Source organism: Pinus tabuliformis, chromosome 7 (genome assembly GCF_031772625.1).
Source record: "Pinus tabuliformis cultivar Carrire ecotype Pingquan chromosome 7, CPIR1, whole genome shotgun sequence".
Taxonomy (NCBI): domain Eukaryota; kingdom Viridiplantae; phylum Streptophyta; class Pinopsida; order Pinales; family Pinaceae; genus Pinus; species Pinus tabuliformis.
Genome location: NC_142293.1, coordinates 1179647309 through 1179719397, shown reverse-complemented (window position 1 = coordinate 1179719397; position 72089 = coordinate 1179647309). Strand labels below are relative to the sequence as shown.

Below are 72089 nucleotides of genomic sequence, written 5' to 3'. Positions count from 1 at the left end.
AGTATATGGATCATTACAGAGACCAAATGGCATGACCAAGAATCCATAATGGACTTCATGAGTTTCGAAGGCAGTCTTAGGAATGTCTACCTCCTTCATGCGTATTTGGTGATAGCCGGAGTGGAGGTCTAACTTGGTAAATAATTGAGCACGATGCAGTTCATCAAGCAGATCATCAAAAACTGAAATAGGAAATTTGTCCTCGATAGTGAGCTTGTTGAGGGATCAGACATCCAGAGACATGTGCCATTCTCCATCTTTCTTTAGAACCATGACCAATGGAGATGAATAAGGGTTGATGTTGGGATGGACAACATGGACTTTGAGGAGTTCCTTGATGATATTTTCAATTTCATTCTTTTGGGCAAAAATGATATCAATATGGTTGGACATTAGGCAGTTGGGCACCACGGACCAAAGGGATGTGATGATCATGTTCATTCCTAGAGGGTGGAAGTTTGTTAGGTTTGTCAAAGACCTGTTGGTGGTGATCTAATACATATTGCATCTCAGGATGAATATGAGGAGTAGTGGATTCAATGGTCTGAATGGAAGTAAATTCGGCAACTACTCCATGAAGGCCCTTTTTCAGAAGCTTCTCCATTTGATGTGAGATGATGATAGTAGGAGAATCTACGTGAAGTCCCCTTAATGCGTGAATGTGGTCGTTCAACTTAAATCTCATGTATAAATCTTGGAGATCCATTGTGATAGGAACCAGTGTGTGAAGCCATTCAACACCCAGGATGATTTCACAATCACCCATTTCAGTAAAAAACATGTGGGTATTTAAGTGATAGTCTCCCATATGAAGCTTAAGAGTTTCACAACGACCTTCACATTTCATGCCCCCCACCATCAACGATAAGGAATTGGAAATTAGATAATGCCCGCAAAAATAAATGAACAGCTTCTGTGACTCTCTTATAGATAGAGTTATGAATGGTACCACTATCAATCAATACAAACGTTGGTCGATGTTTAATAAAGTCTCAGATTTTGAATGTTTGAGTAGAAGAAATGTCATCCAACACATGTAGTAATATAATTGACTCATATAGTGTAGCTGTGAGATCATTTTCAGTTTGGGATTCCCCTTCTTATCCTCTGGCACCTCAAGGGATCGAGCTTCATCTAAGATGTTATCAATAACATCAATTTGAAAGAATTTTGGTTCCTTACATTTATGTCCCGGGGAATACTTGTCATCACGGTAGTAGCAAAGTCCTTGTTTTAGTCTTTCATCCATTTCTATTGGTGACAACTTTTGAACCTTAAGTGTTTGGGTTGGGTCCTAAGCCTGGGTGGGACAAGCCTTAGCGATGAAATTTGGATGATTGGACTAGGCATTTAAGGCGATTTCCACATATAAGGCCTTGTGGCATGCGTCCAACCAATTAACTGGGTGGTGCATTCATACATCGCCTTGGATAGCTTCTTTTAGGCCACTTATGAAACATTCCAAGTATAATTCATCTCCTAGACCATTAGTTTTGATGGCCAATTTCTCAAAGGCTACAATGTAGTCCTTTACTATACATGTTTACTAGACCTTTGTGAGAAGACCCAAAATTTTAGATTCCCAGTCAAAGCGATCACATATGGCTTTTGATAACATGTTCGAAGTTTCTCTCCCTGGATAAAATTTCTAATGCCACTTCCACTACTGTCATCTCTTTTGGTCCAAGTAAAGGGATCCCACATGTACTTTAGTTTCACCTTTGTGGATATCATTAAGGCAGAAATATTGTTCCATTTGTGCTACTCATACTACAAGGTTAGAGCCATCAAATTTGTACGTCTAGCTTGGATTTCCGGTCATTGGAATAGTGACGATTTCCATGGAAGTGAATGTGATGGTTGGATTCTCCTTCTATGTTTGCATCAACACTAGGATCCTTAGTATGTGGAGGTCTTATAAGGGATTCTATTACTGAGAGTTGTTGGGTAATCTTGGCCTCGAATACATTAATTTTGTCTTCAAGGTTGTTGACCCTCTCGACTGCCTATTCCGCAGCCAAAATTAAGATCTGGTACCCAACATACACCAATCCTAGTCAATTGTTTTTATCTTACTTAAGATTAGTTTTCTTGAAAAGAGGGCAAGCTCGGGAGTCTAATGACGTGGATCATTTGAACCCACATCAGAAACAGTTTTGAGACCACCAAAAAATTGGGGGCTTACAAGTGAATGGTACCACTACAACCAGTTCGTCGACCTGAATATTATGGGATAAGTCGCTTGCAAGTGTCCCAGGATGGTCTGTGATTATAGTTTTTATTATTTTTTATTTTTTTAACTCTGAGAGGAGTTTTACTCCCTCTTGATCAATATTACAGTGGCCGAATTCCAGAAATATTGATACTACCCAATTTCCTACAAAAATCGGGCGTAGGTTGTATTAACAGAAACCCCAAGGTCTTGGTCCTACCGAATGTGCTGTGACAATATGATCTCGACTATGGCGACCAAAACCGTCACTACACAAACAATCTGATCTGCACTGTGAAAACCCCGATTGTTGAATCTAAGTTGTACAATGGTGGGAGAAGCCCAACTATTGGATCTAATATGGAAGATAAGGTACAAGGCGATCTTCAGATAGAAGAGGGAACGATGATCACAACGGAGTGTCAAGTGCTATAGATCATAATATATGCAGGGGTCTAACAATAACACTCGACCCAATCACTCAAGGCAGTAACTAAGGAGGATCAACTGTACCCTTAACTGTACTACCCGAATACCCTAATGTATGTGCGAGTAATCTCCCTGAGTGTTGTTCTCAGTGTACTATAACAGCAAGATGACCTATGAATTACTTAGGTTTAGATTTCAAGTGAGCCTAGGGGGCTTCGGATATACCCAAGTCTACGTGAAAGTGCAGTTTGTGCATGGTTTTGTCTAATGCACTACTACTCAAAGTGGTACCCATAGGGGTTACAAGGGATTCCAACAACCATGACCACCTCTTGTAGTTCCTGCGTGCATGCCTCCCCAAATCCACAGGTTTATACTCTCAACAACAGATCCCATGGTTTAAAGACGCCAAAACACGTCTCTAGCCTAAAAACATTTCTGGGAAAATTGGAGGTACAAGTGAACCTAAAAAGTGCTCTAATACCACTTGTTATGCTCTTGAGGTATGAGAAATCAAGAATACTATAAATATAAAAAAATATAGCCCAAAACAAGGAATTATCACATGAAATGAGAAAAATTGCAAAGTATTTCATTATTTAGAAACATATTCAATGTTCACTTGCCTCTTCAAGGGGGCAACCTCCAATAGAAAATATCTCAATTACAATAAGAATCGATGATCTTTCCCTTACTAAATAAGACTATTTATAGCTAAATAACATCCAAAACACTAACTACTAGTGATCCCTTGCATAACAAGGGTTAAGCACTTTATTTATTAACTATGATCAGTTTACAACTAACTGTGGTCCCTTTTCTCTAATGCAGGTCAACCACTTACAATTATTAATGCGGGCTTTATTGACTCTCTAACTAACTATGACTCTGACTTGTCCCATTGGGATTATTACATAAATAAATCGGTTAGGGTTGGACCCTAACATATTTAAATTCATAAACGTGGATTTTAGCATAGCATTTATCATCCTCCTATATTTACTAGTAAATATTATGAGTTTTGGACCATTAAGATGAGAACCGAATTAGAAATAGATGAGTGATGAGACATTGTATCACATAGGTTTGTAAAGTCCTCAAGTCAAGTAGCCTATGATGTTATGATACAAAATCAAAGGGATCAACTTATAACTGATAGGAAGGATGATGCAGTGACATTGTCACTCATTCAACAAGGTCTGGATGATAGAATTATTGTGATTATTTTAATGACAAACACATTCAAAGAATATTCAAGAATTCTACAGATAATATATAATGAAAGAGGGAGCAACATTGATGAGCATCGAAATGAGAAACAAAGCATTGCAATTGTTAACGAAGTGCCAATTGTAACAAATGCAATTAGAGAAGCTACAAAATAGCCACTGAAAAAGAGAAAGATATATAAAATGACGAGTCTAGAGTTATTATAGAGAAATTTGTTGAAGAAATTGAAAAATATTTTGATATTGAAAAATAAATTGCCGATATTTTGGAAGAGGTTGGTGGAGCATAAGAATGAAAACAAGACACAAACAATACAATCATCCCAACTAATACAATAAAGACAATTGAAGAAATTGTAGAAGAAAATAGTGATTTTGTAGAATATAGAGTGCATGAACATGGTAAAAATAGTGAAGTTGAGTATACACATACATGTGTCAAGTAGGGAAAATTTTAGGGGCTAATATTCGCAGTTGGGCTAATTTTCCATTCTTTTTCAAAAATAGAGATTCGTTAATTTCCATTTTTTCAAAGAAAAGTTTCGCCCAAATTTTATGATATAAAACTATTTTACCTTAAAAATTGCCAACTTTTATATAGAGAATATATAAAATTATTAGAAAATTGAATATCTTTACGAAAGTATTGCCAAACATTTTACAAATTTCATATCATTGCCTAGTGAGATTTGCCAAGGTTTCTAAACTTTAAAGATAAATTTTCATGCTTAAAATTTTCCCTCGTGTCAAGGATAAGATTGAAACCATCTTTGTAGCAATAAGAAATTGAAGAGTGGCATCCAATGCTTGATTATAATAAATATGAAAGTGATTATAGAAAAGATACCATAAATACATCAAAGTATGAAACATGAAAGATAATGGAAACCATCAAAAATATTGAATCAGTTGCAACAGTGGAAGATATGAGAGAAAATAAAGTTACTTTTGATCTTATAGGGATTGACAAAAAATTTCATTGAGAAGCATTTGAGGTACAAGCAAATGTAGAAAATAAATCAGACAAAGAATACAAGGACATATTGAGGGAAATGACCAAAGTAACACTGAAGATAAATAACCATAAGATGAAGATAAATAACCATAAGATATATGCAAAATAAAGTGTTTGGAGCAAAAAGGAAGAAAATTCTTATTCACAAAGGGTTGAGAACAACTTGCACCAACATTCTGAAGTAAAACAAGTTTTTGACTTAATGTCATGTACTGTAAGCCTAGTTGAGACATAGACTAGGAAACATCAATGGTCAAGATTAATGGGGAGTGTTTGATAATACCTTCTCATCTTAAAGAAAGTCATTGAGTCAAGTTAGCTAGTTAACTTTAGACACTGTCAATCTTCTGTGTGTCATGTGTGTCCCAGCTAAGATTAGGATGACTATACTTAGATATTTTAAGTCTTTATAATCCTGTAATATTAAGCAAATGAATCAAACAATTCATTGAGAAGGAGCTCACATTTGAGTGTGTTATTTGGTGGTTTCCTTCTCTATACATCTATCATGATTATTATCATTATCTCTATTTAACATATTTTCATAATAATTAGTTGCATCATTTGAGTGTGTTATTTGGTGGTTTCTTTCTCTATACATCTATCAAGATTATTATCACTCTGTCTATTTAACACGTTTTCATAATAATTAGTTACATCTATATATATGTAAATCACTTTGTGTGATTTGATCCACAACTATATAATATTATCCTCATTTTAGTTAGTTACCTTTAGAAAACTAAAGAACATAGTGTATAAATCAATCTTACATTGATTAATTAATTTCATTATATCTTAGTAATAAATAATTATACCCATCAATATATATATATATATATATAAAGTAGAGTGATTTCACTAACAAAAAAAATTTAATCATTTTCAAATAAAAAATTTATATACTTTTCAAATTACACCATTCAAATTTATTATTCTAATTTTCAAACAAATATATTAAAAAAACAAAAATAGCATATATTTATTAATCAAAATAAAACTTTTATATATATATATATATCACAATATGAAGTTTTTTAATGTCATTCTAAAAAGGCCATAGTCGAAGATCATTCCAATCGTTCTGGTTTCTTACCTTTTAATTGAACCCTCTGACCCTTCTAAGACATGTTGGCACTACATTACCATGTCATGCTTAAAACACAGTGGCCAACAATATCCAAGTCAGGTTGATCGGTGGGAATGAAACACAGTAATCAATTTCATTTATATGGCATATATAAGGTTAATGATTTGATAAAAGTAACGTTAACATTGGTGGATTAACAATCTTAATTATGACAATAGATAATGTGGACGAAATGCCACTCTTAAAACATGGTACCACATGGTACCATATAAGGTTAATGATTTGATAAAAGTGACGTTAACATTGGTGGAATTACAATCTTAATTATGAGAATAGATAATGTGGACAAAGTGCCCCTCTTAAAACATGGTACTAATTACTTATTTAGAGACTAATATTAATGTTGTAAAATATATATCATTACAATATATTTAGTGTAATTATATAAATTAAATTATTATAATTCTCAATTCATAATATATATTTAAATATTTTAAATTTTAAAAATCATAATAATTAATTAAATTATAATTTTATTTAACATAATAATTATTAATAATAATGATAAAAGATTAATATATAAGTCAAATATATATAAATTTTAAAACAAAACATGTAAGAATTGTGGAAGATTTTATATTTCAACTTAATGTGGATGATGAGGATCTCTTGACTTTTTTTAATTTTTTAATTGACGAGCTAGATTGATTGTCGAGGGAATATGGTCAACATACGCTTCATCTGAATGCGACTATAGTGGGTTACATAGTTTGTTACGTTGCATTGAATTTTAATAAATTTAAAAAATTAGATTCATGTCGCTTGGCTCATGCCCACCACATTCCTAGGGATTACAATACATACGCAATTTTCGAAAAATTGCCTTTATATCTTGATTATAAGGGATAGAAACTCTTCAACACTTTGTGTTCTATCTTGAGTATAAAGGATAGAAACTCTTCAACACTTGTTTTTATCTTGGTTATAAAGGATAGAAACTCTTCAACACTTCTGTTTTTTTATCGTGGCGTGGGATTCTTAAGGGTTAAGTAAAATCAAAGTCAATAATAATAGTTTTGTTGCAATAGTCAATAATAATATTTTTTTTGCACTAGTTTTCTTGTTATATATTTATCAATGATAGACACAATTGAAGTATTCCGCTATATCAACCATATTAATATTTTTAATTTAGTTGTACTAGTACTAGCAATTGCACCAAAATGTTGCAAAGGAAACACCGTAAGGCATATATTCGAGAAGAGTTTTGCCATATAAAACATCTTTGAAAATAAAAATTAGTAAAAAAAGTGTCATTCAGAGATAGAAGATAAAGAGAAATCACTTACATTATGCCAAATTGACAAATTCTATAACATTTGCAACATAAATTGTCTCTTAATCTTCAAAGATGGTGTTTCAAGTTCCAATAATAAATATTTGATATATTTTGAAGAAATATAGGTAAGATGACATCACATAAGCTAAATAAAATAATATACAATATGATGGATAACTTTCCAAATCTAAATTTGTATCACAAATTCAGTAAGAAATTTCAGGCGTCACCATGTATTAGATACAATGAATTCAATTTTGATGGGTTTCTTTCACTAGTACTTGAGAGGCAAATAAACATGGAGCATAGCTTACTTACATAATTATGCCATTCAACTACATGCAAACCTTTTAGGCCTAAATTATCCTTTGATTTCCATCCTCTTTGGCCCCATTCTTGAGGGGTTTAGGCTTTGGCATATGCAAGGGATAAAATACAAGCATTATGAAGGATTTGAACTTGGTACCCAAAGAGGTGGGATCCATCACCCAATCATAACCAAGGATCTTCCTCAATTCCTACTTTCCTTCCACTTCCCACCTTCCACATTGAACAAATAACTACACAAGGAAAGGCACCAATCAAACCCTTCCATACAATCCATCAACATCCCTATTGGGTATTTATATCTCATCACTCTTCCCCATAAGGATAAATTGAAAGTAAGCATCCAAAAGGCTCTCAGTATTTAGATCTCATCACTCTTCCCCATAAGGATAAATTGAAAGTAAGCATCCAAAAGCTCTTAGCTACTAAGGATTGGGAACACACCCAATTTTACTTAATTTTTATTTTCTATTTATTCATGAAGCAAATCTATGTTGTTGGATATCTGTGTCAACTTATTATCTAACTGAATATAGTGTTGGAAAGTGACTTTCTCTTGAATACACTTTAAGAACTAGTAAAGAAAAGAATCGTTGTTATAGTGGGGTTGGATATTATGTTATCAATGCCAAACACTACTTTAAAAATAGCATATCGAATTCAATAACTTTAAAAATAATTTTTATTATCCTTTTATATTCACCATCTTACTTTTTCACAAAATCTCTAATTTTTCCTTGTGAATACTAAGAGTCTTTTTGTGAGCTCTTAGCAGAGATTCACTTTTCTGCTCATTATCATTGAAATATTCTTCTATTTAAACTTCGTTCTTTTTGACTAATATCCTGAGTCCAATGATACATAACTTTTAAGCATGGAATGTAATGACTCACAGTAACATGGATCTCGTGCTTCCTACAAGCATTCAAAATCTTATCATTTCACCCCGAATGGATTTCCATCTGTATTTTCCATAGTCTTTGTATAAATATCATGTATAAGTGACATCCATATTATTTGACAAGGATTGTAAAATATGCACATGGAAGCAAACCTTGAATACTAGTGATTTGGTGCGTGGCACACAGAAGGAAAATTTATTGCATGGTTAAGGAGACATTCCAACTTTATCACTGTGAAATTACTTACCCAATTTCTCGAACATTTTTCTCTACTATAGGTTTTTCCATTTCTCTCCATACACCCTCCATGTCTAAATCTAACACATCACTAGCTTTGGGAGGGCTACTTTCCCCTTATCTCTAGCGAATGGTCAGTGGATCTGAAATAGCAGATGATAAACATAAGAATCAAATCAAGACAACCTCTTTTGGACTATGGTGTTTGAAATTTCTACACAGATAAAATAAAATTTGTAAATTTTTATTGGTGCAGACGAAATCCTAGTAAAAAATCCACTTCTCATTTGAGTTTTGATTTTTGTTTCTATCCAACAAAGATATAAGGCTTTCAGATTAAGAGTTTTTTATTAATTTTTTCATGAACTCCCTAGTTACGTCCTCAATATTTGGATTCAAGTATAGACATCCTATATATATAATCCAAGTGGGTCAAACACACCAGGTAAATGAAATGAGAAATATATGGAGTAAAACAATATTACACCACCTCAAGCATGAAGGTTACATACCACGTAAAGATCAAGATAGTCAAGTTGTAGATTATTAAGAAACTTGTGAAGGGCTACCCTGACTTTGTCAAGAGACATATTAGTGCACCTGCCCAAATCCCAAATAGAAAAGATAATGAAAAACCCATTAGATATAGGTGAAGGCTGCTGGTTTAGAAGCAGGTTGGTTAATCATAGTTTCAAAGTGTCCTATATTCTAACTGGGAGATCAATTTACAATTTGAAGTAGAAAAGATATAAAATGTTGAAATGTAATACCTACCAAAGTTTGGATACCACAAAAAGATCCTTCTTATCAATTCCTGCATCCACGGAAGCTCTCAGTCCATGGACAATATACAAAACACCGCTCAGCAATAAACCAAGCAGAGTTATTGAAGCAATTCAATGTCACTGCAACATTTTTCCCAATATTTCAATAAACCCACAATTTTTAGTCAATAAGTACATAAGCTGAAACTCAAACCATCACCTCCTCCTCAACTTCGTATATTTTTGTAGTATCAATATGACGGTAACCATTCTGCAACACCCAATTGTCAAATACATCAGTTAGAAATTTGAGTACAGTTTCATAAGCACCATTAAGCCCAGTGTACAAACTAGCCCATTAATAGCAAAATATTCTAATAAAATTTAGACTCAAAGTAATGTTCCAAAGTCCATTACCTGCACTATGGCATTGAAGAGAGCATCCGCAACAACCCCACTTGAATTATAGGTGCCAAGGCCCACAACAGGGATTTCATTCCCACTTATGAACTTGTATTTTACCTCAGATGACATTGCGCACATGTAATCTTGTGGAGCAACATTGTGTGCTTGTGCCATCGTATGATTATGTATTCTGAAATATAATTTTTGTGATTGTTTACATTATTAGGTTCTTTATTTTTAATTTGGATGTGTAATGGAATCAAATTAGCTTTATCATCTATCGAATTCAATAACTTTAAAATTTACTTTTATTGTCCTTTTAGATTCACCATCTTCCTTTTTCAAAACATCTCTAATTTTCCCCTGTGAATACCAGGAGTGCTTGAGATTCACTTTTCTTCTCATTATCATTGAAAAACCTACTTTTGTAGCACTTCTCTTTGTACCTTGTCTCTTTCATTTGCTAACTCACCTAGTTTTGGTTTTACTTCTTTAACTTTCAAGTTTAGGAGTGTCTTTGCGAGCTCTTAATAGAGACTCATTATCTTACCTTTTCCTAACAATTACCCTATTAGTCCTCCAATATTCATTGCTTGGTTGTGACCGCAAAGATTTCCCAGCGGAAACGTAAATATCATCTGAAAAAGAGATTAATCAGAAGAATAATATGGTAGTGGAAGGTTTTACAGAGGTAGTACTTTTGAGTGAGGATGATAAACACTATGTTCAATGATAGGAGTAATGGAAATTGGAGAAATAGTAATGAAAGTTTGAATTGAAACATATTTCTGAGGAATCTGAGTTATTAGCATTTTCAATTTCGTTGTTGAAGTTATCGCTATATAACAATTTAATTATTAAATGTTTCTATTTTTTTGTCTGAATTTAGTGATACATATTTTTGATGGATTTTGAATATTTGTAATTAAATTGTTTCTATTTTTTTGTCTGAATTTAGTGATACATATTTTTGATGGATTTCGAATATTTGTTTAATATTTTTTTTTGAAGGAATAAATAATTTCAAGACTTTGAAAAAAAAACATTTGATTGATTTCTGCATAATGCACTGTTAAAAATTAAATTTAAGATTCCAAAAAATCATAATAAGGACAAAATTAACTGGAAAAAAATACTTGAAACAAAAAAATTTCTACCTATTCCACATTTGGGATGGGAATGCACTAATATATATAGAATAAAGCAGGGTATTTAAGATTCTAAAAAATTCCTAACAAGAACAAAATTAACTGAAAAAAATAAATAGATAAATAAATAATAAAATATATAAATAAAAATAAAAATAAAAAATAAAATAAAATACTTGAAACAAAAACATCTCTCTGCCTATTCCACATTTGTGATGGGAATGGACTAATAGATAGAATAAAGAAAAGCATTTAAAAATTACACTTCAAATGATATAAACAAACATATTGTTTATGCTAAAGTCAAAAGATAAAAAGGATGATCACAAGAGTAGAAAGATTAGTTTTAAAATATCAGGAATGATAACATTGAAAAGATTGATAAACTCATTTCATTATTACAAACATTATTAGAATATTCATATAGCAAAACTAAAATTAATATTCTCATTTAATTATTAATGGTATCCTACAAAGGGGGCAAAAATTTATGAATATTCATTATCACAAAATTCGTTTCTTGAGAGTTCCAAAAGTCCCAAAAGTTTCATGGTATGTGCTCACTAACCTTCCCACCCAATGACACATCCCAGGACTGATTCCAATGCCAAACCTTAGCCTTGAATCCATCCATGAATGCTCTTTTTGCTCTTGTTTTTCCATAGTGCATCCCCATTCCAGGTCACAATCACTTCAATTGTTCAATTCATAGAAAGTTATTTCCGAATAATCAGATTCAAGCTCTATATCCCATAAACTTGAGCAAATTTCTGCAGTTTCATTTATCTCCAACATAACATCTGAAGTGTCATAGCGAACACGTTTCTTTCTAGGAAGGAGTAAATTGCAGACTCCGAGTTAGGATTATAAACCCAAGATATGTCCACAGTCGGAATCAACCTGTCGTTGAAGGATTGTTTCGAAGAATACTCTAGTCGACTGCTGTTGTGTACAAACCATGTTTTCAGCGTCAAAGATTCACTTCTTTTCTACTTTTTCTCCAAGGCTCGAAAGAGCATGTTGGAAATAATAATCCCAACCACCGCAATAAACAGCCAAACAACAACCATACATGTTAGACACCTTTGCAACCATACATGTCAGACATTTTTAGAGGTTGTGTCTCTGCTTGAAGACATTTTTGCAGGTTGCGTCTCTGCCTGAAGACATTTTTGCAGGTTGCATCTTAGCGTGAAGATATAAGGATCGAAGCCAGATGCGAACCATTCAGAAACCAAGCAAAGGCATTTAAAGAATTTATGTACGTAGGTAAACTGATATGGGCAAGCATTAATTCAACAACCTTGCCCACACTCTAAAAACACTTGTGCGACTCTGATCACACTCAACAAGAACATCAGAATTAATTTCGCTCTATCATGAATTAAATGTAAAATTGTATATTAAGTTATATATGAATGAAAAAGTCATTTTGTAGAGGTTAGACTGTGTAGAGAGGTTAGAGAGCAAGAAGTAAGAAAAGAGCGCAAGTCTCTGTGGAGAAAATGGTGGAGCAATTTTTTGTGGGCGTGTGAAAACAATAGTTACTCTGTTTTACTGTGTGTTACTCCGCATAAGTTTAAATCTCTGTAAAATTTTATTTTATTTTGTAAATGAGCCACAATCTCATGTAGACGCATTTTTCATGTTTAAGAAGCGAATACTAAGTTTTAGTGTGTTGCTCCAAACCCATCTTGTTATTTTTGCTGTGAGTATTCATTAAGTCTCTGGAATAGTTCTGAGGTGCGCAAAATCCAAGTCTGGGAAATTAGCCTCGCGGTGCGCGAAGGTAGCTCCGCGAAATCTGCTTCACGGTGCGTGAACCTAGTTTCGTGAAAGTAGCTTTGTGAAATTTATAACTCTCTGCCTCTCCCCTCTGCAAAAACGAAAATTAAATTTGCCAAATATTTCTAACATGGTATTAGAGCGGGTTAAACTCTGTTAGTGTAAAAACAAGTGTTTTTACTAACAGTAAAAATTGTTTTTGAGTGCGCATTGTTTTTAGCATATTTATGAGCAAGTAGAAAGTTTGCTTTTACGCTCAGAAATGGCAACATCAAGCACAAGCTTGAATAATCCTCAAATACCTCAGTTTAATGGCAAAAATTATGATTATTGGGCTATTACAATGAAAGCCCTATTTCCTTCTCAAGACATTTGGGATTCGGTGGAGAATGGTTTTCATGAACCAGCAGATGCAGCAGCATATAATGCCTTATCTCAACAAGAGAAAGATGTGTTAAGGAACAACATGAAGAAGGATTCAAAAGTCATGTTTTATATTTTTCAAGCAGTTCATGAAAGTATTTTCCCAAGGGTTGCAACAACAACGAAGTCCAAGCTAGCATGGGACATCCTCCAGACAGCCTACCAAGGCATGGCAAAAGTCAAGACAACAAAGCTGCAAATGTTGAGGAGAGATTTTGAGACACTTTGTATGAAAGATTCTGATAATATAAGCTTGTTTTTTACACATGTAAGTGGTCTGGTTACTCAAATCAGGTCTCATGGTGAGACACTTGAGGAAAGTAGAATAGTTGAGAAAGTTTTGAGAAGTCTGCCAACAAGGTTTGAGGCCATTGTTGTGGCCATAGAAGAGAAAAAGGATCTGTCACAGTTCACATTGGATGAGCTTAATGCATCACTGATTTCCCATGGGCATAGACTGAATAGAGCAGCAAACTCCTCATTGGAGCATGCCTTCAAGACACAAGTATCATTTGGTCAAGGTTGAGGCAGAGGAAGATCATATGCTTGAGGAAGAGGAAGAAGCCCACCCAGAGGTGGAAGAAGCAGCCCTTCAAGCCCAAATGGAAGAGGCAGAAATCAAAATCCAAGTCAAGGCCCAAGTCAAAATCAAGCACAAGGTCAGAGGTATGATAAATCTCAAGTTCAATGTCATTACTATAAGAAGTATGGTCATTATGCAAATTAATGTAGAAAGAAGCAATATGACATTAGTAGCAAACCAAGTGTAAATTTCACAAGAGAAAATCAGAACCATGATAGCATGGTTTTAGCTTGTAATGTAGCATAAGAAAAATAGAGTGATATATGGTATCTAGATTCACGGTGTAGCAACCACATGTCAGGAAACGTAGAAATGTTTTCTGATCTAGATGAAAGAGTGAAATCTGAAGTGACATTATGGATTGATAGCAAAGTCTCTGTCATGGGAAAAGGAAGAGTTAATATCCTAACAAAGAAGGGGGAGAAGAAATACATCTCTGATGGTTACTTTGTCCCTGGTCTAAAACATAATTTCATGAGCATTGGACAACTCATGCAGAAAGGCTACAATGTCTTTTTGAAAAATGATGTGTGCACAATTTTGGATAGGGCTCCAAGCAGACAGTTGATTGCAAAGGTTCAGATGACAGACAATAGAATGCTTCCCCTGAAAATAATATCAGATTTGTAGAAAGAATGTGCCCAAGAACAATTATCTATGAACTCACAAGGAAATGGAAGAAAAGGGGCAACTGTCACACAAGTAAAGTTTAAAGTAGAGGTAAAAGATGAAAAATGGTTATGGCACTTGAGATTTGGACATCTCAACTTTGGAGGTTTGAATTTGCTGCATAGGAAAGGCATGGTGAAGGGTTTACCACTCGTAGAAAAACCAAATAGCATATGTGAAGGATGTATCTTGGGCAAGCAACATAGAGAGATATTTACAGCAGGAAAGTCAGTCAGGGCAAAGGCACCTTTGGAGATTGTCCACTCAGATTAATGTGGACCAATGCAGACACCATCAATTGTTGGCAGTCACTATGTACTGACATTCATAGATGACTACACAAGGAAGACATAGGTCTTTCTCCTAAAATAGAAAAGTGAAGTGTTTGAGCACTTTCACCAATACAAAGCTCTTGTTGAAAAGCAAAGCAGACATTTCATCAAAGTCCTTATGACAGAAAAAGGTGGAGAATACATCTCAAATGACTTCCTTCGATTTTGCAAGGAACATGGAATTCATAAGCAATTTACAAGAAGATATACACCGCAGCAAAATGGTGTGGCAGAAAAGAAGAATAAGACCGTTATGGAGATGTCAAGGAGTATGTTGAAGGCAAAGCATTTGCCAAATGACTATTGGGGTGAAGTTGTCACTTGTGTAGCATATATCTTGAATAGATGTCCAACCAAAAGTGTCCAGAACATTGTTCTTGAAGAGTCATGGAGTGGAAGAAAGCATAGTGTCACTCACATGAGAGTCTTTGGATGTGTGGCTTATGCACATGTCCCGAATGAGTTGAGAAAGAAGTTGGACAACAAGGGGGAGAAATGCATATTTGTTGGATATAGTGATGAATCCAAGGCATACAAACTCTACAATCCATTAACCAAGAAGGTCATAATCAGCAGAGATGTGCAGTTCATAGAAGAGGAAGCATGGGATGGAAGTTTAGAAAAGACAATCAATGTCAAAGCATGCATACCACATGAGGATAGAGAGGAATTAACAGTAGCAAGTAATTCCTCAACTCTGATTCCCTCTACTCCTATTCAAGTGTAGCAAAGCAGGCAGCAAGCAACGCCATCAACAAATAATAGGACAGTTTCGCACAGCCAAGCAAGTGCTTCTCCAAGCACACCATGAAGAGCGACACCAAGTGACATATCAAGTCCATCTTCAGCAAGCACAAGAAGGCCAAAATTCAGAACTTTAAATGAAATTTATGAGCAAGTTGAAGTTGATAGTAGTGCAAGTCTGAATTCCTTATTTGCATTATTTTGTCATGTAGATGACCCAATCCACTTTGAAGATGTAGTCAAAGAAGAAAAATGGGTTGCAGCAATGGAGGAAGAAATAGAAGCAATAGAAAGGAATGACACATGGGAGTTAGTGAGCCTTCCGAAAGGAAAACATGTCATTGGAATGAAGTGGGTCTATAAGACCAAAAGCAACATTGAGGGAAAGATTGAAAGGCACAAAGCAATGCTAGTTGTCAAAGGATATAAGCAGTAGTATGGAAGAGATTATGCAGAGACATTCGCTCCAGTTGCACAGATGGAGACAGTGCACGCAGTTGTGGCGATTGTCGTGCAGCATAAATGGAAAGTGTATCAGATGGACGTAAAGTCAACATTCTTGAATGAAGTGCTGAAAGAGGAAGTGTATGTCGCACAACCGCCTGGTTATGAGATTGAAGGACAAGAAGACAAAGTATATCGATTGAAGAAAGCTCTTTATGGATTGAAGCAAGCACCACGTGCATGGTACAACAGGATAGATGCTTACTTGTTGAACAATGGTTTCAAAAAATTTGACGGTGAGCCTACTCTCAACATCAAAGAGAGCGAAGGTAAGATTCTCTTTGTCGTGTTATATGTAGATGATTTGATCCTTACAGGCAGTGATGATTTCCTCATCACTGATTTTAAACAAGTAATGAAGAGTGAGTTTGAAATGATTGACTTGGGATTGCTAAGATATTTTTTGGGCGTAGAAGTGAAGTGAATAGAAAATGGCAATTTTATCTTTGAAGCAAAGTATGTGGCAGAAATTTTGGAGAGGTTTAAAATGCAGAACAACAACTCTGCACCAACTCCAACTATCATAGGGTTGAGTTTGAGCAAAGAAGATTGCAGCAGCAATGTCAATCCTACATTATACAAAAGCATGATAGGCAGCCTGATGTATTTGCCACTAAGCCAGATATAATGCATGCAGTAATTTTGGTGTGAAGGTTCATGGAGACACCCAAGGAGACATATTGGCAAGCAGCGAAAAGGATTTTGAGGTATGTCAATGGGACAAAACAGTATGGCGTTTTGTACACAACAACTAGTGATTTCTGGTTGGTTGGTTACACTAACAGTGATTGGGCAGGTAGTGTCGATGATAGAAAGAGCACGTCAGGATATGTTTTTCATTTGGGTTCCGGAGCCATTTCATGGGCCTCTAAGAAGAAGCCAATAGTGTCACTGTCAACAACAAAAGCTGAATATGTCATAGCAATAGCAGCAGCATGTCAAGCAATTTGGATGAGAAGGATGTTGAGGGATCTTCGTCATGACCAAGAGGGCACGACAACTATTTTCTGCGACAACACCTTAGTAATCTCATTGTCAAAGAATTATGCCTTCCACAAAAGGACCAAGCGTATTGATGCTAAATATCATTTTATTAGAGAGTTGATTAACAATGATGAAATTGTGTTGCAACACTGCAGGTCACAGGAACAGCTTGCTCATATTTTCACAAAGCCATTGGCAGGAGAAAATATTGTTTATCTCAGAAACTGTTTGGGAATTATCAATGGCAGTAGTTGTGATTAAGGGGGAGTGTCGGAAATAATAATCCCAACCACTGCAATAAACAGCCGGACAACAGCCATACATGTCAGACACCTTTGTAGCCATACATTTCAGACACTTTTGCAGGTTGTGTCTCTGCTTGAAGACATTTTTGCAGGTTGCGTCTCAGCTTGAAGACATTTTTGCAGGTTGCGTCTCAGCGTGAAGATAGAGGGAACGAGGCGAGACACGAACCATTCAGAAACCCAACAAAGGAATTTAAATAATTTATGTACTTAAGTAAACTGATATGGGCAAGCATTAATTCAACAACCTTGCCCACACTCCAAAAACACCGGTGCAACTATGATCACACTCAACAACAACATCACAATTAATTTCACACTGTCATGAATTAAATGTAAAATTGTATGTTGAGTTATATATGAATGAAAAAAGTCATTTTGTAGAGGTTATACTGTGTAGATCGATTAGAGAGCAAGAAGTAAGAAAAGAGCGCAAGTCTCTTTGGAGAAAATGGTGGAGCAATTTTTGGTGGGCGCGTGAAAACAACAGTTACCATGTTTTACTGTGTCTTACTCCACGTAAGTTTAAACCTCTGTAAAATTTTATTTTATTTTGTAAATCAGCGGCAGTCTCATGTAAACATATTTTTCATGTTTAAGAAATGAATACTAAGTTTTAGTTTGTTTCTCAAAACCTATGTTTTTATTTTTGCTGTGAGTATTTATTAAGCCTCTGGAAAAGTTCCGAGGTGCACAAAATCCAAGTCTTGGAAATTAGCCTCGTTGAGTGAAGGTAGCTCCACGAAATCTGCTTCGCGGTGCACGAACCTAGTTTCGCGATAGTAGCTTTGCGAAAGTTATATCTCTCTTCCTCTCGCAAAAACGAAAATTAAATTCGCCAGATATTTCTAATAAAGTACAGGTTCATTCCTCAAGTAGACTGCAAAACAAAGGTTCTCCAACATCTTGAATCCATTTTCATCAAAATCCACAAACGGCATGCTAAAAATGCCAAACGTGTAATTATTCAGGACCTCCAAACAAATTTCCGATGGCTCAAGGGGAATGGCGAATCCATCCAGAAATGAGCATTCATCAGTTACAACTACCATCCTCTACAAGTTTTACAACCGCCATCGTCCACAAGCTTCTAGTAACCAGTCACAACTCATGTCGGTGTATCTCAAATCAATGGATGATTATAATTTGATCGTCTAACAAAAGATCCAAGGGTGCACAGTGAGGACAAGCCACTCCATATTAACATACTTTCATTTACAAGAGAGTTGGCATTGAAATACCAACATTTTACCCAAGACATGCATAACCATGGCGTTAAAAGAGAAATGTGTCCCGAGGAACACCTTTGGGTTTAAGCATCAACAGACTTGAAAAAGGAAAAAACATTCCTCCAAAATAAAATTCCACAAGTTTCTAGATGAAAAAAAAGACCATTTGTAAAATAGGAAGATTATATTTACTTTTGAAATTGAAATAACATTGGGCTCGCCATGATTTGTAATTTAACCTATTCATAATTTCACAGAAAATCCACTCCATATTAAAATACTTTCAGTTTCATAAGAGTTGGCATTGAAATCCCAACAGTTGGCGTGGCATCCTCTTAAAAGCGAAAAGGTGTTTAACCATCAACAAACTTCAAAAACAAAAACCATTCCTCCAAAATAAAATTCCACAAGTTTCAAGATGACGAAAAGCAAAAGTCTCATTATTTTTCATAATAATGAGAAGCAGTAGCCATGGAGATCGTCACACAAAAAACGGCTTTTGTTCATTGTTATTCCTTCTCCACCACTGATGATACTATCTATAAAGATGAGAAAAACAGAGTCACTCCTTGTCGGGGTGCTGAGAGATGAAATGGAAGAACTTATGAACATGTCCCCAGCTGAATCATGCATCGTCTTGTTCATTAGTGTTACATACAGACCTTTGCAGTCCCATCGTGTAAACTACTTTATAATTTTGTTCAACGATGCCAGTAGGATTGTTGAAATATTAATTTCACCTGCGCATTTATTTCTACAAAACAGTTGACAAAAACCACCAGACCTTATTGGACCGCTTTTCACGAAAAGTGGTTTTGCTCCGAACGCGCCCGATGCAATTAGAACCTGCCACGAGTCAATTGTACTTTCAGCAAAACAACTTTCTATCGGGACGTAACATTCATTCTGTTTGGGCGAGCGATGATCGTTGGATTGGAGTGAAGTCATTTTGCTATCGATTGAAGTCAAAGATGCATACAGGACTAACCATGGAGTTCGTGTGAAATTTTTGGTTGACCGTTTTTTATCTCAGTAAAATAATTAATGCACTTTATTTGGGCTGGTAAAGTTTTTTAATTTTAATGTTTGTTATCGTTACGGAAGTATGGGGGTAGAAAACGTATGTAAGTTTTTTTATTTGAATGCATATGCATTGTATGTGATATATATATATATATTTTTTTGTGTTGACTTTTTGTATTGCACGAAAACATACGCACAACAGTGCGAAACTAGAGCAGCTCGCAAATGAACAGCAATGTGAAGCAAACAAAACCAGAGCTGGGGTTAATTTTTTGTGCAGGGATTTTGAAATGTGCAGCAGCACATATAAAGGTTGCATTGGTGGATATGTAATGTAACAAGCGCAGAAGCGTGAAGAAGGGAAGCAATTTTTTTTTTGAAACCAGAAGTGTGTAAATGGTGTGAGTAAAGAAATGTATTTACACCGCATAGTGAATGTAGTGTAAGAAATTTTTTTACAACATATGTAAGAATTGTTATTACAACAGTATGTGTAAAAGTTCTTTTTACAGCAGTGAATGTAAAAGAGATTTTTACACACAACATTGTAAAATCTGAGGAGGAGACATAGTAATGTTTTCTGTTGTTGAAATGTTTTTTTTTGGTGAATCCCTCTGAGAGAAAGAGGATGAATTTTGTATCATGCATTCTATTTTAATGAATACAAGGCTTTTGTGGGTGTATGTAATACTCTGTTCTCAGAAATCAGTTATAGCTTCCCTGTGCTAAGATCCTGTGGCAAAACAGAGCATTGTCTCTGTGTTCAGTTAATTTGTTTTTGGAATTTCATCAGAAAAATTCCCAACAGTGGTATCGGAGCAGATCTAGGCTCTTTGAAGGTGTCAAAGAAGCTGAAGGAAGGATTTTTTTTGCTGCAACAACTTCTCCAGCAGAGTGAAGTCTCAGGCAAAAGGATCCAGGTATTTCTCAGATTAGTTTTCTGTGTTACTGTTGAAGACAAACACTCAGTTATTTTAAATACAGTCAAGCATTTGAAGCATAGTTTAGAGAGCTAGAATGGCCAGCACAAGCGCTAGCATGGGTATGTTTAATACTCAACTCCCACAGTTTAATGGGAAAAACTATGACTATTGGGCAATAACCATGAGAGCCCTGTTTGCCTCACAAGATTTATGGGAATTAGTTGAGGATGGTTTTGAAGAACCAGCAGATGAAAATGAGTTTAATAGATTAACTCAGGCAGAGAAGGATCTGTTGAAGAGCAATAGGAAGAAGGATTCAAAAGCCCTTGTATTTTTGTATCAAGCAGTGGACCAGAGTGTGTTTCCAAGGATAGCAGCAGCTAAGACATCCAAAGAAGCATGGCAAACTCTCAAGACAGCCTATCAAGGCATGGAGAAAGTGAAGACAACAAAACTACAATTGCTGAGGAAAGATTTTGAGAATCTGTGCATGAAGGAGTCAAACAATATTGACTCATTCTTCACACATGTGATTGGTCTGGTCACACAAATAAGGACTCATGGAGAAGTTCTTGAAGAAAGGAGGATTGTGGAGAAAATATTGAGGGTCCTACCCTCAAAGTTTGATGTGATTGTCACCACCATAGAAGAGACAAAGGATCTCTCAAACTTTTCAGTTGATGAGCTACATGCATCATTGATAACACATGAGCAGAGGTTGAGTAGAAATGAAAACCCATCTCTAGAGCAAGCCTTCAAGACCTAGATGTCCTTTGGAAGAGGAAGAGGTCAAGGCAGAGGAAACAAGAGAGGAAGAGGCAGAAGCCAAAACAGAGGTAGAAGGAACAGTCCAGCAAATGCTCAAGGAAGAGGCAGCAATCCAAATTAGAACCAAGGCCAAAGCAGCAGCCAACAAAGAGGACAACATCATGCTCAAGGACAAAGGTATGAAAAATCCAATGTCCAATGTTATTATTGTAAAAAATATGGGCATTATGCCAATGAATGTAGGAAGAAGCAGCATGATATGAATAATAGATCTAGTGCAAATATCACTAGAGAAAATATCAGCCAAAATAATGTGCTTTTAGCTTGTAACATGGCTGAAACAAACAGTGATGATATATGGTTTCTAGACTCCCGTTGTAGTAACCATATGACATAAAACATAGCCCTGTTTTCTGCTTTAGATCAGAGTGTGAAATCACAAGCCACACTTGGGACTGATAGTAAAATTTCTGTTATGGGAAAAGGAGAAGTAAAAATATTTACAAAGAAAGGTGAAAAGAAAACCATAGTAGATGTCTATTATGTTCCTGGAATGAGGTGTAACCTTTTAAGTATTGGGTAGCTTATTCAAAAGGGTTATAATGTTTTCTTTGTGAATGATGTATGCACCATCATGGATAGAGCTCCCAACAAATGATGTATTGCTGAAGTGAAGATGACGAGGAACAGGATGTTCCCTCTCAGGATAAGGGCAGATTTGAAAAACAAAGAAGTAATTGCAGTAGTTACCCAAGAGGCTTTTCAAAGCGTACCAAAGGATGAAAATTGGTTGTGGCATTTGAGATTTGGACATCTCAACTTTGGAGGTCTTAACTTGTTGAGTAGAAAAGGAATGGTAAGAGGATTACCATTGATAGAGAAACCAGACAGCCTTTGTGAAGGTTGTATCTTGGGGAAACAACACAGAGAAAGTTTTCCATCAGGGAAAAGCATAAGGGCAAAAGCACCCTTAGAGATTGTCCACTCAGACTTATGTGGACCGATGCAAACTCCATCACTAGCAGGCAGCCAATATTTTCTAACATTCATTGATGATTTTAATAGAAAAACTTGGGTTTATTTCCTGAAGAACAAAAGTGAAGTCTTTGAAAAATTTCGAAATTTCAAAGCACTTGTGGAAAACCAAAGCGGGCTGCATATCAAAGTTCTAAGAACTGATAGAGGAGGTGAGTATATCTCCAAGGAATTCCTACGGTTTTGTAAAGAAAATGGAATTCACAAGCAGTTTACAGCTAGGTACATCCCGCAGCTAAATGGAGTTGTTGAAAGGAAGAATAGGACCATCATGGATATGGCGAGGAGTATGTTGAAGGCAAAGCATTTTCCAAATGATTATTGGGCTGAAGCTGTACACTGTGCAGTATATATTTTGGATAGGTGTCCTACAAAAGCTGGGATGAACAGAGTGCCGGAAGAAGCATGGAGTGGGAGAAAACAAGGAGTCACCCACATGAAATTTTTTGGATGTGTGGCCTATGCAGACATTCCAGATCAGCTAAGGAGGAAGTTGGACAACAGAGGGGAGAAATGTATTTTTATTGGATACAGTGAGGAATCCAAGGCTTACAGGTTGTATATCCCATCCACCAAGAAGTTTTTTGTGAGCAGAGATGTTCAGTTCATTGAGGAGGAAGCTTGGGATGGAAGCATAAAGAAAACAGTGAATGTTAAAAATTGTTTGTCTCATGATGATGACGAGGAGGAGATGGATGAAATACATCCCCAAATAGCAGCGCCAACACAAGGATAGCAAGGGACACCCTTGAGGAGAAATGAAAGTGCTTTTCCAAGCACACCACAAGGAGGAAATACAAGTGCATCTTCAAGCACTTGCACACCAAATGAAAGAGGTAAGAAGTTTAGAAATTTAAGTGACATTTATGATGAAGGAATGAATTCCTTGTTTGATTTGTATTGTCATGTTGATGACCCTATTCATTTCGAAGATGCAATTAAAGATAAGAAATGGATAGAAGCTATGGATGAGGAGATGAATGCCATAGAAAGAAACAAGACATGGGATAGTTGAGCTACCGAAAGGTAAAGAATTCATTGGAGTTAAATGGGTCTACAAGACCAAGAGTAATGCTGAAGGCAAAATAGAAAGACACAAGGCAAGGCTGGTTGTCAAATGATACAAGCAGCAGTATGGGAGAGATTATGAGGAGACTTTCGCACCAGTTGCAAAAATGGAAATAGTGAGAGTAGTGTTGTCCATAGCAGCACAAAACAAATGGAAAGTTTACCAAATGGACGTGAAGTCAGCATTCCTAAATGGAGTGTTAATGGAAGAGGTTTACATTGAGCAACCTCTAGGCTATGAGAAGAAAGGCCAAGAACACAAAGTATGCAGATTGAAGAAAGCTCTTTATGGGCTGAAGCAAGCACCAAGAGCATGGTATAGTAGGATAGATTCTTATCTACTGGAAAAAGGATTTGAGAAATGTGAAGGAGAACCCACCCTCTACATCAAAGAAAAGGATGGTAAAATTTTAATTGTGTGTTATATGTTGATGATGTTATTTTTACAGGTAATGATGACTACCTCATTGAAAATTTCAAAACAGTCATGAAAGAAGAATTTGAAATGACTGACATGGATTTGCTGAGATACTTCTTAGGAATAGAAGTAGATCAAAATGAAAATGGAATTTTTATTTCGCAAGAAAAATATGTAAATGAAGCGTTGACAAGATTTAACATGCATGATAGCAAGGCAGCAATCACTCCCAGAGTGATGGGATTAAAACTCAACAAAGAGGACAGAAGCAAGGATTTTGATCCTAGCTTGTATAAGAGATAGTTGGCAGCCTTATGTATTTAACTGCAACTAGGCCAGATATAATGTTTGCTATTATTTTAATTTCCAGATTCATGGAGAGGCCAAAGGAAGCACGTTGGCAGGCAGCAAAAAGAATTTTGAGGTATGTTAAAGGTACAAAAAGATTTGGCATTTTATATACTACTTCAGAATGTTTAGATTTAATTGGATACACTGATAGCGATTGGGCTAGAAGTGTAGATGATCGGAAAAGCACATCCAGTTATGTTTTTCACATGGGTTCAGGAGCTATTTCATGGGCTTCTAAGAAACAGCCTATTGTAGCACTGTTTACAGTAGAGGCTGAATATGTGGCAGCTACAGCAGCAGCATGTCAAGCAGTTTGGATGAGAAGAATGTTAAGAAGCTTAGGCCAAGAACAGGCAAAAGGAACAATGATTTTTTGTGGCAATAGCTCAGCTATTGCATTATCAAAGAATTCAGTGTTTCATAAGAGAACGAAACACATTGACACAAGGTTTCACTACATCAGAGAATTGGTAAGCAATGGAGAAATTATTTTACAACATTGCAGAACTCAGGAATAGGTAGCAGACATTCTGACAAAGCCATTGGATCAGAAGAGCTTTGAATTTTTGAGGAAGTGTTTGGGTATGACTGAACGCCCAGCAGTTGAAATTAAAGGGGAGTGTTGAAATATTAATTTCACATGCGCATTTATTTCTACAAAACAGCTGACGAAAACCACCAGACCTTATCAGACCGCTTTTCATGAAAAGTGGTTTTCCTCCAAACGCGTCCAATGCAATTAGAACCTGCCACAAGTCAATTGTACTTTCAGCAAAACAACTTTCTATCGGGACGTAACATTCGTTCTGTTTGGGCGAGCGATGATCGTTGGATTGGAGTGAAGTCATTTCGCTGTCGATTGAAGTCAAAGATGCATACATGACTAACCATGGAGTTCGCGTGAAATTTTTGGTTGACCGCCGTTTATCTCAGTAAAATAATTAACGCACTTTATTTGGGTTGGTAAAGTTTTTTAATTTTAATGTTTTTTATTGTTACGGAAGTATGGGGGTAGAAAACGTATGTAAGTTTTTTATTTGAATGCATATGCATTGTATGCGATATATATATATATATTTTTGTGTGTTGACTTTTTGTATTGCAAGAAAACATACGCACAGCAGTGCGAAACTAGAGCAGCTCGCAAATGAACAACAATGCGAAGCAAACAAAACCAGAGCAGGGGTTAATTTTTCTGTGCAGGGATTTTGAAATGTGCAGCAGCACATATAAAGGTTGTATTGGTGGCAACAATGCGAAGCAAACAAAACCAGAGCAGGGGTTAATTTTTCTGTGCAGGGATTTTGAAATGTGCAGCAGCACATATAAAGGTTGTATTGGTGGATATGTAATGTAACAAGCGCAGAAGCGTGAAGAAGGGAAGCAAGTTTTTTTTTGAAACCAGAAGTGTGTAAATGGTGTGAGTAAAGAAATGTTTTTTCACCGCACAGTGAATGTAATGTAAGAAATTTTTTTACAACATATGTAAGAATTGTCATTACAGCAGTATATGTAAAAGTTCTTTTTAGAGAAGTGAATGTAAAAGAGATTTTTACACACAGTATTTTAAATCTCAGGAGGAGACAGAGTAATGTTTTCTGTTGTTGAAATGTTCTTTTTTGGTGAATCCCTCTGAGAGAAAGAGGATGAATTTTGTATGAGGCATTCTATTTTAATGAATACAAGGCTTTTGTGGGTGTATGTAATACTCTGTTCTCAAAAATCAGTTATAGCTTCCCTGTGCTAAGATCATGTGGCAAAACAGAGCATTGTCTCTGTGTTCAGTTAATTTATTTTTGGCATTTCATCAAAAAAATTCCCAACAAAGATGTAGGGAAAATAACTCCAGTGTCAGAGTAACAACTTGTCTCTGAAAACCAACCAAACATTATGAATACCCATTATCGATTTTGTAGCAAGGACAGTTATTCAACAAAAGTTATCCATCGCTATTCACGATATTGATAAGTAACGAAACCAATGTAGAAAATTAGGAAACTAAATGTGATTATTACCTCAGGAATGACCACTGCCAATCGTTGTTGTTCTTCACAAATTTATGGTGACGAAGATTCGAAAATGTTAGAGTAGACACAAATGAATTGCAATGGTCAACTAATAAACATGAGAAAATATCATACTTTTGATCATTTTGTTTGGGAGAGAGGTATTAGAGAGATTACCATTTGTGAGTGATGCACCTGCCATGGAAGGTGGTCTATCAGACTGAAGGATGGATGCCACATCTGAAGTGTCATGGCAGATACGTTTCCTTCTAGGAAGAAATTGCAGAGTCCGAGTTAGGATTATAAATCCAAGATATGTCCACAGTCGGAATCGACCTGGGGTTGAAGGATCATTTCGAAGAATACTCAACCGGCTGCTGTCGTGTACAGTCCATGTTTTCGGCATCAAAGATTAACTTATTTTCTGCTTTTTCTCCAGCGCCCAAAAGAGCAGAGTTTCAGTCCTCAGGTAGACTGCAAAACAGACGTTCTCCAGCATCTTCAATCCATCTTTACTATGCAGATTTCCATCAAAATCCACAAACGCCACGCTGAAAATGCCAGACTTGTAATTTTTCATGGCCTCCAAATGAACTTCTGATGCGTCCAGGGGAATAGCGAATCTATCAAGAACCGCCATCGTCCGCAAGTTTCTAGCCAGTCACAATTGGAACATGTCGGTGTATTTCAAATCAATGGATGATTATAATTCAATTGTCTAACAAAAGATCGAAGGGTGCACAACCGCCATCGTCCGCAAGTTTCTAGCCCATCACAATTCGTACATGTCGGTGTATCTCAAATAAATGGATGATTATAATTCAATGGTCTAACAAAAGATAGAAGGGTGCAAAACCGGCATCCTCCGCAAGTTTCTAGACAGTCACAATTGGCACATGTCGGGTGTATCTCAAATCAATGGATGATTATAATTCAATTGTCTAACAAAAGATCGAAAAGTGCACAGTGAAGATAGGTAGGTAGGCAGTAGGGGAATTCCTCTCTCAAAGAAATACCTTACGGCTTAACTATTAGCTATGAAGATTCCTTATTACATTATCATCTCGATGTTTAATTTGTTAACATGTTTGGTAACAAAATCATATGTTAATACTCCAATTTATCAATACCACATTAAAAATACTAAATTATTTTATATTTTTATATTATTAAAATTTAATTAAAAATCCTAAAAACTTAATTATTTTAAAAATAAATCTTCACATACTGATAAAAATATTTTAAATTATAAATATTAATAATTAATTTGAAATTCAGAATAAATATACGCTGGACATAATTGTAAGCCCCCACAAACATAATTAATGCCATAGTGAAGATTATATGTCCATTGCATTGTAGTATAACAACAATTGGTTTTGGACATGCTTATACTACTTTTTCACAGGTACAGTGATTGAGATGCAAATTTCAACCCTCCGATTTTCAATTGAGAGTAATTGGAGATGTTTCTTATAATATATAAAGGATATTTAATTGAAAACATTTCTTTTAGTATATACAAAGAATATAAATCATTCCATGACCATATCAATTATAGTCGTATCACGTACCCATCACACATAGACTACCTTTCAATAATAAGGCAGGTCATCAATAAAGATTTAGGCTTCTACTTCGAACTGTCCTGTAGTTTATTTGAATGAAATCATAAACTCCAACTGATGAACTGATAGGCTTCTTCCGCCGTCAACAACCCATCGCCAGCATCAACGGCATTTTCGTTAGCTTCATCTGTATTCAGTTGTTTTAAGTTTTTTCTGATATGCCCTCCCATCATCATAGAGCTCATTCGATCTCCTGCTCTCCATAAAACGCTGAATCCGATTCAGTGACTCTTTCACAGTATGATCGGTCATGTTGGCAAAACAGAACCTAAACCACCCAGGTTCACTACAGTGGCAAGAAGAACCAGGAGAAACATTCAATCCAATCTCTTTTGCATTATCTTCCACAGCCTAATCTCTCCTTCTTCATTATGGGATTGCAGAAGATGTCTGAGATCCGCCCAACAGAACAAACCGGTGTTGCTAGTCAAACAATTGATGCCAGCCACAAGAAGTCCAGAAACGAACATTTGGTGTCTCTTTCGTAGCCTTTTACTATTCTCTGCTAAATATTTTCTTACAATTTCCGTATCAGATAGCATTGAAGCAATCAGGTGTTGTGTCTGTGAAGAAACCAACGAAAAACTGGACATTCTGCGAGCGGCAGTAACCACTGTATCGTTGTAAGAGTAAATGACGCCGACTCGGAAGGCCGGTAGTCCTAGGTCTTTCGACAAACTGTAAACAATATGAACACGCTTGCTCTGATAAATTTTATTAGTGGCCAAAATTTCTGCAATACTTGTGAACTTCTTTGGTGATGAAAATACTGATCCCGAATAGATCTCGTCGCAGACAAGATGAATGTTCTTCTCAGACACAAGAGCAAGCAGCTTTCTTAGAATGATAGCGTCCATAATTGTTTCTAATGGATTTGAAGGATTTGTGATTAAAGGACCCTTCACATGTATATTTCGAGCCCTGACTTTCTGATAGGCCACTTCAAGTGCAGGTATAGTTATCTGAAAATCGTCATGGCTGCTGCAGTGTACGGGTATGAGCTCCACCCCTGTGGGCCATCTCAGATCTCTATCAAAACTGCATTAACAAAAGACTCATTCAATTGCAACTTCATTTGAGAAGCAGCGGTTAACTATGTGATTATATATTTAGATTAAAACATAGTTACCCAATTGAATTCAAATTTTGAGAAGCAAAAGTTAACTCTGTGATCATATATTTAGATTAAAACGTAGTTACCAAATTAGAATTCCAATTCCAATATGAATTCAATTTAATTAATTGTCTAGAATTCAATCCTGAACTAATTCTAGAGTGCAATTATTCAAATTGAAGAATATATTATATTTTTCAATATTTAAAAAAAAAATTGAAATATAGAAAATATTTTCTGATTAATCATATTGTAAAGATTAGGTTGACCTAATTCTTACAATGTGATTAATTTCAAAAACTGTTTTCTACATTATAGATTAAAAGTTTTAGATCTAACAAAATTGAAATAAAATAATATAATATTGAAAATTTTAAAAACTTTTTAGAAATTATTTCTAATAATAAATGTTGCAAATAAAATGATATATTCTAACAGAGTGTATAATTATATCTTATTAAATTATAAATTAAAATGATATATTTTAACAAAGTACATAATTTTATATAAAAAACAGATTATAGATTATGAAAAATTTTATACTCATTCATATACCTAACTATACCATAGATTATATGGTTCCCACTATAAACTTGGTACAAATTCCACATTACAGTAATTCCAGATTGTAATCCACATTTATATTATAATGAATAAAATATATAAAACTCTTAATCACTATCACTTATTTCTAAAACTAGATTATATTGTGCTTTGTAACAACCATTAACAATATCTTCTATTATTTTTAATTATCTGTTTATATAATCAAATCAGCTTTTGTTTTATTTTATAATATAAAATATTAATATTGTAATTTCTTATTTATTCAAATTTCTAATAAAAATACAGTACTATTATAATCCATAAGTTGTTACCAAATTATTTAACACAGAAAACCTGTTACCAAATTATTTAACACAGAAAACCTTTCACAGTATATGCCATGTCATGGATCCTAAATTCTGTTTCAAAAGTCGGTGGCGCTAGGAATTCATTTTATTTTATTGTGAAGCTCGGGATTCGTCCGTAACGAATTTGGAACTGTCATATTAAAGCGCGAACCGATTCGAATACCTGATTTTTCAAATTGTTTTTATCAGTACGACCGAATTTAGTAATTATGGATTAAAATATTGTAATTAACAAGAGCATACCATATTATGAAATTCGAGCACATACAGATTGACAGTTACTATCGTCATTTCTTCATCAGGCAGTAGCCTATTTCGCGGGAACAGTTAGCAGCCTATTTCTTCCGGACAGTAATTAGTAGTTAAAAATTATATTGGAATTTAGCATCAGCTCCAGTTATATTTTAAAATATTTTTGAAATTTGCAACTTACTTTGGTTATCTGTAATTTAGTTTAGTTCAGTTGATAGGTGGGCAGAAGTAAGGTGAAATTTTAGATTTCAATTAAACTCATGCTCGACAGTCCCATCCATTCTGAAATAAAAAAATTGACTTCAATTAACCTGACCCTTATTCTGGAATATTTTTGAAATCCTCACTTCTCTAAAGTTCATAGTGTAGTCAGTAAGTTAGTTTCCTTCCTTAACATCGACCTACCAGCTTTTTAGAAGGACAAGAGTGAGTAAAAAAATTCTCTTTACTCCTCTCTCTCATATTCTCTATCTACCATATGAGAGATATGAGGAAGGGAACGTCCATTAGCTCACAAAGCTTAGCATTATTTAAGTCGTTACTTATTACTTATTATGCCTATAAGTGTCTTTCCTATTGGATTTGGGCATTTTAATAATTTTCTTAATTAATCTTTTTGATTGGATGGCTTAAATTGAAAGATGCCAGTATATTCTCGTGGTTGCCACTATATCAATGGATAGAATTCACACCACTAACTTACTTGCATGTCTAAATCATATGTTTAAAGCATACTTAAATTAGTTTTTTACAAAGAGTGATTAAAAATTTATCATACCATTTGTTAGTCGCCACCTGTTATGATTAAGACGAAGTGGAAAGATTAAAAATGGTTGTGAAACGTACGAATTGCCATCACCATCAGCGTCATTTACCTTAGGAACACCAATAGTTTCAATTCCGCCTAGACATCACTCACTGTTTCAATTCTCCTATACGAAACGTGGCCAGAGGGATGTAAGACATTGATTTAGCTTGGCAATCACTAACAGTTTCAATTTCATATAGCCATCACTTGCCGTTTCAATTGGCCTCCTCCATGCAGATAACCCGAAGCGGAGTCTAGCGCTTGCTCTTATATTAATCGTCGTCAGTTTGATAATTATTATTGGAATTGTTGAAGGATTACTGGAATGCGAGCGCTGATTACTCTAAAGATTTGAAGGGCTTCTCTCAGCTTCTATCTGGTAAAAAAGGTGACAAATCTTTCATAGCCTTCCTTTTCTCTACCTGCTATTTTTTCAGGTTTCAACATTGGAGAAACCCTTTCTTAGTGATTGTGTTTTTAATTGTTTCCATCCTCTCCCGTCTGTCTCTAATAATTTGGTGTAGTTGGTGTATAATTGAATTATTTCCTAAATTCTGATGTTAAATTTCATTACATGAAGGAAATAAGGAATCCAAGAGTTTGTGAAATGAAGTAGCTATGGAGAAGGTACGGAGAATCAAGTATGATCGAAGGATTCATAATGGATAGACAATAAGAGCTGCCAGCTCATCTTACAGGTATCTACACATTTTCCTTCCGCGATATTTTTCCACTTTGATTCAAATGAGATGACTAGCTTGTAGAAAAAAGAAGGGAATTGATTTTGTATAAATTTTCCATGATATGACTAACCCGTAGAAAAAAGAAGGTTCTGGTCATTTTTTTTTAAATTCTCTCCCAAAATTTTTAATGGTTTAATAATTTGGTATTTAATTTCCATGGGCAACAAATAATGGTGTTTATAGAAAAGGCCACGATTTCTATTAACTCTGTGTTTTTCTATTACGAAGCATGAAAATGAAATAATATATAACCATCGGATCTTTCAGATCGATGGATAGTAATGGTGAAAGAGTGTGGAGTTAATTCGCGGGGAATGGTTTTGCAACAGTAAAAGTGGTATTTCGAGCGCCCTCAAATCCTTGAGCGGTATTGAAGGGTGAGCACCCAATGCCACTCATCAAGCAACACATAGCAATGAGGAGGAGAGAGGAAACCGCTTTTTAGGTGGTTAATCCTCGAGCTACTAGTCCACCCGAAATCCCTTACGGTTGTGGTTTGTCGTGCAAGTTGGTTGATCCGACCAGTGAAAACCATCGAATAAAGCGCCAGATCAAGGTCCAAGATCTAAGCGCAAATCACATTAGAGTGAGGTCAAGAATATAGGAAAATGGCCTATTTAAAAAAGTCGATATATGAGTTTCCGTGTAAAGACAGAGTATGGCAGAGAATAAACCTATATGCAGATTCCAGCCCAAAGATAGGATGATGGTGAGGAGTTGGAGAATGACCGAGTTTGGTCGAGGGTGCTCTGCAATGTAGAAGAGGAGGGTTGTTCCAGGAAGAAGCTTAGACTATCCAGAGAACAATGTGCTATTTTGGAAGAAAGCTTTAAAAAGAACAGGGTGCCCGAACGTGTAAGTTTCTATACACAGTGTTCACTTATAGGTTATTGCTCTATCATTTGTGTTTCATCATGCTTTTGGCCGATGTAACTTCTTCTTCTTCCACAGAAGGAAAAGCATGCATTGGCCTTACAGTTGAATCTCCACCATCGACAAGTTGAGGTGTGGTTCCAAAATAGACAAGCAAGGTTAGCTCCAGTCCTTTATTGATTCATTGTATTTTGCATGTCGAAATTCATATGGAAAGTTCCATTTTGGAATCAACAACTACATAATTTGGCCTGTAACTATGAAGAATGACTTGAAAATCAATTGTTGTGCAAATTTATAGTTCGGAAAACTTTTGATCCAATGGAGATCCTATTGTGTTGACAGTTTTATTGACTCATTTCTGTTATAGGTTAATTAAATGTTATGAATTTGTTTCAAGACGAAGCTTAAGAAAACGGAAATGGACTGCGAGCTTCTGAAGAGATATAATGAGGCACTTACAGACGAGAACAAAAAACTTCGCATAGAGCTGGAAAAACTGAAAGCTTTAAAAATGTTGCCACCTCTCAGGCCTGTGTCAACCGTTACCATGTGCCCCTCCTGTGAAAGAGTTTTAATGGTTGACAATAGTAGCCACTTGACTTTGGCGAAATCTGGGTCTATGTTTTTACGCAGCTCTTTTCGGCAATGAATTGTCGAGTATTGATCAGAGTTTCTTTACCCGTAGTCATTGTTTAGCAATGGTGGACACCGTCTCTTTGTCAAACATTTTAGGTTTTCTCTAAAGGTTCACTTTATGAAACATTTAGGGTTTCAGTATATTTTTTATTAATTGACTTCGGTTTAGAAAGCGCTCAAGTCTCTGTTAATTTATTGAATGAGATGAGGCATCTTGATAAACCAAGGAATGTATAGCTGTACAGAGTGGGAGTCTATGAAATAAACATTGTATGTAAAATTCAAATGTTTATGTGAGATCATCTCTTTCTCCGAACCTTCTTGTGTTTATGAATTTTCTCCTTTTTTTATTATCAATCTAAACATGTATAATAATCATTTTCATTTATTATTATTTTTAATAAAATACGATGACAATCTCTATTCATGCTCATAGTAAAAGTCAAAGTCATCATTATCGCTAAAAGCAGTACTTATTGACTAGTCAATGATGCATATTAATGCCTACTTAATAACTATCTATAACACGATTTTTTCTTTCAAGGTTTCACGTTTGAGTTATATAACATAGGCAGGACACATGAAAATATTGTTATTATAAAATGATTTAATAAATAAAAGACCTTTTTAGGTTATTTTATCATTATTTTAAAAATGTTATAAAATTATAATTTTATTAGTCATTGTTAATTTTTTTAAAATTTATTAATTTTATTAATCATTGTTTAGTTTGAACAATACAACATATTTCTATTGATGATCTTAAACCTGTTTAAAAAACATAAATTTTTTGTAAGCCCGGAACACTCATCTAGAGACACTTACATTGTGAGTTTCTCTTTAGTGCCCCTGGTTCTAGCCCTCAAGTCCCAACACTTATACATGTAGTTTTGTGCTTTTTAAAAATGTTTACAGTGTGAGCTTTACTCTTTGGTGCCCCTGGTTCTAGCAACAGAACAGTTGAAGAAAGAAACCCTGAAGAAAAACTAAAAGCACAGAGGAAACACTGAAGAATCAATTAAAGTCAATTTAAAGGGACAAACAAAGAAGTGTGGTTTCAGTATATGGGAACAGTTGGATCTTATAGATCAACAACGTGATGACAAAGAGCGAGAACCGTCGATCTCATAGATCGATGGTCATCGTATGGTGAAGGAGCGCAGGAGTTAACGCAGGGAAAAGTCAGGTTTATAACCTTAGGCGGTATTTTGGGCAAGGACTAGATGGTAAGTGGTTTGAGTATTGATCAAACAATTCCATACGTATCACGAAGCGTGGCAAAGAGTTGGAGTGGGGAAACCGCTTTATCGGGCAGTTAACCCCTGTGTGTGTGGTCAACCCGAAACCAATGTGAAACGTTGGATATTTCGGGAGAAGATCAACGACAGATAAGTAATGCGACATACAAAAGAGCAGACCTGAAATCACATTATTGCATATCGGATGCGATAGACGTCTTTGTTAACAAAACCTGCAAAGAATCGCGATTGTGATAAGCTAAAAGGTGAATCTCGAAAAGTGTGCCAAGGTTGTACCAAGGCAGAAAAGGTGTGGTAAGCGTATATTTCCTTTGTAAATGGTTTATTAAGAAAATAGTGCCGATAGAAGGTTTGTGTGCTAAATATATATGTAACCAAGGTTTAAAGAGGAAAAGGTTATATATGTGCGGCTAAAGGGTTAGCGAAGGTTTTTTAAAGGTTAATGAGAGGGTTTTAGTCCCGAGAGGAAGGATTTGAAAGCAAGGCTTTAATAAAGTATTTTTCCCATGCTTATTTTAGTGTTTGTAGTATTTGTATTTGGGTTCACCAATGTTGGGTTTATAATATTAGTCCCATACTTGAATGTCATATTTTGACAAAGATTGTCTCACCATGAAAATAAAACATGTTTATTTTAGTATTTGCAATATTTATATTTGGGTTTATGAATGTTGGGTTTATAATATTAGTCACTTGGGCTTAATATTGTTCCCTTAGGTTCATAATCCCTTAGGGTTTTAGTACTTCTCCCTTCGATTTATTATTCATTTGGTTTATACTATCAAAATTTGGGTTATTTTATTCCCTTAGGTTTATAATATAAATCGTAGCCAAACATGGTGAACCATGTTTGAATGTCACATTGTGACAAGGATTGTCTCACCATCAAAATAAACTATGTTTATTTTAGTGTTTGTAGTATTGATATTTGTCTTTACTCAATGTGAAGTTTATAATATTAGTCCCATGGGTTTAATATTATTCCCTTGTGTTTTAGTATCAATCCATTGGGTTTATTATTCATTTGGGTTTATAATATCAGTCCCTTGGGTTTATTATTCCCTTTGGTTGATAATATAAATCATGGTGAACCATTGTCAATCATACTCAAACATCATCAACCATGGTTGATTGTCACATTGTGACAAGAATTGTCTTACTGTCAAAATAAGCCATGTTTATTTTAGTATTTATATTTGGGTTTACCAATGTTGGTTTTATAATATTAGTCCCTTGGTTGAACGTCGCATTTTGACAAAGATTGACTCACCATGAAAATAAACCATGTCTATTTCAGTGTTTGTAGTGTTTATATTTGGGTTTAACAATGTTGGGTTTATAATATTAGTCCCATGGGTTTAACATTCCCTTGGGTTCATAATCCCTTGGGGTTTTAGTATTAATCACTTAGTTTTATTATTCCTTTGGGTTTATAATAGCAATGCCTTGGGTTTATTATTCCCTTAGGTTTATAATATCGATCATGGTCAACCATTGTCAGTCATAGACAACCATGGCCAACCACGGTTGAATGTCACATTGTGACAAGGATTCTCTCACCATAAAAATAAACCATGTTTATTTTAGTCTTTCTAATATTTATATCAAGGTTTACCAATTTTGGGTTTATAATATTAGTCCCTTGGGTTGAAAATTTTTCCCTTCGATTCATAATCTCTTGGGGTTTTAGTATTAATCCTTTGGGTTTATTATTGACTTTGGTTTATAATATCAACCATCGTAATCTTTATGTTTCTCTTGTGTTTGTAATATCAATTCCTTGTGCTTCTTTATCCCTTAGCTTTTTAATATTTATCCGTTGGGTTCACTAATTCCTTAGGTTTTTAATATTAAAGAGTGGGGTTTATTAGTTCCTTAGGTTTATAAAATTAGTCCTTTTTGTTTAATATTATTCCCATTGGTTCATAATCCCTTAGCATTTTAGTATTAAACCCTTAGGTAATAATAAACAAGAGGGACTAATATTATAAACCCAATGCATACAAAACCTAAGATAAATGTTAAAAACACTAAAGCCTAAGAACAACAATAATAATTAATAATACTAATAATATTATGAGTTTATATTATTATAATAAAATTCATATAATAATCATAAATATATAAATATATAAGAATATAATTGCTATTATTTGTATAGTTATTAATTATCATAAATAAATAATTGGTCTTTATTGTTATTATTATAATAATATATTATTGTAATATTATTATAATATTATAATCAGATATTATTATCGGAGCCTTTTACACTATCGGGAGCGTTACATTGCTCCTTTATGTTAAAACCCCGGGACATCAATATTTATCGAAATACATGAATAAAAGAAAAGAACCTACTCCGAACCCATGGCCGGACTTCAAAAATAATACACCGGCACTTATAATTATTGTCGGGTTTGCTCTCGGTCCATCGCAAGTCTGTTGTGCCACTTCTCCAACCCCCGATAAGCAATCACTCTGATCTCTGATTGCCGATTGGCGCTTTATCGCTATCAGCATATCAACGTATCACATATCCACTCTCTCTGCACTTCACCTCTATGATTGGCGATCAGCGATTAGATCATGACCATCAATCAAAATCTCGATCTGACGGTCCACACTTAATTGCGTGATTACGATCGTGTTGATTCAAAGGTCCGTTCTGCCACTTCAATGCACCGATCTGATCAGTCCCACGGACCCGATAAGGGTATAAGTTCTCGTCGAGAGGACCTGATGGTGTTATGTGGCGTAGTTAATAAGTTTTGAGATCAAAATTGCATTATTGCGTATCAGATGTGATAGAGGTCTTTGTTAAAAAAACCCGCAGAGAATCGCGATTGCGATAAGCAAAAAGGTAAATCTCAAAAAGCGTTCCAAGGCCGTACCAAGCTGGAAAACGTGTGGTAAGCGTATATTTCTTTTGTGAATGGTTTATTAAGAAAATAGCGTCGATAGAAGGTTTATGCACTAAATATATATGTAACCAAGGGTTAAAGAGGAAAATGTTATATATGTGAGGCTAAAGGGTTAGCAAAGGTTTTATAAAGGTTAATGAGAGGGTTTTAGTCTCGATAGGAAGGATTTGAAAGCAAGGCTTTAATAAAGTATTTTTCCCTTGGGTTTAGTAATTCCCAATGGTTTATAATATCAAATTATTGGTTTTCTTCATTCTTCAACTTTTTAATATTAATAATTTCTTGGGTTCATAATCGCTTGAGGTTTTAGTGGTAATCCCTTGGGTTTATTATTCCTTTGGGCTTATTATATCAATCCCTTGGGTTCATTATTTCCTTGGGTTTATATTATAAAATAAACAATGTTTATTTTAGTGTTTGTAGTATTTATATTTGGGTTTACCAATGTTGGGTTTATAATATTAGTCCCATGCTTAAATGTCACATTTTGACAAAGATTGTCTCACCATCAAAATAAAACATGTTAATTTTAGTATTTGTAATATTTATATTTGGGTTTACGAATATTGGGTTTATAATATTAGTCCCTTGAGCCTTAATATTGTTCCCTTGGGTTCATAATCCCTTGGGGTTTTAATACTTCTCCCTTCGATTTATTATTCACTTGGTTTATACTTTCAAAATTTGGGTTATTTTAGTCCCTTAGGTTTATAATATAAATCGTAGCCAAACACGGTGAACCAAATTTGAATGTCGCATTGTGACAAGGATTGTCTCACCATCAAAATAAACTATGTTTATTTTAGTGTTTGTAGTGTTGATATTTGCCTTTACTCAATGTGAAGTTTATAATATTAGTCCCATGGGTTTAATATTATTCCCTTGGGTTCATAATCCCTTGGGTTTATTATTCATTTGGGTTTATAATATCAATCCCATTGGTTTATTATTCCCTTTGGTTGATAATATAAATCATGGTAAACCATTGTCAATCATAGTCAAACATCGTCAACCATGGTTGATGTGGCATTGTGACAAGAATAGTCTCACCATCAAAATAAATCATGTTTATTTTAGTATTTGTAGTATTTATATTTGGGTTTACCAATGTTGGTCTTATAATATTAGTCCCTTGGTTGAATGTCGCATTTTGACAAAGATTGACTCACCATGAAAATAAACCATGTTTATTTTAGTGTTTATATTTGGGTTTAACAATGTTGGGTTTATAATATTAGTCCCATCGGTTTAATATTATTCCCTTGGGTTCATAATCCCTTGGGGTTTTTATATTAATCACTTAATTTTATTATTCCCTGGGGTTTATAATATCAATGCCTTAGTTTTATTATTCTCTTAGGTTTATAATATCGATCATGGTCAACCACTGTCAATCATAGACAACCATGGCCAACCATGGTTGAATGTCACATTGTGACAAGGATTCTCTCACCATGAAAATAAACCATGTTTATTTTAGACTTTCTAATATTTATATTTGGGTTTACCAATGTTGGGTTTATAATATTAGTCCCTTGGATTTAACATTATTTCCTTTGGTTCATAATCCCTTGGGGTTTCAGTATTAATCCTTTGGGTTTATTATTAACTTGGGTTTATAATATCAATCACTGTCATCTTTATGTTTCTCTTGTGTTTGTAATATCAATTCCTTCTGATTCTTGATCCCTCAGGTTTTTAATATTTATCCGTTGGGTTCACTAATTCCTTAGGTTTGTAATATTAAAGAGTTGGGTTTATTAGTTCCTTGAATTTATAATATTAGTCATTTTTGTTTAATATTATTCCCATTGGTTCATAATCCCTTGGGATTTTAGTATTAAACCTTTAGGTAATAATAAACAAAAGGGACTAATCTTATAAACCCAATGTATACAAACCTTAAGATAAATATTAAAAATACTAAAGCATAATAATAATAATAATATGAGTTTATATTATTATAATAAAATTCATATAATAATAATAAATATATAAATATATAAGAATAGAGTTGCTATTATGTTTGTAGTTATTAATTATCATAAATAATTAATTGGACTTTATTGTTATTATAATAATAATATATTATTGTAATATTGATTATATTATTATTATAATAATAATTATATTTGTATATTATTATAATAATATAATAATATACTAATAATATAATAATATTATAATATTATAATCATATATTATTATTGGAGCCTTTTACACTATTGAGAGCATTACATTGCTCCTTTACATTAAAACCCCGGGACATAAAAAAATAATACACCAGCACCTATAATTAGCACCAGGTCCGCTCTCGGTCCATCGCAAGTCCGTTGCGCCACTTCTCTGACCCCCGATAAGCAATCGCTCCAATCTTCGATCGTCGATTGCCGCTTTATCGCTATTAGCGTATCGGCATATCGCATATCCACTGTCTTCGTGCTTTACCTTTGCGATTAGCGATCAACGATTAGATCGCGATCGTCAATCCGAATCTCGATCTGACAGTCCACACTTAATCGCGTGATCGCAATCACACTGATTCAAAGGTCCATTCCCTTCCACTTCAATGCGCCGATCCGATCAGTCCTACGGACCAGATAAGGATAGAGGTTCCTTTTTAGTGGACCCGATGGTGTTATGTGGCGTAGTTAATAAGTTTTGAGATCTGAAATCGCATTATTGCATATCAGATGCGATAGAGGTCTTTGTTAACAAAACCCACAAAGAATCACAATTGCAATAATCGAAAAGGTAAATCTTGAAAAGCATGCCAAGGTTGTACCAAGGCGAAAAAGGTGTGGTAAGCGTATAATTCCTTTGTAAATGGTTTGTTAAGAAAATAACATCGATAGAAGGTTTATGCGCTAAATATATATGTAACCAAGGTTTAAAGAGGAAAAGGTTGTATATGTGTGGCTAAAGGGTTAGCAAAGGTTTTATAAATGTTAATGAGAGGGTTTTAGTCCTGATAGGAAGGATTTGAAAGCAAGGCTTTAATAAAGTATTTTTCTCATGGGTTTATTAATTCCCAATGGTTTATAATATCAAATTATTGGTTTTCTTTATTCTTCAACTTTTTAATATTAATAATTCCTTGGGTTCATAATCCTTTGAGGTTTTAGTGTTAATCTCTTGGGTTTATTATTCCTTTGGGTTTATTATATCAATCCCTTGGGTTCATTATTCCCTTGGGTTTATATTATAAAATAAACCATGTTTATTTTAGTGTTTGTAGTATTTATATTTGGGTTTACCAATGTTGGGTTTATAATATTAGTCCCATGCTTGAATGTCACGTTTTGAAAAAGATTGTCTCACCATGAAAATAAGACATGTTTATTTTAGTGTTTGTAATATTTATTTTTGTGTTTACGAATATTGGGTTTATCATACTAGTCGCTTGGGCTTAATATTATTCCCTTGGGTTTTAGTACTGCTCTCTTCAGTATATTATTCATTTAGGTTTATAATATTAAAATTTGGGTTATTTTATTCCCTTAGGTTTATAATATAAATCGTAGCCAAACATGGTGAACCATGTTTGAATGTCGCATTGTGACAAGGATTGTCTCACCATCAAAATAAACTATGTTTATTTTAGTGTTTGTAGTATTGATATTTTCCTTTACTCGATGTGAAGTTTATAATATTAGCCCCATGGGTTTAATATTATTCCCTTCAGTTCATAATCCCTTGGGTTTATTATTCATTTGGGTTTATAATATCAATCCCTTGGGTTTATTATTCCCTTTGGTTGATAATATAAATCATGGTAAACCATTTTTAATCTTAGCCAAACATCATCAACCATGGTTGAATGTCGCATTGTGACAAAAATTGTCTCACTGTCAAAATAAACCATGTTTATTTTAGTATTTATATTTGGGTTTACCAATGTTGGTTTTATAATATTAGTCCCTTGGTTGAATGTCACATTTTGACAAAGATTGACTCACCATGAAAATAAACCATGTTTATTTCAGTGCTTGTAGTGTTTATATTTGGGTTTAACAATGTTGGGTTTATAATATTAGTCCCATGGGTTTAATATTATTCCCTTAGGTTTATAATATCGATCATGGTCAACCACTGTCAATCATAGACAACCATGGCCAACCATGGTTGAATGTCACATTGTGACAAGGATTCTCTCATCATGAAAATAAACCATGTTTATTTTAGTCTTTCTAATATTTATATTAGGGTTTACCAATGTTGGGTTTATAATATTATTCTTTCTATTTAATATTTTTCACGTTGGTTCATAATCCCTTGGGATTTTAGTATTAAACCCTTAGGTAATAATAAAAAAAAAAGACTAATATTATAAACCCACTGTATACAAAACCCTAAGATAAGTATTAAAAATACTAAAGCCTAATAATAATGTGAGGTTATATTATTATAATAAAATTCATATAATAATCATAAATATATAAATATATAAGAATGTAATTGCTGTTATTTGTATAGTTATTAATTATCATAAATAAATAATATATTATTGTAATATTGATTATATTATTATTATAATAATAATTATATTTGTATATTATTATAATAATATAATATTATTATGAATTATTATTATTATTATTATTATATTATGTAATATAATTGTTATTATTATTTTTATAATTTTATATTATTATATAATTTTAATAACATAATGATAATCTAATATTATTATGAGTTATTTTTATTATTAATTAATATATGTTAGGTGTTTATATTATTATTATAATATTAATATAATACTTATATAATAATATATATAAATAATTTGGTTGTTAATATTTTTATACTTATTGATAATCCTATATAATTATTTATATAGTTATTAATAATCCTAAATACCAATAATAATTAACGCAATGTATACAAACTGTAAGATAAATATTAAAAATACTAAAGCCTAAAAAGAATAATAATAATAATTAATAATACTAATATTATTATCACTTTATGTTATTATAATAGCATTAATATAATAATCATAAATATATAAGAATATAGTTGCTATTATTTGTATAATTATTAATTATCATAAATAATAAATACTTGGTCTTTATTGTTTTTATTATAATAATATTAATAATAATAATAATATTATGATAATAATTATATTTGTATATTATTATAATAATATAATAATAATATAATATTATTATAATATTATTATTATTATTATTATTATTATTATTATTATTATAATACAATATAATTGTTATTATTTTTTTTATAATTTTATATTATTATATTATTTTAATAATATAATGATAATATATTTTTATGAGCTATTCTTCATTAATATATATATTAGGAGTTTATATTATTATTATAATATTTATATAATAATATATATAAATAATATGGTTGTTAATATTTATATAGTTATTAATAATCTTAAATCTGATTGATAATATTTATATAGTTATTAATAATATTAATAATCTTAAATATCCTATATAAGTCTATATTGGAAAATGTGGTTGTATATATATTTCATATAGACTTATGGGAGTTTATCAATCACATTGATAAATGTGGTTGTACTGATTAATAATATATAAAAATGAATTTACCCTAGATTAGGTCACGCAACTTGGCGTTACTAAAACCATTATTCATTAACATTACTCCTATAGAAATGAGTTTACCCCAGGCAGTATGGCGTTGGTACTAGGAAGGCTTCTCCAGGATCAGCTAGACAGAATGTCAACAACTCGTGGGCTGCAGTTGCTCCTGCCCTGAGAACAATTCTATCTCTTTCAAACTTCGCTTTTCTTCCTCCAACTTCTTCCACAAGCATCGCAATTGCCTGCGTCAACCATTTCTCATTTTCAGTAATCTTTAATCCCATCCAAACACACTTAAATAAAGTCCAGTGCATCTTTTGGTTTATAATTACCGGTAAAGAATATTCAAGTTGTTACACAACATGTCAAGTATGTCAGTTGCAATTTTCTACCTTTCTACAGTCAGGGAGGCCATGTTAATCTTGATAAAGAGCCATTTGCTTAAACCTTGACAAGCCCTCCTCGGCACAAATCGATGCCATTGGATGCGGAAGTAGCCAGCTTTCCAGCAACTCGGATTACAGCTGCAAGTAATTTCAAATATGGTAAGTAAGTATCATTCAATTCGAAGCACAATTAATTTTTGGGGGCACACATGTGTGTGAGAAATGATAGAATATGAACAGATATGTTATGTAATCTACCTGATTCTCTGCCAAACGCATTTCGATCATCCCAGAAGGGTTGTTTATTGGATGGTAGGGATTAGCATCATACTCCTTCCAGCCGTCAAAATAAGGAGAGTCCTCTCCATGGACTTTAAACTTTGCCAACGATGAAAGGCAGGCTTCTCTTGCAGGCAATAGCTTAGCACCTTCTTGTTGCTGCTGCATTGTTGGGCCATCCATCGATATCGCCATATAGGAATCCTATCTTGAAGTTGAAGCAATTGACGTGCTTATGTATATGGAGACCTTAGCTTTATAGAACTTCCTTGAGGTACCCCTAAATCCTCACTTATGATAACTGCAGGACACTCACGATCATTTATAACAATGACATAAGAGCTTCTGAAAATACTATTGGAATTAAATGTTGGGGTCCAATCACGTAGTTTTCAGTTTACTTTTTCACTTACTATTTTCTCTACTTTCCATGATGTACGCCGCACACCATTCCAAAAACTGGAATAATTCTTACACCTAGACAATGGATCTTTGCAAAGAAGCCACTTTTCCTTTAAGGATAACTTAAACAGATTCTGGAAATAATAAAAAGAAAAGTTCTAGATTGATTATATATCAACCGCTATTTTACTATTGATTATATCTCAACTGCTATTTTACAATTTATATATATTTTTGCATGGATTTTGGGAGTATTGATTACTATTTATCTCTATTACACTATTTTTTTAAGAAGTGGGAAACTTGTTTTAATGGTTTCAGTATTTTCTGGAGCTTTGGAATTGTATGGGAATGTTTTTTTAATAGAGAACTATAATGGGAGCTAGAGAAAGTTAGTAGAGCTTTGAAGACCCTATTTTTTTTGGAGTTCAAGGGTTCCTTAGAATTAAGGAATACAAAATATGTAGAGAAATATGCTAAACTGCCCACAAAACATGAGTCTATATTAAAACCCTAAAAAAAAAACACAAACAAACACACATTCTTAACACAAATTTATTTAAATTTTATACATATAAATAAATCCCAAATCATTTTATTTCAGATCACCTGCTTGTATTATATACAAATCTCAGACTATCGCATTCATACATAACCCAACATAATTGTAATCAAGCCAAACATGCCTATCATGCTTGGGATTCCCACTCCACTATCCTAAAAAATTTCAAATTCCTAACCCTAAAATAACATGAGAAAACTCCACTCAAAATAATACATAGAAAAATAATTAAATCTAAATCTAAATAAACAAACAGAAGCAGAAACGTCTATAACAGAAGCCGGTTTTCGTTAAAAGGAAAAAAAAAAAAAACAAAAAACCTTCACATTTTTCTGTTCGCGAAATAAAATTATTAAAAAAGAAGAGTTTGTTTTGAGTTCTATATTGATTTTACTTTATCAACTGCCCTTTCAACAATTATAAAGCGATATCTTCCTCCATCTACGCTACAGTATGAATATAGGTCAACCTGCAGTGAAGCAGCTAGTGCGAGAACATGAATCGACCACACCAGGATCTGTGGCGGAAGCACAGGAGGAGCTCTTCATGCCAAACATCATTGACTTCTTTTATAAAAGATGTTTTTTAAAATATATCTTTATCAATCCGGGGCTATTTTTCTTGTTTGTGAAATGAAAATTTGATGAGGGTTTTTTTTTTAATACATAAATGTTAAGTTATTTTCTATACATAGATGTATGAGTTTTTAATTATTTCCTGTTGTTAAATGCAAGTTTCAGATAGCGCATCTCATACACTAACTTAATATAATTGCGATTAAATAAATGACTTTTATTTTGTTTGGGATTGGACACTGCCTTCAACTTAAAAAATTCAAGGATTGGACCCCATTAAGAAACTACACTGAAAACGAAGCATAAGAACTAATTAAATATAGTTCATATTTGCTGATGAGAAATTTAAAGCAGTTGTCTATAACGCGATTTTTTGAAAGTTTTTTTGGCGGGTTTTTCTGGTCGAAATCCGGCAGGAATTTATTGGAATCGCAAGTTTGATAGCTAGTTTCTGCACAATGAAAGCTTCTCAGGGGTTTTCGAGGGTGCTGAATCCAAATATGCAGTTAAAAAACCATTTTAACTGCAACAAATCAAGATTTAACCTCAATTTCTTCCGCCGGATTCCGTCACCGGAATCTCCAAAAAATCGCATTACAGACAACTCCAAATTTAAATGATAAACAAAAAGAGAAACCACTGTACCAGAAGTCATTTCCTTAAAAAAAAGCTTTAAGCATTTTTCTTGATAACCAAGAAGCAGGGTCTGTGGCGGAACACCAGTAGGAATTCTGCATGGCAACCGCCATTGACTTCTTGAATACGTAACGTAATGAACATTTAAACTCGTAAGGATTCTTTGGACTAAATGTCATTAATCTCGTTCACGCTGTAATCTGGCTAACCATTAAAGCATCCCATTTCCTTACGAAATGTAATGGACAGCGATATGTGCATGTACGTGAGAATTGCAGAACTTTAAAATATAAAACATAAAAAACTCAAATGGTCCGAGGTTCATCCCATTTCCTTACGAAATGTAATGGACAGCGATATGTGCATGTACGTGAGAATTGCAGAACTTTAAAATATAAAACATAAAAAACTCAAATGGTCCGAGGTTGACACTGTACATGATGCTCCCATGGTCAACGTTGGAGGTATTTAGAACTGTGTAAAAATCTGACCAGATCATTATTGTCGCTAGACGGTAAAACATTTATAAATGAAGAAAGTAAATGATGGAAAATCTATGGCGGTACAAATTCATTTTTTTTTGGAAAATTTATTATATTTTTAATATTTAACAAGGGAGGGTGTGAGGCAGCAAGTTCCTGCATTGAGAACCTAAGTCAAACTGAATTGTTCATCCTGGAAAACCTAGCCGGCCTTGCCAAGGAGGCTGCGAGGCAGCAAGTCCCTGCATTGAGAACCGAACTAGATGCTGATTCTGTCAAACTGAATTGGTCATCCTGCAAAACCTAGCCGGCCTTGCCACAGTTGCTTCTAGCTGATAGCTTTGTGACTGGTCCTGGGGATGCTACTGGTGCTTTCATTCGGTCAAATGCACCTGCATTGAGTAGGCTCAGTTAAGATCCAATGCAAAACCTAGCCGGCCTTGCCATAGTTGCTTCCTGAGCAGATTTAAGTGCCTGCATTGAGTAAGTTCAGCGTGAGAATGCACTTGAGAATGCACCTGCATTGAGTAGGCTCAGTTAACATCCAATGCACAGTTTTGATACCAGAGTTCAAAATACGACTGCCAAGATAAAAAAGAATTTCTCAGACACATGATGACGACTAAGTGTTTGATGCAATATTATGTTTAGTGATGCAATGCAAATACAAGTCACAGAATCATAATATGTCTACTGAGCTGCTCAAACTGCTTATGTCAGTTAACATCGAATGCACAGTGTTGACACCAGAGTTCAAATAACCTAGGCTTGTTATTATGATATTAAGTATGGCCAGGTTCTGCAATCCAAATGCCCAATACTGCATAATCAAACTAATGATCAAGAATATCAGTCCACTGTACCACTGTAGCTAACTAAGTGCTAGGTCTTGGAATTTTTTTGCTGCCATTTTCTTCTTGGAATCTAAAGACATAATAAAATAGAGCTGTACTTCTCTCAGTCAAGTGGGACTATATTCTGTCATACTGAATTGGGAACACTTTTGCAGAGAAAGTGAAGTTGCCACTCCTCCATGCTAGCTTTTTTGATACCAGACTTCAAAATACCACTGCCAAGCAGAGAATGCCTTTATGGTTATTCCCAGTCAATTGAAGGTTGACTGAACAGGATAATGTTTAAACAATTTTCTCAGGCATATAAATTTTCTTTGTATTTCCTCAACGAGGAAGTATTGTCTCCAGGTGTTCTTATCGTTTGAGGATCCAAGGAGATTCCTATAAATCATATTATGAAGTCATAGTTAGAATATGATCATATGTAAATCAGATATTGAAACAGAGCATGTCATTTGAAACAGAGAGTTATTATCTGTAATCATGTGAAGATTTAGAGTTGTAGAACAAATTAATTGTGAAACAGAGAATGTTCTTGACTTTGTAGACTTTGTAAAATTGGTAATACCATTGTCACATATAACAAGATATAGAACAGGAAGTGATTATGTCTACCTTTGGGACTGCGAAGGTCTACTGAGCTGAGCTATCAGTTAATATCCAATGCACAGTTTTGATACCAAAGTTCAATATTATGTTTAGTGATGCAATGCAACTACAAGTCACAAAATCATAATAGCAAGTTGAACAATGAAAATGGATATAGAACAGGAAGTGATTGTGTGTACCTTTGGGACTGCAACTGTCTACTGAGCTGCTGAGACTGCTTATGTCAGTTAACATCCAATGCACAGTTTTGATACCAGAGTTCAAAATACCACTGCCATCTTTTCTTAGTCAAGTGGGACTATATATTTTACTGAGCGAAGGGCGAGCAAGATAGTGATGTGAGAGCGCCTAGGACTGGTTCTGGAAGTGGCATACAACCATCAGCAAGTTGATTGCACCCTGACAGAAATTTGAATTAATTTATGGTCTTTCACTGCATCCTCTTTAATATAATACAACCACACTGGTACTTTCTGTAAAATTCATTTCATAACAAGGAATATAATTTCCCAATCAAATAATGATGAGCAGTTAAAGGGGAAACACCAGTATAACAAAGCCAGTAGCAAAGGCTTTTTTGTGATTTGTCAATAAAAGAAAAGCACTACAGGAATGCAAGAAATCATGTACAAACCTCACGAATTTCTAATGTAGGCATGTGCGGAAGGAAATCATTCCCCACAAAAACTTCATGTCAAACTCCAAGTACTCTCACAAGGTCCAGATGTTGAGAAACTGCTCAATTATTAGCATAATGGCATATGGCAGTAGACTTACTGTAATGAAATCCCTATCCCTTCACAATTAGCTGTCAAATGACCAACCTGACCACAAAGGTAGCATTTTTCTTGCTGACCAGGGAAGGTGATGACGTGTATCATCACCACAGGTATATACTCAGACGCAGAGCTATCTCTTACATAGTAATCCCAGAATATCTGGAAACAAAATATCAGTGTTTATGTTGCAAAGAAGTCAACAACCTCTCTTAAAATTGAGAAGTGGATTTCATGAGTTGCCAATGCCAGCATAATTAAATCTGCATCCTGGGGTTGCAAAAGCAACTTTTAAAATCATACAAATTATACACAAAAGTAAATGTATGTTATCAAATAAAATCATGATTATCTAAATGAAGAGATACCATATGTCTTAGTAAAATATCAAGCAATTAACCTAAGATACCACATGTCAGGTTCAAGCAACGCCATTCTTTTTAGAAATGAGAGCACTTACTAATCCATACAAGCAGTGACGCGTATTTGGATTGAAACCAGGGAGGTTTCTTTGGAGACGTATATAGGACATGACTTTGTGTTTCCCCTCACCAGGAACATTTGCAGCAAACACTATAACCTTCAAGATTGAATTAAAAAAAGCAGTTCAGCACACATCAGAGATGAAATGTAGAAACGAATCGCAATTATATGAATTAGTCCCAGTCCCTGCAAGGAATTTACAATTTATCGCTCATATATATGTTCATGCTGCTTGCTCTATTGCTCTTTGGGAGCTTTGCGTTTATAAAAACACAGAGCTTACGGGTAAAAGCATGCTAATGTGTCTCATTATATGGCAAAAACAAAAATGTACTTAAATGAAAAAAGATAAAAAAAAACAATATAAAAATATCAATTAAATAAGTTGAGTTTCATACTTGTTAATTATAAAAAATAAATGCTAAATTTGTAACAAAGCTAACTCACAATAAATTTTAGTAAAAGCTATAGTGAACCTATTTAATGGGTTTAGAAAATATAAATAATGTTATAAAAAGTAAATACTAAATTTGCAAATAAGTCAACTGATAGTAAATATTGGTAAAAACTGTGGTTAATCACTCACAAAATATAAATAACTTTATGTAAAGTTAAATGAAATGCTAAAACTCTTTAAAAATATATATAAAAATAGAATTAGAGTTTCTAATCAAATAATTTTATATATTATATTTTGAATAATATAAAATATGTTATTATAATCATAATTAAAAATTTTATTATAAAAAATTTAAAATATATTTTAAAAATTTTCAAAAAATAGTCTTAACATTTTGTTTTATGTTATTTTCAAATTTCTATTAAAAAAAATTGATTTTATAAACTTGAAAGGGTAGTTTCTTGGGTCGCGGTTTTATATATACGAAAAGATGATCATTTTTACTAGTATTTTAATAATAATTAAAAAATATGCTTACCTTTTATTTTTAAATTTGTTTAGCAATCTTTAGAATGTTTACAACACATCTCTTAAAGAAATTGGAACTGAAAAACATAAATCAATAGAGAAATGGGGGGTCACAATTTTGTCACTACTTAAAATTTATGTAAAATATTAATGATATCTTTTAAAGAAAATGAATAAATTAGATAAAAAATATATATTAAATTTTAGGAAAAATATGACATGAAATTGAATTTAAATTGACATGTTTTGTCTTCTTTTATCACCACCTATGTTTTGATGATTTTGTAAATTTAAGAGTAAATTTTCCAACTACATTTATTTTTATAAAACTTCTTTGCCACAAAAAGGGAAAAAGTGATACACATTAACATGCTTTTACCCTTACGCATTTGCCTCCAGTAAGGGCCTACAAACGCAGAGCTTACGCATTTGCCTCCAGTAAGGGCCATATGGAGCAGAGCCGACGTCCGAATAATTATACAACAAGTAATTACCTGAAATTGATGGAGATCTGATGGAAAAAAGCAGATCACGAGTCTTCATAAACTCCCTTGCCATATCATGAGAAGAGATTGCTAAGACGAGCTTGGAGCCCAAGTAGAGAGAATGAGGGGCCCGAATTTCATGAATTTCTTGCGTTCTTTGTTAGCTTTACGATTTGCCCCTTTGTGTTTTCAACTTAAAACTGTTTGGCTTTATCTGTCCCTGCTGGTACTTTCTGCAAGCCCAAAACTTCAACAGATGTTGCAGCATCGCCTGAGTTGGCACAATAGGCTTGTGGATGACCTTTTCAAGTTGTGGTTGTAACAGATTGGTTTTTTAGTGAAATTTATATGCTTCTAAATTGGTTCTAAGGATACATGAGACAGAGAAACAAGCAGTGGCTTGCGAATGAAGAGAAAGATCCCACGTGTACAACCGAGGAAACACAAAACCATATAATGATCAGTCGCTGAAGCTTGTTGCTAAATATTGTGTTAGTGGTATATGCTTTTGAGCTGAGATTTGTCCGCTTGTGAAGGATTTCGTGGCACTGAGCTCTGTAGTTACCCCGTTGACATCTCCAATCAAAGAGAATGATGTGATTAATGCTGAATCTGATCATTCTGCCAATGGTAGTCTAAGCCCCACTACAAATTTACCATTGTTGATAGATGTTCCTTGGTTTGAAAGACAGGATCTTGATTAAAAAATTCAATCTTTGTTGTCTCAAATATGATTTCTCAAACCTTAAAGAAAATATTGCAGAGAAAGAGTTCAAGCGGAAAACCTTACTGGAGCTTGTTGACTATGTTCAGTATGGAGCAGGCACACTCACAGAAAGGGTTCAGGGGGAGATTGCCAAATTTTTTCTTCAAATCTTTTTTGTTCCTTGCCTCCAGCTTGCCATGAAAGTACAGGATTGGACAAATTTGACCGGGAAGAAGAAGATCCCTGTATGGATCCCGCATGGCCACATTTGCAGATAGTGTATGAACTCTTGCTGTGAGACATAATTTCTACAGATAAATATCCCAGATTAGCCAAGAGGTATATAGACTGCTTCTTTGTACAGCGATCGCTCAACCTATTTGACTGTCAAGACCCTAGAGAGAGAGAGTATGCAAAAACTATATTGCATCGCATTTATGGAAAATATATGATGCATCGACCATTTATACGAAAAGCAATTAACAACATATCCAATCAATTTATTTATGAAACTGAGAGACACAATGGCATTAGTGAGTTGTTGGAAATTCTAGGTAGCATAATAAATGGTTTTGCATTACCTCTAAAAGAGGAACATAAACTCTTTTTAAGTAGAGCTCTTTTGCGTCTGCATAGCCTAAATGCCTTGCTTTCTATCATCAACAACTATCACACTGTATCACTCAGTTTGTGGAAAATGATTTCACTTTAGTGAATACTGTTATTGGGGGTGTACTAATGTATTGGCCTGTCACAAACAACCAAAAGGAAGTTTGGTTCCTAGGACAACTGGAGGAAGTTCTAGAAATAACGCAATCTTCTGAATTCCAGTGTTTCATGGTACCTCTGTTTCGGCAGATAGGCCGCTGCCTCAATTGCTCACATTTCCAGGTTTGTAATTGAATTTATGTAGGTTGTTTTATTTTTACATATGTATGTGTTATTGCTTGGTATTATGTAACTTATGATTGATATTGTGGGTTGATAAGAAACAGTGGTAAATTGAGATTTCTCATTTTTTAATTGATATTGTGGGTTGATAAGAAATAGTGACAAATTGAGATTTCTCATTTTTAAATGGTTCTTAATGTTATGTCGTTGCTCTCTTTACACTTGACAAAGCCGATTGCAAATATATAAATATAATTGCGATTCCTCCGATTGCAAATGTATAAATAAATTGTTATTTCTAGATTATAATGACATTTAACCTTATTAATGACCAATTAAAAAAAGTAATGGTAAGACTTAATTATTTTAGGTGTGAACAACAATGAAGTATTATAATTTAGTGGCCAACCCACAGAACCATATTGCACGCCAGTTCATGAATCCAGCCACCGAACTATATTGCACGACACTTCTTGAATCCAGTCACATCACGCAAGGCCAAAGACGCCACGTCACAAATGAAGGTCCCGCCACATCACGCAAGGCCAAAGACGCCATGTCACAAGGGAAGGTCCCACCGTCCTTTGCTAGTGTCAAAGCAATAAGGAAGTACGTGGAGAAGCGTAGCGACACCCACATGATTGTTTTGTCATGATAAACACAGCCACGTATGGCTCACGCTGAATGACAACCTGCATGCATACCAAATGCCTTATTAAACCTGCCTTATTAAGTCCACCAGCTCTTTGAATCTCATGTGGTAATGGAATTCTAGTTTTATAAATTCGTCCATTCTGGTTTTGATGTCTTCTTTTTGCTTATTGAGCGCTCTTAATTGCCCCAAGAATGATCATTGTTGGTTGAATTTAAGGTTAGTCTTTTCTCTGTGTGGGCTTTTGGATACTATCAGTTGCAATGATACTAAACCCCCCTAAAATCACAACTTTGACGTCAGAATCAGGCTACCCATATTGAATCCCAGGTGGGTGTGGTCCTTTCAGTCGCGAAAGAGCAGTATTGTGAAGTACCATGGCTTAGAAGCTGCTAATATTTCATATTTCACGGTAAGTTTAGTTTATATTGGTTCAGGTTGGAAGCTGGTGTCAAAAAATAGAACGTGGGCTGAGGTTAAACTACAACTACTATCTTAATGTACTAAAATTTCACTGTCATTTGACTTGGGGGAGTTTATCTTCAAATGTGTAACATTATGACTTGCTCCCTGGAAGCCAAGATGTTAACTAATGGCACTGGCTTACTCTCTGCTTCTGCAAGTAAGAACATGAATATGAACCATAATGGTGGTGGTTCCACAAAGTTAGCTGTCAAGTGGTGGTCGAGATTTGCAAAGAAGCAAAATTCGTCAGCCTGTCCACAGACTGGACAAACATGGCACACAAAGGCATTGGCTATATGGGCTTTGGTTGCATTCATAGTATCTCTGTATATCTATCGTTCCATGAATACTGATATCATTGAAAGGAGAAACGAGGTGCTGGTTAGTATGTCCGATGAGCGTGCCAGGATGTTGCAGGATCAATTTGTTGTTAGTATGAATCATGTTCATGCCTTGGCAATACTGGTTTCTACTTTTCACCATAGGAAAAAGCCCTCTGCAATTGATCAGGTCGGTTATCAGTTCCCTTTTTTTCCTTTTTTATGCCACCTTTTGAGTTCATAATTACATAGAAATTTTCAAATGGTTCAGAAAAGAGAAAATAATATGATAAATTCAAGCCCTAGAGACCTGTGTTCTTCATGTCTACTATAACGGCATAGGTGGTCTTTGCGAGAGGTGATTCTATCTTTCAGAAATAGCAACACTCGGCGGCTTGATTTTCCATTTGTTCATGGAAGGCGTTTCTCCGTGGAGACCTGAGAATGGTCTTATCCGCTACAATAAAAGTACATAAAACACAACATCAGCATGCCCTAATCATCATAACAAGAGAGGTCAGCCCAATTAACCAGATGAATGAGAGTGGCAATGAAAATGGAAAAAGATGTAGCATTTTTCCGAGACCAAGCAAAATACTATAAGCAAAGAATTCAATAATTAAGATTTATTGATCAAAGCATGGATGAATGAATAACTATTCAAGCATTTTAGTAAAGTAGTTTAAGATTATAATAGTAGATTAATGCAATCTGCAAAATTGTCATGTAAAAACATTGATAGAAACTAACGAAAATTAAGCAACTCCAACATGGGAATATCCATTATTCAACATAATCATTGACTTACTTGTAGAGATGATGAGCATCTGTGCAACATGTTTGAGATTAGCTCTCGCCCAAGGAATCACCCTTGCTCCAATTCCTGTCCTCCATAGAGCATATGCAAGAAGAAGATGCAAGAAACGAAGTTTGGGACTGACATTCAGCTCTCTGGGAAGCTGAGAAGTTGAAGTTGGGATTGACATGCAGCTCTCTGGGAAGCAGATGTTGGGAAGCAAAGGCAAGAGACTTCATGAAATGGCCTCTTTCTGTACTGTAAAAAGTAAAGAAATCCATATATGTCCCCCGCCCTGTTAGGATATTCCGACACATAGGAAATAGTTAAGTTCAACTTGGTCTAGTATAGAGTTAGGTAAAGTGTGTTTCTTTACCGTTGTACATTTTGTAACTTACAATCCGACGGTCACGATATGTAGTGATCCGACGGTTCATTCTCTCCTCGGTATTACCGACACTTGATCCGTGGCTTGACACCCGATTGGTCCATGAGTTCTATTTAAAGCGCATGGAGGGTCATTGTTCGGGTAATCCGTGCATGAGAGAAGCTTATGTAAATTTTCATTCTTTGATTAATAAATTGCCTGTAGTACCCACGTTAGGATAGGCCGTGGACTGTTTCCCTCTTTGAGGGTTTTAACCACGTCAAAAATACTGGTGTATTGATCTGTGATCTGGTTGTGAGCGGTGTCCTTTTGGTATTCTTTCTGAGGAACTTACCCTGTAAATTTTTACGTGCACCAAGTCCCGACTCTTTGGAAGGGATGCATTTTTTAGATAAAAGGCCGGCGCGGGCTTGCCCGCTTCTCCGGTGAATCATGATAACTCTACCTGGTTGATCCTGCCAGTAGTCATATGCTTGTCTCAAAGATTAAGCCATGCATGTCTAAGTATGAACTAATTCAGACTGTGAAACTGCGGATGGCTCATTAAATCAGTTATAGTTTTTTTGATGGTACCATGCTACTCGGATAACCGTAGTAATTCTAGAGCTAATCCGTGCATGAGAGAAGCTTATGTAATTTTTCATTCTTTGATTAATAAATTGCCTGTAGTACCCACGTTGGGACAGGCCGTGGACTGTTTCCCTGTTTGAGGGTTTTAACCACGTCAAAATACTGGTGTATGATCTGTGATCTGGTTGTGAGCGGTGTCGCCTGGTATCCCAGCCTGGGCTGATGCTGATGAACTCAGTAGTCTGTCTGCCAGACCCTGCAGTCACTCTTCCTTGCCGCCCGAGCTGTGAACTCGCGAAGGTGAAGACTCTGGTGCTGCAGACTCTCGTATGCTGTTGGTGTTCACAGTTAAGTAAGTGGCTGACTTCTTATCCGAATAGAAGAAATTGGGGGCTTGTTCTTCGCCCTTTCCTTATCGCTTCTTGTAGTTCACCATGTCTTAATATGAATGAATGGCGCTCTCATCCGTAGTGTAGTCTTCTGCATATAAATTCACTGGCTCGCTTCAATTTCATTTCATTAAGTAGTAGTCCTTTATGTGACAGCGCAAGATACCTATTCGATCCCGGGTTAGCGATTAAGACAGGTATTCACTTTTCTGAGCCATCTATGCAACTGTCGTCCTAGATCTTGGATTTGAAAGAGAAGTTGTCTGTGTCTCAGAGCTCTCAGTGGGCTATTCCAAACTAGCCTGCCTCATAATATGCCTGACATTTCGCATCCCACATACTGGTTTCTTGGCCGAATCATCCATAGTGTATCGACTGCTATCTCCTCGAGCTCTCCTCTGACCGACATGAAAGACCATCCAATTTCCAATTGAGGAAAGGCTTTGCCAACCCAATCAATTCAGTTAGGAAACAAGGGAGGGAGGCTAGCAGAACACCTGCACCACCATGCATGGACACCTACACCCCCTGCATGCACAACACCTGCCAATATGTTCAAACCTGCTAATATACTAGCCAACCTGCAAACAAACGCGAACTAATGTTAACATACCTTAACATTAATATGAACTCTTTGACCGCCACAGATAATAAACAGGGTAAAGCAAAATAAACCTATGGTCCAGCCTCTTCCGCCTCGGGAAGAGGCCAAATAAGATGGCAAACACGGTCACTTTTCAAAACTTTGGTTATCCCGACAATGGCAAACATCGTCGCATTTTGAAAACTTTGGTCACCCTGCAATATTCCGCGTAAATTAATAACATAGCGCTTCGAATTAATGCTATAACATCGCATATGGATTATTATAGTCCCTGGCCATTGCCACATGGCAGACACTAATAAGAATATATTTAGGACGTATAACTTTTTTATTATGAAAACATTGATCATAATATTTTATTCGGAAATTTTCATAAAACTTTTAATTTATTTCTGCTAATAAAAATTTAAATGATAGAATTTTTTTGACGAGCTAGTGAATGTTTTCGAAATGAAGAATTTAAATGATAAAAGAGTTTATGACGAGAAAAATTGAGTTTTTTTTTATTTGGAAATTTTATTATTTTTTTTAATAAAAATTTATTTAGGAAATATAATTCTTTATTATAAAACATTGACCCTGAATTTTTTAAAAGGTTACACTTCCATTTTATCCATGGAAATGGAAATTTCAATTGTAGTTTCATTTTGGACTCGGTTATAACTTTTTGAAATGAGGAAAGGAAAAAGTTATGGACAAATTTAGTTTCTTTTTATTTAAAAATTTTATTGAATATATTTTTATATATATGTATGAAAAAGAAAAAGTATTTTTTTTATTAGGAAAACCTTTAATATGATATTTTGATTCAGAAATATTTTTTAGTAAAAAATATTTATTTATTTTTATATTTTTTAAAATTAAATTAATTAATTAATTAATTAATTAATTAATTAGATAAAAAAGAATACGAATATATTTAATATTAAATTTATAACATGTTTCCAGGGCAACTCAATCGGTACTAAAGTAAGAGCTTTGAAGCAACCAATGTGTTTTTGATGTAGTATAATATCACAAAGCAACTTAATTCAAAGATTCAAACATATTAATATTTTTTTAATTATTTATTGTGTATATATGAGGTTAATGGTTTATAAGAATAATGCTAGTATTATTGAATTGAAAATTCCGTATTATTAGAGATTAATTATCTAGTCCAAATAATATTATATATTTGGAAGTTTACTTACATTTATAAATTTTGATATGATAACAATCTTTACTAAAATATTAACTTTATATTAGATTAACCTGGTAAGATATAAATTATTATATATTTTGTTTTTTTTTTATTAATGTTTTACAAATATATAAGTTTGTTTTAAAAAATAGACATATTTATCGAATTTTTCCATATAAATTAAATTGTAGAGTGAGTTGGATACAATTTATAATATTGGGTTTAATATTAGTATTTGTGTTTTTCTAATATTAGAATATAATATATAGGGTTTATAATATTTAGTTTAGTATTAAGGTTTATAATATTGGATTTTATATTGGAGTTATAGTATAGAGATTTTAATATTAGGATTTAATATTAAGATTTATAAAATAATGCGTTTAATATATAAGGTGTTTAATATTGAGTATAATATTAGGGTGTATAATATTAGATTTATTATTGAACAATGACATAGTCATTCTAAAAGCCGATAAAGGTGGGGCTTTTGTTATCCTTGACAAAGAGGATTATCGTAGGAAGATGTTGGATCATCTTTGTAATAATGGAAGCTATAAAAAGCTTAATAAGAATCCCCTAAAAAGGATCTCTAGGACTGTTTCTCTAGTCATTCAGTATAGCAACACTATGGGTCCCTTCAGTCACAAACTTATTGAAAGTAGCCCCATCACTCCTATGATCTATGGGTTTCCAATGATCCACAAGCACGGGGCCCGTTGAGACCTATTGTCAACATCATAGGAGGGCCCGCTGAGACCTATTGAAGCTTAAACCACTTGTTGGGCTTACAGAGTCTTTTGTCAAAGGCACTTCTTCATTTGTCAATGAGTTAAAAGGCCATAAAGTGTGATCCTAGGGACATTCTTGTTAGTTTTGATGTGGTTTCTCTTTACCCTTACATTCCTATAAAGGAGGCCATTGAGGTCATCAATCACCTCACTGACCTTGATACAACTCATTTAGTAGAGATTTGTCTTACCTCTACTTTTTTCGGGTTTGAAGTGGAATTCTATGAGCAGACATGTGGGGTGGCCATAGGCTGCCCCTTGTCCCCTATTGTTGCTAATATTTTTATGGAAGACTTTGAATCCAAGGCTTTGGCATCAGCCCATCTCCTATCTAAGCTATGAAAAGTATTTTTGGATGATACTCATGTCATCTAGCCTCATGGCCATGATGAGTTAGATCTATTTTTTCAACATCTCAACAATCAATCTTCCTCAATAAAGTTCACTATGGAGCAGGAAGTTGATGGGTGTCTACCTTTCCTTGATGTTCTCATTTCAAAGAAGGATGATGGTTCTTTCTCCCACCAGGTATTTTGGAAGAAAACTCATACTGAGCAGTATCTTCATGCAAACTCTCATCATTTCCATGCTAAAAAATGGGGTGTTCTCAACACGCTTGCTACTCGTGCATTGAGAATCTCTGATGAAGATAACCTTGATAAAGAGAAAGCCCATCTTCTTAACGTTTTTGTTAATAATGGTTATAGTATGCAGTAAGGTTTGAAAGCCTTCCTCAAAGCTGAAAAAGGTTCCAAGGTTAAAGAAGACCCCATAGATCGACCCTCAGGGTGCATCTCCCTTTCATTCAAGGGACCACTGACAGGATTGCAAGAATCCTGAGGAAGCATAATGTTCCCTCTATCTTTAGACCCCTCAACACCATTCGTAGCTCCATTAAATCTGTTAAAGACCTGGTTGACCTCAAGGACATGAAAGGTGTTTATGTCATTCCCTATTCATGTGGGACCTCCTATGTTGGTGAAACTCGGCGCTCTATTAATCAGAGGATTCAGGATCACACAGTTGACATGAAGCATGGGAGGACCCAGACTTTAGCCTTGGCTAAGCACATATAGAATACTAAGCATCATATATGTATTAAGGAGGCTAAGGTTATTGTTAAGACTGCTCATTTTCATCATCAGAAGTTTAAGGAGGCCACAAAAATCAAAAGGAGGTGGAGCAATCTCAATAGGGACGATGACTATAATATTAGTAGCTGTTGGATCCTTGCCCTTTCCTCTTAGCCCCCCCACCGCCCACACCCTCCTTTTTTTCCTTTTGTTTCCTTTCTACTTTTTTCCTTCGTCTTCTTCATTGTGTGTATTTTTTGTTCTATTGTTCTGTTGTTTTTTGGTTTCTCGTGACCTTTTTTTTATCGTATTTATTCATATTAATTTACTTACTTTCATTTATAATTGGATAATAAAAGAAAAAAAACCCTTATTATTTACTGAATCTTTGAGTTTAAGTTCTAAAATTTTAGTATATTTTTACATAGTAATTTGATATATAAATAAATCAGTTTAAAATTATAATCATGTATTTTAGTTAGTGAATCAACTAACTAATTGATTATCATTTAGGTTTATTTCTTATTGTTCTCTTAATATATTTTTCTTTCAATTAATAATTTGACTAAAAGAGTTAACCAATTTATTTCGTAATTAACGTTTTTTTTAATAATGATTATAGTAGGCAGCAAGGTCTGAAAGCTTTCATAAAAGCCTATAAAGATCCCAAGGCTAAGGGAGACCCTACGGATCAAGTCTCACACATTCATCTCCCCTTCATCCAAGGGACCACGGATAAAATTGCAAGGATCCTTAGAAAGCATGATGTTCCCTCTACCTTTAGACCCCTGAACACCATCTGTAGGTCCCTAAGGTCTGTGAAAGACCCCATTTACCCCAAGGATATGAAAGGTGTCTATGTTATTCCTTGCTCCTGCGGGGCACCATATGTTGGTGAAACAGGGTGCTCTATTAATCAAAGGATTCATGAACACACAACTGACATTAAACATGGGGGGACCAGGTCTTCTGCCTTGGCAGAACATGCGGGAAATACCAAGCATCACATATGTATTGAGGAGGCCTATGTCATTGCCATGATTACTCCTTTTCATCATCCGAAATTTAGGGAGGCCATTAAAATTGAAAAAATGCCTAGGAATCTTAATAGAGATGTTGGATGGAAAATTAGCAGTTGCTGGATCCCTGCCCTCTCTTCCTAACTATTTTTACCCCTCTTGCCCCTGTTCCTTAGTTGTTCTTTGCTGATAGTTCCTCTTTCTTTTTTCCCGCCGTCTTCCTAATCATCTCATTTCCTCTTTTTCTGTCTCGTCTCTTGAGCTTTTATTCAATTTTAAGTTTTTTTCACTCCTAAATTAAAAGTTCAGAACCAAATGTTTAAGTGAAATTAATTTGGATTAAACTTGCCTCGTAAAGAAACTATATTCTTTCGAAGTTAATTAATTTCCATTTAGGTTGGATTCCTATAATTAATTATTTAACTACTGTAATAAGGTATCTATTTTAACTTTTCTTATTTCATTTGAATTTATTCATTTAGATAATATTAAATGTATCTATTAATAAGTTATGGTTCTTAGTAATTATATACATACTTTATATTTTTAGGGTACTAAATATATTAACTGACCCTTAGATTAATTAACTAACTATTTGTACAGGTTATTGCTCATCTTTAGGGTGATAATTATAAGAAATTAGCTTTCTAATGATTTAATTTCCGCCAACCCCTCTTAGTATATATATATATATATATATACACACACACACACACACACACACACACACACACATATAAGGAGTGAAAATCGTCAATTATCTAACCGCTTTAATTTAAAATGAGTTTTTTCAACCAATTTAAATGTTATTTATTTTAATTTTTAATTTTTCCTTTTAATTCATTAATCATTGATAAATGGTTTAGTCAATTAGTTGGTTTCAACAATATTTAATGAACTTATTATTAGGTTATGGTTCTTGACTATTTAATGAATATAACAAAATAATCCTTAAACTAATTAACTAGCCATTTGCATAAAATAATAATAATAAATAAATAATAAATTAAAAAAATTTAATTAACTAATTAATTTTGCCTTTCTTAATCCTTGGTCCCGTTACCGAGTCAAATGTAGTCGTTACTTAGCAACAAGTGGTCCAATCTAGTTGCCCAGTCAATTTAACCGTTTTCCCAGTCAAATATAGCTGTTGGATGAACTGCTCTCCCTATTTAACATGCAGTCTTGATTTGTTTCTTCAACTCGTCCCACACACACTCGTTGGTTCAAAACAGGTCGACAATATGAATTTAGATGTGATTTTCGCTGAAGACTCTTTTCATAAACCTATGATGCGTCATAGAAGCCTTAATTTAACAAATTTATTCTAGTTAATACCATAATATCTCATAGGTTGGAATTATTACGAGTTTATATATTTTTAATAAAAATTATTCATATTTAGTTATATAAAAGTGGGCTAAGTAATAAAATTAACTAATTAGAATAAACATAATATACTATATTATTATGAGTTATTTAATTCTTTTTATTAGTAAAGATAATGAGGGAAATGAAAATATTATGATTATAGTTCCTAGGTTAAAAAATATTTTTAAATTAGATTTATTTAGGTTGATATGAATTAAAAATGATTATTTCTAAAAAATTAATAAAAATTATGATTATAGTTCCTAGGTTAAAAATATATTTTTAATTTAGATTTATTTAGGTTCATATGAATTAAAAATGATTATATCTAACAAATTAATTAATGAATTAACTAACCCTTGGACCAGTCAAATATAGTTGTTGCCCTGTCCCTGTGGTCAATTATAGTTGTTTCTTTCTAACCGCCATTTGAATGATCTATCTCTATTTAACTTATCCCCCAATCTGGTTCTTCATCTTGTCTTCACGATGAACCACACATTTTGGTTCAAAAGGCGTCGACAAATGAATTTTTATGTGATTATGGCCAAAAATATCTCTCAAAAATATTAGATTTATAATATCAGGCTTAATATTAGGGTTTATAATAATGGTTTTAAAATATTGTGTTTGTTATATAGAGTTTGTAATATTAGGGTTTATAAGTTTTATAATATTGTGTTTGTGATATAGAGTTTGTAATATTAGGGTTTAGAATGTTAGATTTTATAATATGATTTTTTAGTGTTTATAATATTAATTAGGATATTGAGTTTTAATATTAGAGATTATAATAATAAGGTTTATAATATTAAGTTTTTCAGTATTTAAAAAAAATCCGCAGAGAAATCAAACTTTTTATTAAGACAATGAAGAGTTACATAGTGTCCTCATTTCACAAAGAGACACATATAGAGTCTATGAAAAAATCCGTACTGTTTTGTGTGCACCAAAAAAGCTACAGACCTAGGCCTCTCCATGTATAGAGAAAACAACACTCTTAAAGCCATGTTCAAGGGATAAGTACATATATATCAATATATCACAAAAATGAAAAAAGAAGACTTTGGATACATAATTCAACTATATCATACATCACAAAATAACCAAAACTATAAAGAGCTCATGTAAATACTATAGCAAAAGAGTCCCGATAAGAAAAAAATTGTCATGTGATGAAAAGAGGGTGATCCAATTCCGAGATCCTTCCATCTACGGAAAATTTTAAGGATGGAAAATTATCTTGAAGTTTAAAACATTGGTGATTCTGACTAGTCCCTAATATGAAAACTATAAAATGTTTATTGATGTATTTGTAAAAGTATCCAAATTTATAATGATTTTAAATATACTCTCTATATAATGTTTGCGATTTTTAAGGTAAAATACTTTTATATTGTAAAATTTGGGCAAATCATTTTTTATAAAAAATGGAATTTGGCGATTTTTTTTTTGGAAAAATCGTGGAAAATTAGCCCACTTGCGAATATTAGCCCCAAAAATTTTCCATGCTCCCATCTATTGTCTCTCAAATATGCCATCTCCCAAAAACTTGTTGAACACCATATTTGGATAAGAGATATGCCTTTGCATTATGTTCCATGTATATGTCGCAAATAAAAATAAAATCAAAAGGTTGTTTGATAGTTAAATTTTTTTCAATGAGAAATCCATAATCAAAATTCCCAATAATAAAGGTGTGCTTCCGGACCTGCTGAAGACCTAGCCGCTATCTGCACTGCGCCTCTGGCCGCAGGCCAGCTTCGGCCTTCCACGCTGCAACAGAGGAGCTATCATCCGAAAACCTTCTTCGGCCTTCCAAGCTGCAACAGAGGATCTCTCAAAAAATTTTTTTGGTAAAACCTACCTGCTTGATAGATCGAAGAGCCTAGGCTTTCGGGAGCAAGCCAGCGCGGCCCCGCGGATGTATAGTTGTAGAGACTCTCCCATGGAATCCAGCAGGGGCCTTCCCCCTCCTCTCAACCCGCCTCCGGAGATTTATGCATTCAAAGCATTGATTGCCGCAAGCTCGAAGCGACCTCCCACGGCTAGCCAACAGAAGTTTGTCAAGAAACTTGATTTGATTCCTACGGTTGCCCTTCTTGAAAAAGAAACATGTAAGGCTGCACTGAACCTCGCGGAGAGAGGGTTAATAGGCCAGTTTACGAGCCTCTGGCCTTCTCCAAAATCGGTTGAGGACTGGACCCAAAGAAACTAGTCTCCATTGATTAAAGACGGAGTCAAGAGCTATTTTGTGGGTAAAGGGTTCTTCGTATTTGTCTTTGAGAACCCGGATGATAGAAGTCTCATCTTTAGAAATGGCCCTTATTTTATGGGACCACAAGGCCTGTACCTAAACAAATGGTCTCCCGACTTTGATCCCTCTAAGGACGTCCCCTCCGTTGTCCCGGTGTGAGTGCGACTTTCCCATTTGCCCCTCCACTTCTGGAATCAAAAAACCTTCCAAATCATTGGTAATGCGCTCAGAAAATACATAGATCAGGCAGCAAGCAAAGATCAGTACTCATGCGCCCGAATCTGTGTAGAGGTTGACCTAGAAGAGGGTTTGCCTGAAGCAATAGACCTCACTATTGCTGTGTGGACACACATCCAGGAACTGGATTATGAACAGCTCCCTTTCAAATGCAGACATTGCCATGGTCACGGCCATTTTGCAAAGCACTGCAAGAAAAAAGCATAGGATCAAGTAGACAAAATAAACGAGGATCAATGGACGGTAGTCCGAAAGACTGCCCATCAAAAAAAAGGAAATGGAAAAGGGCATACCTCTGGAGCTCCAGGCAGTTCCAAGAACAATCAAGAAATGGATGCAACCTCGAATGACATTGAAAAAGATTAGACCGACCCAACAGGTACGACTCAAGAAAACCAGGCAAATATAGAAGACCCTCCATTAAACAAAGTAGGGGAAGAAGCTACACAGGCTGAGGCCTTGCAAGGTAGCCCCTCTAACCCATCTTATGATGAAGTAACAAGGAAAAAACCAGTAGATAGTGCGGGTTCTTCAGAGGATAAAGCCCTTGAGCGCCCCTCCAGAAGAGTAGGAAGGAAATTCTGCAAAGAAATAAGGGAAGAGGAGGCTGAGAGACTCAAAGTCCAAGGTAGTCAGTCCACCATAGAAATGTCCATTGGAAGAAACACCAGGCCAAGGCCTTCTAAGGGAGGCCCTATACCCCCTCTCAAGTAAATAATGAAGCTCGCCTCTTGGAACTGCAGAGGATTGGGGAACGCCTCCAAAGCTGAAGCACTCATGGACCTCCTGAAAATAGAACCTACAGTTGCCCTCATGCTCCAAGAGATGAAGATAGAAGGCCGAGCGCTTCTAGACATCAGCAAGTCAAAGTGGAGGAAAAGTGCAGGCAAAGCAGTAAGTTCAAGGGGCTCTTCCGGAGGGCTGGCAACTCTCTGGACAGAAGATTCTTTTTCGCTCAAAAAATCTCATGAAACTCAGCATTGGATATTCACGGAGCTGACACAATGTGCAAGTAAGCTGACTATCTCTCTATTTAATCTTTATGTTCCTGTCACTTACTCTGAAAAAAGAGAATGCTAGACCTCCCTCTCAGCATTTTTAGACCAGCATACTCCAAGCAACATAATCCTAGCAGGTGATCTTAATATAGTTCTGAAATCAAAAGAGAAAAGGGGCGGCTCCAACAATAGAGATCCTATGCTGGCCTTTGTGGAAGAACTAGTGCAGCAATGGGATCTATTAGACTTCATTCCCATTCGCGGCCTATATACCTGGTCCAACAATAGATCTGGGCCAGAGCATATCTCTGCTCGATTGGATCGATTTCTGGTCCAAGGTTCCCTTATTATGGATAAAAAGATAATCAAAACAAAAATTTTACCCAAGCTGACCTCTGACCACAAGCCGATCCAGCTGCTCCTTGAAGACAAAGAAGATCTAGGTCCTCTACCATTCCGCTTCAGCCCTTTATGGATTGAGAGAGAAGGATTTTTTGAAACTGTTAAAGAAGCCTAGGCCAAGACATTCTCAGGGTCCTCAAGCTTTGTGTGGGAACAAAAATTGAAAGCCACAAAACAAGCACTGAAGGAGTGGATAAGGAAACCAGTCCCTACTCCAACCAGCATAAGGAAAGAGGCAGTATACACTTTGGAGACTTTACAAACGGAAATGGAAAGCAAAGAAATCACAGCTGAACTTCTGGAACAAGAAATAAAGGCCCAATCTTCTACATATCAATCATTCCGAAAAGAAGAATACTGGCGAATCAAATCCAGGAGTCTGTGGCTAAAGGCAGGGGATCGGAACACCTCCTTCTTCCACAGACAATACAGAGCCCGGCTATCCAGGAACCACATCTCAGAAATAAGGACAACAGAGGGCCATGTCAACAAAGGCTTCACCCACGTCAAAGCTGCTGCAGACAGCCACTTTAAAAATCTTTTTAGCGAAGAAACAGGGGGAAATAGCAGAATTCCTCTCGAATATTCCTCATCTAATCAGTCCAGAAGACAACGCTGCTCTCACCTGTTGTGTCTATGAAGAAACCAACGAAAAACTGGACATTCTGCCAGCAGCGGTACCGACTCTATCGTCGTAAGAATAAATGACTTTCGAGCAACGGTAAATTCGGAAGCCCGGTAGTCCTGGGTCTTACGACGGACAGTAAAGAATATGAGCAGACTGTAAATTTTATCAGTAATCAAGGGTTGATTCAGTTGCTTGTATATTTGAGAAGCAGAAGTTAACTATGTTATCCCATATTTAGATTAAAATATTTTAAATAACAACAACATGCCTTGAAATTCGAACACATACAGATGGACAGTTACTCATCTAGGCACCTTTTTGTTTTAAGAAAGAATCTTATTTCGCCGGAACAGGTAGACAGAAGTGAAGTCAAAAGACTCACCTCAATTGAACTCATTCTTATTTGTTCCATTTTGGAATATTCTAAAAATTGGCCAACCAGTTAAGTTGATAGACTAGCCCGAAAGTGAGTATGGTGGTTGGATTTTTAATGAAAGTTCTAACAGTCTACAATAAAGTGAAGTCAAGTACATCTTTTCGTTTGTTTACCAGTAAAGAAAATTCAAAGTTTCAAGTTATAATTTTCTACCAGGGAGGCCGTGACAACCTTGATAAAGAGCGATTTCCTTAAAACTTGGCACGCCCCCCTCGGTACAAATTGATGCCTTTGGAAGCGCAAGTAGCCAGCTTTCCAGGAAACCAAACGACAGCTGCATGTAATTTCAAATATGGTAAGTAAGTATCATCCAATTCGGAGGACAGTTAATTGTTTTCGGGCACAAATGCGTGTGAGAAATGATAGAATATGAACAGATATGGGCTTTCGACGTTGGGTTTCAGGTATTCAGGTTTCTCTCTTTTATTTGTGATCCAAGGGTTTCAGATCATCTAATACCAACGCTTATTAAACTCCTTATAGATTGTCTAGATTTTGAAGGCTAATGTACCATTATTTCTTGCCTTCTAAAGTTTTGTCATGTTGCACCTGTAGGAAAGGAGTTACAAGCTTGTTGGGATGCTTTAACAATTATTGGTAGTCACAATTTGGGAAGGTCAGATTTTGCATTGACAAAATTTGTAGCTCATTGTTTTTGTCTGATTGCCAGCGCTATAATACTACTATTTTATTCCTATATTTTTCTCTAAATGGAACCATTTGAAGAATGTTGAGCTAGAGTCTTTTTACTAATATGGCAAGAAGAAAGTAATCATACATGTGAATATTTTATGTACAGTCCTTCCATTTTGGTGAACAATGAGCATCTTGCATGCATGTGTGTAGAGATTATCATCTCTATTCAGTGGCCCCCCCCGTCTCAGCCTTTGTAAATTTTATGAGATTTTATTAGCATATGTAGTTTGTCACAACAAAAAATCATTGCCATGTTTAGGTAATTTAGAAGGAGAGTTCTTTCTTGTTATTCATTAAAGACAAGAGTGCTCGGGCATTGATGTTGGGTTTAATAGCTCATAGAGGAAATATTACTACTATTGACATTGGAAATAATAACATTGGTTTGAAAGGTGCATTTCATATAGCATAATATATCAAAAAGGTGTGAAAGATTATTATGGCTTAATCGGCACATGAATGATATTGGTGATGAGGGCACGGATAAAATCTCAAAGCAACTGAAGTAGAATAGAACACTAACAACTATTGACTTGGGTGTATTCAGCACTGAAAGACAATAGTGTTCTCACAACATAGGGGATTTTTGTTAATCTCCAACAAATTTGAAGGTCCATCCTTACTTTATACATTGGTATGGACTACTCTCTTTATATATATTCTAAACAATTTAGATAAAGTATCGAATGTTGGTGAATGTACTCAATCATCGACAACCATCTGTATTCCCTTGGGTTATACCAAATTGTTTATAGTATGTCAACAGAAAGAAAGTTAGAAAATAATTTTGAAGTATATCATGGAGCAGGTTCCTCAAGTTACTGATTTCATGAAGTGGATTACGAAAGTCGGAAGGTTTGAGAGTGTTGAGAAAACTATAGATAGGAAGAATTTGAATGTCTTTCTGTCAAGGGAGAAATATTGCAACAAATAAGGGAAACAAAAATGTACAAGGTTGTTGATAAGTGTGCCTCATTTTCCAAATATTGTTGCACTTTTTTTTGTTGAATCTAATTTCTTTGAGATAGTTAAAAAATGTTGTTGTCGAGGAGTAGACACACTATGTGGACTAGTTGGTGAAGCCAAAGAGAATTCCTATAAGAGAGTTTGTATGAGAAGTATAAGAACATGTGACACTGCCTTAGTGATAGTTGTTTCTAAAACTATACTTGCAAATAGTAGTGAGAAAAGCATTGATGTGTTAGTTCCCAATATTGTAAAAAATAAACATCCCCCATGTAACAGTGGAGTGATCCAAGAATCCTCATGTTTTGAAATTGGAGTTACATTGTCTCGCAATTGGCTTTCCATTGTCTTATCCATGGTTTATGCACTCATTGGATTTGGCCTATATGATTTTTTTAAATATTTCAAGGTCCATTTGTTTTATTTGGATCTTTAAATTGTGAGGAGGATGTGAAATGAATGGGTGTAACACAAAGAGACGATATTAGAATAAAAAGTGACAGTGAGTTAATTTCAAATCCATACATTGGAATACAAAGAGACAACAAGTTATATAAATATGGATATTTGGAATTCATAATTGCTAGTTGATTTAAGTGTGAAGAGACCCAATTCGAAAATTTCCTAAAAAGAGAGAAATATAGAGAGGAAGAGGATTATAAGTGAGATAGAGGAGAAGAAAAGATAAAGGGGCAGACATAAAGAACATAACATAACCAAAGAAAAGGAAGAACTCAGAATTCAAAGACCAGGTAAACCAACAAAGTAAATTTTTAATCTTTTTAGGGGATTCGTGTCTCCTTTCAGGTAGTAGCCTGAAAAATAATAGGATGGAGCCTATAAGAAGAGAAACTAGGTGCTTCCAGAAAGTTGTAGCTTGCAAAAGAAAAGAGATGTTGAAGCCTCTTGTAGGAGGGTGCCTACAAAGGTTGATGTAAAAAGGGAGTGGGTGATTGCATTTACATCACAAAAACAAAATTTTCCATTTCCTCCCTTTACGGGCTTCCACGTACATATGGTGTTTACATGTGTTTCTTATGTGCTTGTTTTATTTTTCTTGATTAATTGTTGAATATCTACATAACCTTACTCATTGTTAAAGAGGAGGCTAAGAGATTGTTAAAAATAATCAAAATTGGCCACTGTTAAAAGAAACAATTATTAATTCACCCCCTCTCAAGAATTTCCTAGTTTCCAATACATTTTTGAGTGCTAACTTGCCCCCCTTGAAATTATTCACACATTATTTGTTATACCCAATATATCTAAATCTCCACACAAATCAAAATTACACTCCTCTTTATTCAATTTGAGACTTATGATGTAATAAACCATCCAAAGAACTTTATGATAGAAGGTTGATTTTTTTTTCTCAAAGACACATTTTTATGTACAAGCCTTTATAATGAAAAGTTGAAAGCCAAAATTCTATAAAATCAACAAAGTTGTATGCAAAAAACTTATGGGAAATTAAACCCATAATCAAAATGTTAGTAGGGTCATTGTCAACTATCAATCCTTTAAATGCTTCAACATGAGTGATAAAATTAAAAATTTATATATTCTCATAAAGAAGGTAGAGGTCCATATTTATGATGCTCAAACTCAGTATTAATCAATTTAAATAAACCTTACTAGACTTGGATTATGCGATCCCTTATTTATATAATTTAATAAATAGATTTGATATGAATGATTTTTCCCATAAAAACAATTTTAACTTAATTTCCATGACTATCTTCCATTCTTTGAGGCACACAAAAAGACAAAAAAAACTATTTTTCTAATTCTATGGGACTTGGCTTAGAAATTAACATTTTTATGAAAGGAGAATACTTATATAGTCTATAAACACATATTTTAAATGGGGAAGTTTTTACCAATGAAATAAAATATATTGCACATTTAGCTCTTGCAACTAACCGAACTCCTATGAATGACACATTCCTTTCCTTACATCAGGCCAATCAACTGGAAGCTTCTACACGCAAGGTGTTAAGATAACACAATGTTTTTGGGAATAAATTTGATGTCTAATTCATGTGCATAAGCTAGTTATCCATATCATCTTGCATTACAAACACATCTCTTCCTAATTCAATACAAGAGGTTCAAATCCTAAGTTAATCATCTTGTATTTTATAGTCTATAATCCAATATTTGAAATAGGGAAGTTTTTACCAATGAAATAAAAGCTATTGCACATTTACCTCTTGCAACTTACCCAAATCCTATGAATGACACATTCCTTTGCTTACATCAACCCATGTAATTAGAGGCTTCTAAACACAAAGTGTTAAGAGAACACAATGTTTTTGGGAATAAATTTGAAGTCTGTCTATTTCATGTGCATAAGCTAGTTATTGATACCTGTAACGATGCAAAAATCAAAACATACAACTAATTAAATCAATCTATGTTATTAATAATCAACACATAAATATTCAATGGATTAGCATATAACTTGTGAAAACATGAGAAGAGAAGAGTTACCTATAAAGTGAATATATATTTTACTAGAGATTTCTAGATTCATTGTGCTATGAGATCCCGCTAACCACAATAATGTTTTGGGTATGACTCTGCATCCAACCGTAGGCTCAACTACATAGAATCTTTCTACATCTGGCCACCCTCGAGCCCTCAATCAACTACTACAACCAGTGAATCATTTGTCTCACAGCATTCCCCTCTTGAAAGAAAATGAATGCTTCTAACCTCCCTTTTCATCTGTTAAATAGAACAATTTGTTCAAAAATATAAAGCAAATTCGAAGGGGGAACCGCATGCACACAATCTATGTATCACCATGCGAACTTCTATTTTTTTTCTTAATTTTTCCTGAAGTCAACATTTTCCTTAATTTAACTCTGGCTTATTTCATTCATTTTTACCTTTTGTTAACTTTATTTATTCTTTCTATTTGTATAGTTGATTTTTATATATTTATTCAAAATTTAAATTTATTATTTATTATTTTATCTATTTACTGTTATTATCTTTTCTTCATTATTTATTATTTAAGTTATTTACTACTATGATATTTTCTTTATTATTTATTGTTTTATTAAGAGTTAGAACCATGGCTTTGATACCTTATGTAACTACCCAAGAGTCAGAACATCTATGTTATCAATAATCAACACATAAATATTCAACATATTAGCATATAACTTGTGAAAACATTAAAAGAGAAGACTTACCTATAAAATGAAGATATATCTTACTATAGATTTCTGAAGTCATTGTGCTACTAGATCCTGCTAATTGCGACAACATCTTGGGGACGGCTTCCCACCCAACCACACACTCAGTTTTACATAATCTTTCTACATTTGACTACCCCCGAGTCCTTAATTAACTACTACAACCATTGAATCATTTGTCTCACAAGATTCTCCTCTCGAAAGAAATGAATGTTTCTCATCTCTCTTTTCATCCATTAAATAGAACGTTTTGTTTCAAAAATAGAAAGAAGATTGGAAAGGGGATTCACATGCACACAATCTGTGTGTCATCATGCCAACTTCTATTTTTCTGTCTTAAGTTTCCCTTAAGTTAAACTTTTGCTTAATTTAACTCTTGCTTATTATATTCAATTTTACTTTTGTTGACTTTACTTATTCTTACAATTTAATTTTATATATTTATTCAGAACTTAAAATTATTATTTATTATTTTACTTATTTACCATTGTTTCATTTAATATTATTATATTTTCATATTTATTATTTAATTTATTTAATACTATTATATTTTCATATTTATTTACACTTATTTATATATTAATATTATTTCATTTACTTATTAC

The 72089-nt window shown here is 34.4% G+C and overlaps 2 pseudogenes; one reads left to right on the top strand and one right to left on the bottom strand.

Moving 5' to 3' along the window:
- Positions 1-27916: 27916 nt before the first annotated feature.
- LOC149251654 (1-aminocyclopropane-1-carboxylate synthase 7-like) lies at positions 27917-43843 on the bottom strand (annotated as a pseudogene).
- A 7266-nt stretch (positions 43844-51109) lies between these two features.
- LOC149251653 (serine/threonine protein phosphatase 2A 57 kDa regulatory subunit B' alpha isoform pseudogene) lies at positions 51110-54534 on the top strand (annotated as a pseudogene).
- Positions 54535-72089: the final 17555 nt, after the last annotated feature.